Below are 50,770 nucleotides of genomic sequence, written 5' to 3'. Positions count from 1 at the left end.
TCTGGAGAAGAGGCTGATGGGAAGAGGTGGATAGAAAGCTATGAGACCATGGGTGGCATGGAAAGGGTTGGACGGCAACTGATGTCCCACAAGTGGAATGGGCATCAGCTGGATCTTGTCAGAGGCACGTTCAGAGCAAACAAACGGAGGGGTTTCACCTGCTATGTATTTATGTTGGGAAAGTTCTTGCTGCAAGATGCTGGTGTGGGTGTTGAATACTTTCATCAGCCCAAAGGGAGACTAGGCAAGTCCATAAAATTTTGTTAAAGGTTACTAAATGCGTAGACAGTGGATTCATCTCAGGAAGTTTCCAAGCTGCGAATAGCTGGGGGTCCAAGAGTGCTTAGGAACTGTTGTTTCCTAACAGACAGGAAAATTTCTGAAGGTAAATAAAGCATAACCTTTTACACAAATCAAAACTGGATAGCACCTGACTAGTGATGAATAGGAAAAAAGTCAATTTATATTACACGGATGTGAAGGTAAGCTCTGCTTGCATAGCTCACTGTTGAGCACCCCACTGATATGTTATCAGTCACAGAATAATTCAAGTTAATCTATTTCCATATTTAATCCATCCTAATACCCTTCGCTAGACAGGATTATCAGACGCTGAAAACATCTTGAAGAAAAAGATCCTTCTATGCCTTCATTCATCTATTTATCAAAAAGATGAATTTATCTTTTTATCAAATATATTCATCTATTTATCAAATAGATGAATGAAGGCATAAAAGGATGGTACTGATTTTCAAAAGGCTGCCTGGTTATTCACCCAACCCACATTTGTATAACAGGATTTTTGTGGACCAAAGATTTGTGCATTTAATTTACAGCAGAGTGGAGAGCCAGGACTACTTTATTAGCTGAAGTTTCAGCTTGTCACACTGCCTAGTATCAAACCAATTTGCAAGCCTTGTCTACATAGTCTAATCTCAAGCTGTCGTGTCTTCATGATCAGTGTTCAGTGAAATAAGGACTGCAATAGCCTTTTCCAGACAAAAAGCAAGTTTCCGTATTGAATGCTTTGGGATGATTAACTGTGTAGGTACACAAATAGGTAATCATACCCATGATTCATGGACTTTCACAAAGTATCAGTGCTCCAATTGATCAGACCTTTTAAAGATGAGTTTGTTATCTGTTTGAATTACTGCATTACTATACTAAAGCTTTAATACAATCAGATCAGTCTTTTTTTTTTTCCTTTAAAATATGAGGATTATTGCTCTGTGCGTCTGTTTGTGCAGACAACGTACTGTGCAAGAAAATCAGGTAATCTGTACTCTCCTTACTGGAACAGTTAAATGTGCAAGCCAAACTTGGCTGAACCTTTTTGTACATGTGCATACTTGGTTTGCGTGTAACAAGGAAGGGAGGGGAAACCTCTTTCAAAAAGTTGCTTTGCAACATCTGACAGCACAACCATAAGCACAGGCTACATAGTCTGAACAGTGACATTTCAGTATGTAGCAAAATTAAATCTGAAATTGGGGGAATGGTATAGACAATTAGCTGCCCCCTTTTTGAAATGCAGTGAGGAAAACCTCATGTATCTTACGGCTAGTGAAAATTGATGGGAGCTGTAACATCATTCATTGCCAGCTAGTGCTGTAAGTACACTTGTTTGGTTTACTGAGGACGAAGGTTCCTTGAAGATGAGGAAGTATGGACCATCCAGTCACATGTTATGGAGTACTTAAGGTACAGAAAATTTAGACTTTGGGTTTTGTTGGCAATAAATTGTTAAGACTTGGTGCCCTAGGCTACTGCACCACTGTCCAGAGCAAAGCACATCAGGTAGTAAGTATCTCAGCTTTCTAAGGGTTCAACTAAATGGTTCTGGGTTTATAAAATTTGGCTGCAATTTAGCCTGATGATGACAAATTGGTGATTTAAAACCAGAAATAGGAGCATATGAAAGCAAATGCAACCCCACCCTTCCTGGAGCTGCGTAAGAGGAGGCTTTTTTCTGGTGAAGGGAGTAAACAAAGCTGCTGCTGCTCTCAAATGTTTGTCATCTTCCCCCTCCTTTCGCTTTAATAAAGCCTGAGTTCTAAATTAGAGCTTTCTAAAGGAGTTGACAAAGAGAAATTTAAATCAACAATTTACATTAAGCTGCTTTTCAACTTTCAGGGCTGCTTTTTCTGTACATTGAAAGTACCAGTTGTGCAAAGGCTACAGTTAACAAGTGTAGAGTGTGCTAATTTGCCTGTAATCATAATGTTTAACACAGTAGAGCTCTGAGAAGCATTTCCCCTGGTGTTCTATTTGTGCAGCTAAGATTAGATTTTGGATCAAATAACTGAAACTTTTAGAGTAAAAAAGGAGTTTAATTTAAAGGACTCAATCACTCTTGTGAGAACTTGCATATGTTAGTAAATTATTCAGTAACCCTCCTGATACTTTTTTTTCCCAGTCTTTCAGAAAGAAGCTCTTGACCTTCTCAAAGAATTAAATAAACAGCCTGGAAAATTACACTGACAATTTTGTAATAACTTTCAGTCCTGCAGCATTGTGCAGAGTGATAGATAATTGGAGTGTAATGTTTCTCTTTTCATATCAGACCAAAAGCTTGGCCTGCTACTGATGCAAGGAGCTCTTTTTTTAACTCTTTCTTAGGCACTGTGGCCAAAACCAGGACAAAAAACCTGATACCAGTGGTGTTTATTGCCAGCATCCCACAGCTTCTATTGCAGTGCGTTGAATGGATCAGGTGAGTCAAAGGGAGTGGTTTAGTGGAACTTTCATGGGAATGAAGTATCAGTGGTAACTTCAGGTCTTGTGTGTCTTGAGGGACACAATACATGCTCAGAAATAGTTTGTTAATAAATAGAAATGGGATTTATTTACAAGTCTGGACATGTTTTCTCTTACTTCAAAGAAAGTGGTAAATATTGTAGCATTAGAGATGCTGGGCTGCATCAAAAGAAAAGTGGCCAACAGGTGAGGGAGGTAATCCTGCTCCTCTACTCCACTTTAGTGAGATGCCATATTCAGTACTGTTTTCAGCTCTGGGACCTTAGAGCAGCTTCCACTACCTAAAGGTGGCCTACAGGAAAACCGGTGTAGGACAAAGTAGGTGTAGGACAAAGGGGAATGGCTTTAAAGAGGAGAGATTTAGATTACAGATTAGGAAAAACTTCTTTACAATGAGAGTTGTAAGGCACTGGCACAGGTTGCCCAGAGAAGCTGTGGCTGTCCCATCCCTGGCAGTGATCAAGGCCAGCCTGGACAGGACTTTGAGTAACCTGGTCTAGTGGAAGGTGTCTCTCTGTTTGCTCCACTCCCTTGGAGCTTTCTTGACATTTGTACCTCTACAAAGTGAGGGTAAAATATTCGTGCTCTAATTTGCTAGCACTTCACTTGTCAAAAGCATGAAGCCATGCAAACAGGAGTGTCTGTGGATTTTGCAGGTAGCCAGGGATGGCAGTAGTGGCAAGCTTGGGGTCCAGCATGTGCCCAGCTGCCCATGAGAGTGCTGAAACAGTTTCTCCATCCACTGGGGAAGGCAACCTTTGTTGTATCATGTTGCAAAGAATTCCTTTTTAAACTATAATATGTCTAACGGTTTCTACACTTTTAACCTGTTCTTAAACAACAGCATTTTCCTTCTCTGACTGCTGTATCTAAGATGTGTTATCTGAGATCCCTTTAATTACATTTTTATTATATATGGAGATGGTTCTTCTATTTCTTTGCTGTATCTCAAAGTTTTCCTTCAGAGCTGCAGATGGCTTTCCTGTATGAGTAACACCCCCTGATAGTTCCTAGGCATTTCAGGGTACAGGCATCTCTCCATAACATGTCCAGGTGCCTCTATGTTGCATCTGTGCATCCAGATGGTAGAATACTTTAAAATACTGTCTGCAAGCTACGCTAATCCTGTTGCTTTGAAGGCAATCCTCAGTTTATCTGTATATAGATGAGAGAAGAATTTTCAGGAAATTCAGGAGAGACATCTGATTCTGAAATGAACACCTTCTTAAGACCAGACCTAGGACTTGGAGAAATCTCAGCCTTCAAGAACCCTGGTCTTGGTTACTATATATCCATTTGGTCCCATTGCAGTTACTAAAGCAGCATATGTGCTAGCTTATTGCCTGGCTTTCCCCTCTGTTTAAGACTTATTTATGTTTAATCACACTGAATTCAGTCCCCTGGCAATCATCAAGAGTTCAAAATACTGCCACCTGATCTGACCTCCAGGTCCCATGAAAAGAATGTTGCACTGGTATTGGGTTTTACAGGAATTTTGCAATGGCTAGTTGTGAACTAAGCTATCCAAAGGCACCTCCACAGGTCTTTCTGGTTTGAACCTGATGATTTTGGACATTTTTTGGCAGGGAAGGAGACAAGAAAATATCCACTTCCCCAATCCCCTCATTGACCAAAAATGTTCTTGGGATGCCTAAATAAACTGAAGTTTTGTAGGCCTTAATGGATCTGGGTTGCATCAGTCTGTCATAATTCCTTTCACAGTGTTGCTCAAGGACCAAATCAGGTGAAAAGTGGCTGCTGGAAAACAAATAACGAATGTGCAACATGGGCAGCTGTAAGGCTGTGGGGACAATTTACCTTAGCCGCTAGCCAAACATTCAAATATGTTTATGTGGTACTTTGAACAATTCCAGACTTAAATCAAGAAGAGTGCTTTATGGTGACTTAGCAACCTATAAAAACCCACATTAAGAAGACAAACACATGTAATGTGAGATGGGCTTGTTTTGTCCTAAAGTCTATAACTATTGCTCTGCTAGTGCTCAGTGTATTGCTTCCCGTATCAAACATCATTAAGGATTGCATGACTTAATTTCTGAGTCTCTGATGATTGATTCAGCTGTGTTTTTGTCTAAAAGTTTTTTTGCCATGAATTATAAAACACAGTAATTCTTATTGCAAAGGTGATCCATACAGTCTTGGAGCTGAATATTAAGGCATTAAATCGAAGGTTTTGCTTCCCCTTACAAGGGGGGATAGTGCAACTGCAAATCACTCACCTTAATGCAGATAACAAGGTCCTGTTGTGACTTAATTAATATAGATCCAGTTTGCACAGTTTTTCCTGAGGAATCGAAAAAGATCAGTTTTTGCTCATGTTCGTAAATTCTTGAGTGAATAGTGCAATTAGGCTTCAAGTGATATTTAAAAAATTAAATCAATATTTCAGTAGTACCTCTTCAGGATTCTTGTCTTGTGTTAGGCAGAAAACAGTAAGCCTGGCTATAATAAACACACATGCATACACATAAACACGAGGCAATATTGGTATTAAATAAGTTGTGATTTCTCTTGGGAGAGCATTCAGCACAAGCTTCCTGAGGTACAGCACTGTTCTCTCACTTGACCTGTAGCTGAATGTGTTCTACAAATCTGCTGTGTATAGCTTGAATACTATTGTGCTTTATTTAATTTAGTAACCCAAAAACTGCCTTTGGATTGTATGATCTTTCATTTTAGTGAGATTGTGAGGATCCTAGAAATGGGAAGTCTCTATGCAGAGCTGATATCAGCTGAATTGTGTCTAATTAGCTCACACTCCTGGCAATTACTATTTTCTTTAGGCAATGGATCCTTCTTTCCCTCAACTGTTCTAATTCTTCTACAAGACCTTTATGATCATCAAGACAATAGTCAAATTCATGTGAATGAAACTGAATCATACCTCACTCATTCATAAGAAAAATGAAACTGAGTTAATATGGAATCACCAAAATCACCAAATTTCTTTTCTTTTTTTTTAATTAGGTATCTTGTTCAAAATACAATTAAAATTCCTTCATGGGTTTGGTCATACAGAATATGGTCCTTTTTGCTATTATCTCCTTGTCCAAACTTCCAGTTCTAGTCACTGTACTAATCCCTCTTCTGCATACTCTCCTGATACCCATTGAGTCTCTCTGACATTTCACTTAAGAGAAGCTTCTCACCTGACTTGATCTTATTTTTTTATTAAAGAAAGCTTCAACAACTATGACCAGAAAATATCAAAATAATTTCAAAATGAAGACTCCTTTATTGTTCTTCTCAATGCTCTATTTACAACCTTGCTTTTGAGTTTGACCTTTTCTAATTTTGGTCTGAAGGAATAGCCTATTTGTACTCACAGATGGAGCTAATTATGGCTGTAGCACTGTTATTGCACCATGCTGTTTCTGTGTAGCTTAAAAAATTCAGGTAACTGGCTATTTTTTTACCTCTGCAGAGCAGAATTAGCACTAAAGTATCAGCTGGACATTAATGACTTAAATTGCCTTTAATGAAATGAAAGATATTTTGCATAACCTTGGCTGGGGTGGACAGCATTAAAAAAGAAGGCAAATTTCTGATACATGTTACTTAATTTGTTTTTACAGGTTCGCTTGGGCTAAATTACTGCAGTGGTGTGGTCAGCTTTCTTCACAAGGCCCACCATCACTAGCAGTGCTGAAAAGCCTTTCGTTATGAGTATCTTTACAGGGCAAAGTTGGTGTTAAGTGAGTGTTCATGTAATGTACCATGAGTCTGGTGACTGTAATATGCTAATGGTGCTCATGGTTGCAGGTTGCAGACTGACTTTGAACATCAAGATGGGAAACTATATAGCCAAAAAAAAGTGATATTGGAATATCCTTTTCATAGTTACTAGAAGGCCTACCTGGTGACTATGTTTCACAACCAACCAGCTTGTGGTGTCTCAGCAGGGAGGTATGCAATGATAGTCTGGAGCAGCCTGTGGAGGAGAAACCATAACCAGGGCAGCCTAGAATGCTCCTAAGCCTCTGTGAAGACATGGTGATTGAGTGGGTGAATGGATGGATGGATGGACAGATGGAAAGAATGGAACAAGGTTATTACTGCACTATAAACTGTACAAGAAACATGAGTTCACAGTTCGGGTGTTTATGTATCCGGAGCTTATATAGAAGCTGGAATTCAGGGTTTTCCATGCCCAAATGCTGGGAATAATAAGATTTAATGGAAAAAGTGTGGGTGGGAAAGCAAGCCTCAAAATGCCTGCCATTAGTAGTGCTGATGCTTCAGAGCCCTTAGTGTGTTGAGTTTGTCATGAGACCTACTTCCTGTGGAGTTAAATCTTGGAGGGAAGCATGGGCTTGCATGCTCACCAGTTTCCTCCATCAACAGGCTTCTTGCATCCTGCATCCTCAGGGCTGACAAGCGCAGAACAAAAACCCTTCTGGTATGTTCCCCCTTCTGCACAGCACTGTCTTCTGTCCCAAGTATAAGTTCATGCAGACGGCAAGGACCAGAGACAGGAGTCCAGGCTGTGCTCAGCTGTGCTGCAGCACGTGATGAGAAGCAGAACTTCTTGTCAGTGATGTCTTTATCCAAGAAAATTAACAACTTGAAGATCAGGTAGTGGATTTAGGGGTAAACAGATTTTTTTTTTAAGCAGGTGAATTTAACCCGAATCTAAAACTTGATGAGGAAAAGGGCAGGAAAAATAAGTGACTCAGTATAATCCGTAGAAAAGAAGGCATGGGTCTGGGTGTTGTAATTTCTAGTTCCTAACCTTGTGCTTGGTTATCTGGACAATTCTTCCCTCTGCTGCCTATCTTGAATTTCATTAATCTGATTACTTCAATGGGTTCAAGGAGCAAGACCTTAAGGCTGGGATCTTCGAGGACAGTTGAGGGAGTCGGCTACTGATTTCCAGAGCAATTTTATTGTTATTAATACCTACTGGAAAGTCAAGGTCTCAGTTACTTCTAAATAGTGGTTTATGGAATTTGAAGATCTTTTCTTCACCTCCCACTTGCACAGCAAGAAGTCAGACGAATTATGTGGAGCCTGGTAGAGCTGTCAGTTGATTGCTGTATTTGTGGGCCACTGCATGTAGCCATCAGGTTCCTTGACAGGTAAGTATGTAAATTTTTAGACAATTTAAAAAAATTGAAAACTAAGTGACAGGTGGACCACAAAATCATAGTGTAACCTACTGGATCCATCTCTTGAGTGCCTTAACATGTGTTATAACAGGTAAGGCTGAAAATCTTAAACACAAAAATGACTCACTGAGGACCTACTGCCCCTTTGGGCAGGGGAAGGAACAGCCTACAACTACGTGGCAGCAAGGAAGGAATAATTTTTCCATCTTCACCAGTCTGTCTGAGTTTCCATCTATGTCTGTTACAGAGGACTTAGCAGTGTGAGTAGATCATGCAGGCATAATAGAGATTCCCCTTTATTTTCCTGGGTATTCAAGGATTTATAGTGCAACTCAGGAGATTAAGGCTGCCTGATCCAGCTGAGCTGGGAGTCGGGTCATCCTGAGGGTCTCACCATGGACTCTGAAGGAGCTCAGCAGGGAGAGTGAGCAAGAGGGTGTCTTGCAGAATGGCTAAGACATATAAAGTAGCATATAATTTTTCTCACATCTTCATGCAGATGTTCAAGGATTCATGCATGCAGTTATCCTTGGGTACAGAGGAAAGTTCACAAACTTTTCACAGCCAGCTGCACTCCACATGCAGGTCACATGGCAGTAAATGCACATGCCACAAGTTTGGCATGCAACTGTCTTTCAGACACATGAATGTCAGCATAAGGGGTGAGCATTAGAGACACACAGCTGAAAACTTGACTATTAGCATGCCAAGGAGTTTCAGCATCATCAGTCCCCTGTGTTTCACCTTACCATAGATGGATCACTGATAAAACATTCTGAGTGACAGAGAAGAGCAAAGCTCCATAATTGTAGGTGAAAAGATGTAAAGATGACATGGCAACACCACCAGCTACCATCCCACTGTAGGACACGGGAAGTGACAGAGAATGAGTGACACAGATGGCTCCATCAGCAGAGCCATCTCAGGATCTGGTCTGCCTCCCATGGAGGCACGTATGCACAGGCAAAACAGCATTAGATGAATCTACAACCACAGTTCCTCTGCTGCCAGGATGCTGGGCTAGGAGCTGAGTTGCATCCCAAAGTTCAGGTGGAGATCTGAGAGCATGCCTTTCTAATGTAACTCTTTCACTGACTTTTAGATTTCACCAGTAAATTCTGTCCAGCATTTGGGCAGAATTGTCTCACCACAAAAATGCATACCTGTAAATTTTTATTCATGTTTGCAGAACTGTAACTAAAAAGGTGACAGAGCTGACAGAGATGTTATGCTTTTCAGGATTTGTGGAAAGCTGTTGTAAGTTACAACTCTCATTGCACTTATGGAAAATATGTTAACATCCGGCAAGAATATCTCTAAAGCCCTTCTATAAGGGTAGGGGCACTAATGGCAGAAGATAATGTTTAGTCCCAGGGAAAAAAAAAAGAAAATTACCATTTCCAGATTTGCCCATTTATTGGGAGTACTTTTTATAGGGTTTCCTGTGCAAAGAAGGACCTTGCTTGCTCCTCTACTTCTGTTTGGTTGACCTATAAAACAAGCACACAGACACACATGCACTCATCTGTCATTCCACCTGCATCTCTGATTAGAAAGATCTAACCATATACTTGTTCAAGTTACTTTCTAAATCCATCATGATTTGTAGTGAATCATGTTTCCTGTAAGCAGCCTGTTTCAGGTCAGAGTGTAATCAAAAGCAATTAATGCAATTACTCACAAATGTGCTACAGATAATGCTCCAGATGCCGTTATGGCACTGTTCTTCCTCACAGGCTCACAGGCTGTGCATTTATGTTTTCCTAGTGCTGCCATTCATTGTGGTTAAACCAGGGGGGTGGATATGGGAGAAAAGTGCAATTTATTGTTCCTAACTCCCCACACTGAAAATTTCAAGTGTGCCAGGCAGACCTCAAACCCATTTGCCTATTCTCTTTTCTATTCACTGACTGATAAAGAGTAAAAAGATGACAAGGGTGGAGGCTGCCATGGAAAATTGTCATATTTGAACTATTATAAAGCACTATATGAAAAAAATAAAATAACAGAACTCATATCTAAAATTAAGCATGTGCTCAACAAGTTGATTTCCAATAATGAGTTTTATAATTATGGAGTAACTATTCAAAGGGACTATAAATTTAGGCAGTAAAATCTGAAAGACTTGAAATACCTGTGAAATTCAAATTTTGTTTGGAATCTAGCCCTGTCTTTCTCTTTTGTCTCAGCCCTTGCCAAGTAATTTACAGTTCAAGAAAGGCTAATGGAGCTATAAACAAAGCACAGATGCCTCTCACATTTCCTTTATTGGGCTGTGGTATGAAAATAGCCACTGCTTCCACAGGACGGTATATGCATAATTGCAGAAGTGCAAGTCTCCTGCTTATCTGCAGAACAGGTACACAATAACTCATCTTTCACCTACAGCTGGGCTGGTTTAAGGGGCTGAAGCTTACCTGAATTCACTCTGTGTCCTCTTAGACTATTTTTGTAAAGTGAGTATTGGCCTGGTGGGATGTTCATTAAACTCATTAAATCTATAAAGAAGGATTGACTACTGTAAGCTCAGTTTTAAAAGCTGTCTCAGATAGATAGTGGAATATCTTTAGATCACCTTGTGAGCCTGTCAATCCTGCACACACATTAAAGTTCAACATTTCCCACTTGTACCAGCATGAAACAAAAATATCTCAGCTGAGCTGAACAGTGTTGAAACTGTTTTACAGCCATGCAGCTGTGACTGAGTTCATTAGCAGTAGATCAGGGCTGTCTCATGTTCTCCTAAGCCTTTCCTGAAATGCAGGTTCAGAAGTGCTGGACCAGAGGCAGACAGCACTGACCTGTTGCAATTGATGTCTCTGATCACACTCTGCCTCCAGAGTCAGCTGCTGTTGCTGCTGCTGGGACAGGGACATGGCATGATCTAGGCTCTCCAAAAGTTTGAGAAGGGCTCCAGCTGACCCATCTTCCTGCTTCCTGTGGAGGTGGTTGCAGGAAACGGGAGTCCGTGTCCTTGGAAAGATGGAGTAGGATCCATCCAGCATTTCCTTAGGAGTAGGCTGTTAGCAGATGCAGGTAGCTGATGGTCAGCTTCACTGCAAGGAGATGTATTTGTGCATATATGCATATTTCAGGACATGAGTCCAAATCAAAAAGAGCATGGTAGACGGAGATGATTCTCCCCCTCTACTCCAGTCTCGGAGACCTCACCTGCAGCACTGCATCCAGCTCTGGGGCCCCCAACACAAGAGGGATGTGAAGCTGTTGGAGTGAGTCCAGAGGAGACCACAGAGATGATCAGAGGGCTGGAGCCTCTCTGCTACAGAGACAGGCTGGGAGAGTTGGTGTTGTTCAGCTCCTGGGAGACCTCAGAGCAGCTTTGTGTGTCTAAAGGTGCTGACAAGAAATCTGGAGAGGGACTTTTTACAAGGGTATGTAAGCATAAGATAAGGAGGAATGGCTTTAAACTGAAAGAGTTTAGACTTAGATTAGCTATTAGGAAGGAATTCTTCCTTATGTGGATGATGAGACACTGGCACAGATTGTCCAGAGAAGCTGTGACTGCCCCATCCGTGGCAGTGTCCAAGGCCAGGCTGGACAGGGCTTTGAGCAACCTGGTCTAGTGGAAGGTGTCTCTGACTGTGGCAGGGGGTGGAGGTGGAACTAGATGAGCTTTAAGGTCCCTTCAAGCTGAAACCATTCTATGATTCTGTGAAATGTGCAGAAAGACAAGCTAGCCTGCATGTGCTCATTGCTGTTCACTCCCCATTTTTCTGAAGCTGAGTTTTTGGCTCTTGCAGGGCAGTCATTTCTGTCAGATACAGATAGGCTCTGTGCAAAGCTAAGGCTGATCTTTGACTCAAGTCAGCATTGCTGTCCAATGAAAATGCAAAGAGGCTTGGTCATGTATGTATCAGCAGCCAGAAAAAAAGCTTTCCATACATCAATTTTCATGAGCCCTGATGTTAAGCATTTGCATCTCAGCTGACAAGAGCCATGGTTTGATTTTTAGGTCTGCTCAGAAATATCACTGGTCAAAGCATGGCAGAGTTGCAGGAGAGGATTTGGGACCCCTTACAGCTTGGAACAATTTTCACACACCCCTGCTGCCTACCAAACCTTCACTGTTCCCCTAAGTGTGTGGCTTGCAGGGAATTTTGGAGACTCAGCCTTTAGATGGGTAGTATGTCTATGAGGGAGGTCAAGAGCCAGGTCTTTAAGATATGATACATAAGATATCTCTCTGATACTGCAGGGGAAGCAGCTTCTATCTTCATAGGAGATTATTTCCCTACTCCATTGTACAGCCCATACAATGACCAGCAACCCTCAAGTCTTTCACCCTCAGTATGGTTTCTCCTGTTCAGCTTTGCTGAACATATCAAGCATAACTCAGGTATGTACCTACTGCTCTCCATTCAGTTTCCTTGTGAGGTATGTAAGAGATGCTTTGCAAATGGATGGCACTATCATGAATGCACATCCTCATTGTTGGGGAAAGTGAAGACTAGGAAGAGCTGCAGCTTGGGTGCTCCTGAGATACTGAATAATCTAGGCAACTCCAAACTTCTAGTCTCAGAAGCAGAAGATGTGAAATCTTTCATTTCTGGTACAGTTGGTCTCTATTCACAAAGCCATTTAACAGTCATGGTTGTGTTGACCTGAGCCTTACCTTTGTTTCAGTGTCCTGAGGCTCCTGAGTGTCCCCATGGAACCTAGCTGATGGGGTTTATGGCTAAAGCCAGAACGGACAGAGAGTTTCACAGCACAGCCTGACACTACCCTTAATGTCCCAACAGTCTGCACAGACATGCAGGTGTTTTGTGTCCAACTCAGAGAGGATAAGGAGGACATATAGTAGTGCTTCTGGTCAGAGGAACTGAAGATACACAAGGTGAGCTGTTTGCAATGATCTCTTATCAGTCTGTTCTGCTGTGTAGCCTGGGATTTGAAATGAGCTCTGAATTTGCTCCATCTGCCCCTGAGTCACTACCAAACACTGTCAGAAACCTCTGATCCTGACTTGCCACAGAAAAAAAAAACAAAACCAAAAACAAGCTATTTGTTCTCTTGGCTCTGTAATGTACTTCATGTTTGACCTAGAAAATTCATATCTGGTGAAGAAAGACTCCTTCAGAGCCTCGTATTTGGGGTTGTTTGCTGTGATAAAGTTACTAATTATACAGAAACTTGGGAAGAAATATCCACGAGTTGCATAGATGAATCAGCAGAGCTCTTAACTGGTATCAATTCACAGACCATGCCTAGTGAGCAAATAAATTCAAATCTCTTTCCCTATATACTTATGATTCATCTAGTTTCTCAGTAGGCAGTTTTGAAAAAGTCGAAATCTAAAGCATTTATTGTGTCAGTTTTAAATCCATTTTCTTATTTTATATTTGTAGTTTGATTTCAACACTGAAAAGCTCTAAAAAGTTTTGGCTGTGGGTGCTCCCTAGTGGTGAAGTTTGCCTGCTGTAAAGCTGCGGGAATTTTGCTAATGGATGTGCAGTTTCATACCTTAATTGCTTTGAATTTAAGCCCCTCAGGAAGCCTGGTCAGGAGTATAAAGTCATTCACGCATATCAATGCTTGCAGGACTGCTCTTTCATGTAGCACAGGGCCTTTATGATGTGAAAAATGTACCCAGAAGAAAATCCTTTTTCCTTCTTAGGCTTTGTTTATTTCTGCTCTTAGCATTAACATGCTGCATAAACCCTCCTAAATAAGATGAGATACGCCACCCTTGTTTCTTTTCTCATTCTGTATCAGGCATCAATGCAGTAAGTAAGACACATACACAGAAGCATGAAGAATAATTCTGCTTTCATACCCATCCCATGGGTCTATTACCAGCAGAAAGTCTTGCAGCTACCAGTTGGGTGGTTGCTCCTCTGATGGACTTCATGGGTTTCTTCCCATAAAAATGCAGGCTGTGGTCAAATCACTGGCAAAAAGGACTTTAATGAATGCCAAACCAGCATCAACCCATGCCCTCTCTTGGGCTGGACTTTGCCAGCCTGAGAAACATCTGAGAGAAGAGGAAAACATCCAGCTGTGAGTCTACTCTTGACTGCAGAATGGCTGTACACAGCCAAGTGCCACAGCTCCCTGGTGCAGCAAGAGCCATGCATAGCCATGTTGTCTCTGAGCAACAGCAGTTATGCCAAAAAAAAGTCTTTTCTGCACTCATCTGCTGCCAGCCATGGAATTACTCTGAGCCTGAGCTTATGAACACAGCCTTGCAGACTGTGTTTGCACTAGTAATCCTCACTGTGTCAATCTCCTCCAGCACAATCTCCCTAAAGCTTTTGGGCTTCACGAGCATACTTTGGGATTTATGTCTACAGAGGCAAGTGAAAGAGCAAAAGGAGAGGATAGTGCCATCTATATACCTAGATCTGGTATCTTTTAAGTACATGTATATAATATATATAAGCATATAAATTGTGAATATACCTTTTAAATCACATTGCTCTCAATTACTCAAGCCCAGCACAATAGTGCTGGCTCAGGTTCACTTATGTGAAGGTTGCTAGGACTGTATTACAGGAAAGGGAGTACCACAGCCCCACATACACAGAGACAATGGGGTCCTTCTGCCGCATGGATCCTGCCACCAATCCCAGTCCAGTAAAGGACCATGCTGACTGTGATTGTTCAGAGAAAGAAGAATTTTCCCAGGAATTCAGAAGGATCCAGAAGATCATCTGTTTTTGCAGAAGCAGAGGAAGGACAGGACAGTGATTAGGAATGCACTCAGTTCCTTTCACCTTTTCCCTGTGGGGTGACTTTCAGGTTCTGATTTAATCAAACGAAGTGATTACCAGATGCTTCTTTGATGTTTATCAAACTTTTAGGTAGTAAATACCATTGCTTATCAGGAATCCTTATGGCTTCACATTTCTCCTTTTGAATCTTTTCCTATCCCTTTTTCAATCTGTCAGGATGTTATCATCCTACCTTCAGTACCATGTTATCTCTTTCAGGAAGTTGAGACCTACCAGTAAACTGGCTGGAAGCAAACTGAAATCTATCTATGGAACCTGTAAACAAAAATTTTATTTTCTAGTGTTTGTCCTATGTACGCACATTACTATACCTTACTTCCTGATGCAAGAAAGCCCAGTAAAGAAGATGGCTCTGCCTTTTCTCCAAGTAATTCCCATGAGTTGGGTCAGCTATTGAGAGCTGGTTCCCTCGAAGTTTCCAAAGCCCATAGGCAGGCAATGTGCATCCCAGCTCCCTTGCTGCAGATAGGGAGCAGTTGCCTCAGTATAAGTCAGGTAAATCAGCTGTGGCTTAATCTGTTGTCTCCTGAACTCTGAGTATGCTAACAGGTACTCATGGTATCACCATCTGCATCAAGCACAGATACAGCTGCAGAGTTATTTGTTATGTGAAATGACAAGTATTTTCTCCTTTCTTTGGACTAGAATACATGCTCAACTAAGGGATACAAGAGCCTCACAGCTCAGTTGTCCCTCCTGTTTGCTCACTTTCTAGAAGTACAATCACTTCTTATAAAAGAGCTAAATAGATGCAGCTTCCAGCATGACTTGCTGGGTGATGTTTCAGGAATCCTGAATCTCCAACCCTATTTGCTGTCTCAGGTATCAACATCCATCTCTCACTCCAGTGTTCCAGTCCTATGGGTACCAGGAGTGAGTCAGTTTGCTCAGGGGCCTAAAGAGTGACTGGGAGTAATTTTGGAGATGACTGAAAATGGGGAGACCATGGTCTCTCACTGCTGTGTGATAGACAACTGGTATAGGACCAAGTGGAGATGCCAGCAGGTTGATGAAACAGAATGAAAGTGTGGAGCCAAAATCCTGCTATCACTTTCCTACATTCATCCGTCCTTGAGCTGGGGGGTCCTATGATAATCTGTGCAATCTTTAAAAGTCTTGTTGAAGCAAAACCCACTCACTTCTGTGAAGGAAGTCACATATCTCCTTTGGACTGCTTGGGAGAAACTTGCTCTTTACAGATCCTGTTAAGTGAAGAAGGGCACACAATCATGCTTTGTAGCTTGTCCTTTATAGAGGGGGGAAGAAGGGAGAGAGTAAGTGAGCAGCTTTGTGGTTCTGAGTTACTGTCTCAGCTTAAACCACAACATTCAGCAAATTGTGTGCTTATAGAAATCAGAAATTGTATAAATATGTATTATGAATTATACCTTCAATATAAATTAATATAATTAAAAATTAAATTATAAGGTATATTCTCCAGGCAGTCTGTGCAGGGATAGTGGAAAATGGCTCCCCCAAGATGTTGCTTGAGCCTACATGATCAAGGGTGCCTACTCTGCATATAGAATAGGGATACTATGAACAGAAAATGCTGTTCTCCCCATGGAAAGGCCTCAGGAAATGTGTACAGGTTTCTGACTGCAGAAGGGAAAAGCAGCATTGCAAACTGCCTCACTCATGAGCAGAGAGCCCCTGCACTGGCAATTGACTATTAACAACCATTATGGGGAAAGGGCACATTTTTAGCATCATAAAAGGCTTAAGGGTTTCAGTCTTGGCAGTTCCAGCTGATTTCTGATCCCTTCAAAGCATGAAGAGACATCAGCTGGTACATTTTTTAAGAGATAATTTTTTTAGAGCATTTTTGCAGATTTAAGTCTTATTTTGATGCATGAAAAACAGAGACATAATGGTACAGAGGAAATCCTACTCTGTGATTTCTACTTGTCAAGCTTAATCACCTTAATTTAAGCACTCACAGAGTTGTAGGAAGGGGGCTGTGTACATGTGTGATTCAGGTTTTTGTGGGCACATCAGAGATTAGATCTATTTAGCAGAGAGAACTGTGGGGGAAAAATGCAAGACAGTGGGAAAACATGTTCATATTAATGAATTCAAATTAATTTCAAGCATTTTTCAAGTGAAAATTTCTACTTTTTCTTGGAGAGAGAAAAAAAAAGGGAAAAAACCCCTCCTCTTTTAAAAATATTATTCATCACAGATGCAAGTTTTCACACTTAAAAAAGGGGGGAAGTAGGTATTTTCTATGAAAAATGTTAAAAAGGCAATTTCTGTTAAAGTTTTGACAAACTTTTCCACCAGTCTCTCTTAAAAATAATGATCACGGTATGTTTTACTGGTCACTAATGATGCCATCTCACAAGTACTTGTGTTTGGCAGGAAATAAAATAATTAAATTAATGACTTTTTTCATATAGTTGGCATGCTTTAGGTACAAATTCTTCAACATAAAAGCAGATTGAATAGTAGCTACTTAATTATAGGTTTTTTTATTCTGAAAAATGCTATAAGGTAAGGTGGTGTTCATGTACCATCTACAATACCACCATATACCATTGGGCTAATATAAGGTGTGCATCAGGCAGTCCAGCCCATGCATCCTTCTTCCATCTGTGTACTCAAATCACCAGCTAGTGCCAGGTGCTTTCTGACCTCTTTTACTTCCCCATGAACCTTCCAGTGTTGACTTGCTGTGGGGTAGATGGGATCCTGGTGCTTTGTGTTGTAACTCATGCAATGGAGGATGTGTGACCCTTCTGAGACAGACCAGCTCAGACTCTTCATTCAGATGCTGCTTCCTCCTTCCTTTGTGGCTGTTTTGCAGTCAGGATGCTGTGCAAAGTGTGGCTGACTTTCCATCCACCTTGCACATGGAGGTGAGGTAGCTGAATATTGAGTGAATGCCTGTTTGTAACATTTCTGCTCTATTCCCTGTTCTTTCTGCTGGTAAGGTGTCCCACAAGCATGGAAACTGGGATTTAGTTTCCCAGAATTTTGTTTTTTTCCACTGTGTGGTAGATAAAGCTCACTTTACAGCATTTCAGTCCCCAGCAGAAGGGATGCTTTTGCTGCTTTGGGGGAATGTATCTGTGCTGTAATTATGCTTGGGTAATCTGTGGTTGTGCTTCAGCCTATCAGAGCTGGGTGTTAATGGGGATGAAAGCCAATGTGACCTCTAAAGGTGAAAAGTCTTTATTTAATTTCCAAGTGATCTATGGGATGAAGAAATGACAAAACAGTAGCCTGAAAGTATGCAAAAGAAGGAAGGTGCTGAGCTGGGCTTTCCTTTCTTGGCTCCAGCCCACCTGTTACCATGTCATGCAAAGAACAGGGCTGAGGCTCAGCAAAGCAGGCTCATGCTGGGTCATCCTGGTAGTGCAAGCAGTGAATGTGCTTTTCTGAGCTAAACACCCCGAACTGTGCCTGATCTGGAGCAAAGACACCTGACATGTTTCCAGAAGCAGAGGCTGGATTTATTTGCTACTGTTCTGGAGTGGCCTTGGTGTTGAGCCCCACCATGATGAAGTCCTGGGTGCTGGCCTGCTACTGATGCAGCAAATACTTCCAGTTTGTTAATTGAAGTTGAGAACCAGCAAATTCTGCATAGAAGACGGAATGCCTGACTGTTCATTCAACAAAGCAGATAGAGAGGGCAGCTGCAACTAAATGATCTCAAACCCTGCAGTACCAAGTCTTAACCTGCTAACACTGTCCTTGGGCAGAAATTGTTTTTCTCCACAGGTGCAGCTGTTTCACAGCACTCTCTGTGATGCTACAGGCCCTATTCTCAAAGCCTCTGCCTCTGCTCTTTGATCCTACAGATCCATGGTGGCAGCCAAGGAGGAGGCAGAAGTGTGGACTTCCCAGTGAAGCCAAGTCTAGGCAATGAGCACCTGGCTGCAGCAAAGATGCCTGCCACTGCTGTGCCATGCCAGGGGCAGTGCCATCCCCATAATCAGACAGCATGGTGATGGACAGAGTAAATAAGATATTTTACGGTTGGCTTTTCTGATTGCCACAGAATACGTCAGAACAGCTCAGTATCGAAGTCATTCAGATGGCCTTTCATGCTTAAAGGTGCCTTCTTTTTCTTGTTTCAATATCTCTTCTCATGGAGGGTATACATGGCGGTAGAATTGTAAATAGGAAGAAAGATACATCATTGAATTACTGAATTATGTGCAAAATATATTTTCCTCCTAGTCCATCCTTATATCATTCTGCCACGTAGATAGCAGAGATTCCTCCTGTACTTTGTTTTCAGGAAGATTTTGAGGGGAAAAGAAAGTGTCTAGTGAATATTAGTTTATGCTCTTAAAGCTCCAGATGTTGTCAAAAAGCAGAGAGCTGAAGCCATGTCTGCAAGATCAACATGAGATGAGTGGTGCAGTTCAGTAAATTCTAGCTCTTCATCATCCAAAGAACTAGAGACAGGTTGTAACAATAAGCAGTCATGAATTTCATGGGATAGGATGAACAAATTTTCCTGCCTCTGCAGCTTGGAGATCTGGAAAGCACCGGGGGATATCACTTAATTGAAGAGCTGTTTGACTTCTGTTTTGCTTATCTCCCAGAAAATGTTGTGGTGTTTGCCCCCTTCCTTCTGTTCTTTTCTCTTTACAGTTCTAGAGTTTCTCCCTTGAACAGAGCTTTGGAATGAAAGCAGAGGCTGCTCTCAGGGGGGGGTTAGAGGTTGACTTAGGAGGATAATATGGTTTTTCTGAGTAGGAGGAATTAGATATAAGATGAAATAGACAAGGCGTGACCTTGTGAAACCCAGCTAGAAATGCTACGATCTCAGGCAGAATGCTACTACACTTACTGAATTTCTCCCCTCCCTTTGAGATAACATTGCTCCATTCTTTGAAAAATGATCTTTTATAAACACATTGCAACAGAGATGAAGGGATGTTATGTTTGTTTTGCTAGAGAAATGTTTGTTCTAGAAATAATGAAATTGAGGACACAAATATGTGCACAGACACTCCCAAAGTCTGAATGTTGTAAAATGAAATGCACTTCGACACTGACCTCTCTGGGTTGCTCTCAATTTGATTTCAGTGACAATGCTTTGGTCTTTGCGGAATACTGCACGAGAGCTTGTGCCCAGAGACTTGATAGGGCACCCCATCATACGGGCATGAATGCCTGCAGGACCACAGCCTATAGGAAGAGCATCTTTTGGGGATGATGTTTTTCACCGTGAAAATCAGTTCTCACAGGAACCCTTTGCATGAGACATCATTGACACATTACTGACTAAATTTCTAAGTGCTTGTATGTCTAAGTGGACTGATTTGATTTCTTATACTTCTAAACGGTCGTGAGGAAAGGTATAAAGAAAGATGCACACATGGAAGTGCTGGTTTTCAGCCAGGGCAGAAGAGAGTGAGATTTCTCTGATGATCTCTTACAGACAAAGCATGCAAGGAACTGAGGTATATATATGGAAAGCAGTGTCACAAGGTGTGATGCCACGCTTGGGAAAAGCTTTCTTTAGTCACTTTGATTTGAAGAGTGCTGGCTTTATTATCCTGATCCAGACCCTTCATGCTTTTGATCAGCTCACATGCTTGCAGATGAGCTGACAACCGCCATCTTCAGGCAACTGAGTTAAGTTCAGATGAACCCCCAACTAAGGATTCAATATGGATGTACTCATGCTGTCCTCATGCCCTGACTTTGGTGCATAGTCCACCAATGCCACTCTACACTTAGCATTTCTCTGACGATGCTAACTGTGGTGCTTCTCTGCTAGCTTGTTCTCTGATTGCAAATGACAGAGACTTTCATAGACTACATGAAGCACCTTTTCCTTATAATAAATTTAAAATTCATAAACCTTTTTAGTAATTCCTTGTATTCCTGTTAAGAAACAGTATAGAAGTAGTTCTTCTGCTAGAATCTTTTAGCCATCTGCATTATAGTGCTATGAACACTGTCCTGCAGCTCACAGCTGTGATTAGCTTCTACAAGCCTGGGAGAAGCCAGGCATCTCCTGTTTGGGGTCCCACTGTGGCTAGAGGGCTGCCCTTGGTGAGCTGGGAGTGCTAGGGTTCAGAAGCTCACTGGAACATAGATGCCAATATTTTTCACTTAAGTTTACATATCACGCTCAGAGGCAACCATGGCGCCAGCGTGATGACTATTTTGATTTCTTATGACAAGTTTACACAATGTAATAAGGATCTGGCAGATCATCAGGTTGCTAATTGTGTCTTCAAGTTGTGTAACAACACTTCCTTGGCCAAACCCAGAATTTAAAAAAAAAACAACAAAACCAACAAACTGCAAAGGCAACTGGAAAATGAAGCTATGGAGGAAGCTCTGAGTTTTTCTTTTCAAGGATATTTATAACCGTGGGTCCCAGCAAACCGGGAAACTTGTTTTGAAAACTTTGACATCTTAACATGTTTCTGACAGTCTGCTGGAGTGCAGCGGGATTCAATGCAGCATTGTTCCCTGGGTAGGATGCGCACTGAGTATTTGAGAGGTTTGGGGTCTTATTCTAGACACTGATTATTTTTTTTAGGGCAATGTGCTTTCTTTGTTTGTGCTTCTCATCACTGAATGGGTATGCTCTCTCATTTTCCATTTTAATTCCTGCCCTATGCCCTCAGTCTCAGGATAGTGCCTGTGTTGCAGGGAAGAGGCTCTCGGCAGCTCTTGTCTGCTGACTGCATTTGCCAAGGGTCACTGTTTTCCCAGAGCTCACCACAGAGGGCAGAAGCCAAAGAGCTGTATATAGCCTCAAATATATTTTGAATTTTATTCTCTCTGGGTGCCCACATTTGCAGAGAGGGTGCAGCAGCAGACAGGTATTTTTCCCTGGCCTGGACTCTGTTTCCTAGAGAAAGAAATAATAACTTATAGACATGTGCCACCTTATCAGATTCCCTCTTGCCTTCAGACTGGAAGAGAGAGCAGAAAGGTTGTGCAGCTCTATCTGGCAGCACAAGGAGACTTGCAGTATACGTTGAGGCATTAAGGACTAATACAGAGGTATTTTTATTCCTCTCAGCTCCTGATGGGCAGCTATATTTATATAAATTTATACAAATTACTGTTTCTCCACAATTTTCTGGAACATATCTCTCTTGGTGTACTGGTGGAGAGGCAGTTTTATTGACTATTTCTGTCACTAGACTACGTCTGCCTTCATTAATGGATAACCAAATCAAACAAACCTCCAAACTTTAATATAAAAGACTGCAGCAAACCATGCCAAAGTAACACCAGTCTGCAAAGTTGACTGACTTTGCATCTAACAGTCTTACAATGAATTAATGAGGAAGATTTTTTGTTAGCTTCAATACACACAGGTTACAAGACATATAAGGAAGAGTTTTGTGTTTGTTTTTTTCCTTGACAATGTTGAATTAGTCTCTCACATATGTACATTTTAATGGCTGTTGGTATGCCTCTGATCTATTGATTGTTTGCGCTTTTGCTTACAGACGAGAATAAATGGTGCTTTTCTATACCCAGTACAGCGAAGGAATGAACAAATTAATCGTTCTGTAGGGCTTCGTCTCTTTTCTAAGCCAGCAACCCAGGTAAGCAAAAAGACGTAATACATCTTCTCCTCTTATTTCGTTAGCTAGACTGTTGATTTCTCTTTTTCCAGTTTTACCATATTTTGGGTTTGCTTACACTTGGATCTCTCTGAAAGACATGTTCATTGATGAATTATTGTGTAAAAAGTGCTCTGAGTCCTCACTACAACATCTGTGTGAAGACTTACTGTTTTTTTTTTTACCAAAGGAGGAAGCAACGTCTTGACTTGACAGAATTTCATTTTTCTCAGCAAGATATAAAAATCATGATAGCATATATGGCTAAAAATATAGAAAGCAATCGCACATTTCATTTCAAACTTTCAAAAATGAAATCTTTTGGAGTATTGTTTTAAAATAAATATTTTGCTTTTAAAAAATCCTGTTGGCTTTTCATTTCTTTAAGCAAAACAATAATGATAATGATAAGCAAAAAAATACATTAATGATAATATTCTATGGTAATGGCACATCAAATTTAGTGTTGATTCAATCAATGAATAAACAGTTTGTCTGGAAAGAGTTTTTCAAGTTTACTAAGCATTATTGTTTCCTAAAGACTGCCTATAACCTTCTGCCTCATCAAATAAACTTTAATTGACCACTGCAGTAAGAAACAGGTAATTTGTTCTGTCTTCTCCTATTGGTAGAAAATTCAGATATACTTTGAATAGTGATGGTTTGCAGTTTGGATAGGCTAGTCAAAACTAAGAACAACAAAAAGCTAAAGGAATAATTCACTCCAGCAAAACACCTACGCAAAGGGGATTTATAGGCATGTGAAAATGGTTACAGGGTAATAGATGGGCTCATTGCTCTTAATTACCTGTTTGATTTTTTGCATGTTTATGAGCTGTCTTGTGCTTTTATTCTTATTCCTAGAAAATATTTTGAGAATACCTCTAAGCAATGAAGAGCAATCATAGGTCTTTATTTGTTACATTCAAAAGTATTTATAAGCAATTTCATCAATAGAAATAATGTGCAGGCATGCTTAGTACTCCTGATAAGTAAGTGTCCAAAAAGGTCATTGAGACTTTTGGTCCTTAAAGTATTAATTAGATTACTTATAAATGTGTGTCTTGCATTATTGCCCCTTTCTAGATACATTGCCTAGCAACTTTGTATCATGAAGCAGATTTATAGACTGCAAATCAGAAGAAATGTCTAAGGATACAGGCATAACTGTAAATGACAGTTTCCTGAGCTCTTGTTACCTGTCCATGTGCTTTAGATGAACACCTTCACTACGGACAAGACTATGTTAGTGCACCTGATCCTTCTGAGCCTTGTGATTGGGAGCAGCCAGGGGTGCTACTGTGAACATTACCCATGGGGGTCGTGGTCTGCCTGTTCACAAACCTGCAATTATGGCACACAGACCAGGCACAGGTAGGGTCAACCTATCTCATTACTTCTGTGCCTCCACTTATTCCCTGAGAAAAAGATCCCAACATTCTGAGGAGGTGGACTTGTGCCTGAAGCTCCAGCTTTTGTAATATACCGAGAAAATGTGTCATATCAAACAGCTTACCAGATGAATATATTATATTTTAATTGCAAAACTAAGAAAATACAATATTATGTATATATAGCATTACAGTGCCTCCAACAAACCTGTATCTGCCAACAGATGTAGTGAGGGTGAGCCCCTTATAAGGGGGGACCAGTGCCCAGTGCTCTGCCCAGCTCAAAGCATTGTCATGGGAAAAGTCAGCTCCAGCTGTCAAGTGTACAGAAAGTTTCTCCCTGTACGGTTAATTTTACTAATCTTATTAAAGTCCAATAAAGATATGGCAGCACCAAATTAGGTGCAATGCAATGGTATACTCTAAATTTATGAGAAATCCCCTCTTTTCCTCTGGGCTTTTTCTGTACTATTCTCTGGGACAATTGAAGTGAAGTAGAAAAAGTTGCTCTATAAACATAAAGCATGTTTGCATTTTTCTTTTAATAAACATTCTGCAACTACTTATTATCTCCGAAGTTGTTTTCATTGGGCTCGAATAATTTCCTGTATCAGCCTTCACACGCAGTTAGAAAACATCTGTGATTCCTTCCTAGCGTAACTTGTAAATTTTTTTTAGGCAAATAAGAATGGATGAATATTATAGTCAAAACTTCTGTGACCAGCTGTGTACAAAGCAGGAATCTCGTGCATGTAACCAGCAAACATGTCCTATCAACTGTCAGCTTGGTGACTTTGGCCCTTGGTCAGAATGTGACCCGTGCATTAAAAAACAAGTAGGTAGAAAAAAAAGAGTAAATCCATTTATGAGAACTTGCTTCAAAAGTTCCATTGTCACAATTAAAGTTGATTTTTCTACATAAAGGATAAATCAAGCTGTAGGATTGCATTTTTTTAAGCAGGAGAAAGTCACAGTATCTCTGGCTTATCCATAGCATTCTGTATGTTCTAAAAATAAGAAAAATAGGATGTAATCATCTACTAAAAAAGAGTTAACTGACAAATCCTGACCAGTAGTGGCCAGAAATGCTCAGGCTGTGTGTCAGACTGGTAGTCAGGATCAATTTTGAGATAGCTTTTAAGAAATCCAGAGCACCATTCCTCCAACCTTTTAAGCCTACACAAAACTGAAGAGGATGTGCCTAATATCTGTGGAATAAAACCCCAGGATGTTGGGTTTTTTTCCTCTTGGGCTTGTGTCTGTTGACTGATGGTAGACTTAGAGGTGAGATGGCAGAGAGGGAAGATATGAAAAGTCAAGTTCAAGTGGATTTGACCTAAAGGAACCAAGTCCTGGCAAATGTAAGGTTCTAGGAAGTGGAGGGGAGTGCAGATTGCAAGGGGTAGTTATGTGGCTAGGTCTGAGCTTTGAGATCAACTGCAGCAGCTCTGTTTCTGTGCAGATGCAGTATACGACTCTGTGAATGTCCTACTCAGTTTTCAAAATCTATTCTGTGCATGAAAACCAATCTTGAAAAACCTGTCTGATACCCTAAGTGGATCTTTATATATATATATAACTTTCTGATGCCCATGCAGGATAAGGAAAACATTAAGAAGCTGTTCTAGGTGTGACTGTGAACTGACCTATGGGGTTCCTATCCTGCAACAGGGATTGAGAGTATGAGAGCAGAGCAGGGAGAAACAGTGAAAGTGGGAGACAGTGATTCTGCAAGACTTAAAAAGGGAAATTTTTTTTGGTAATAAATATCTTCCTAAATGTCTGAGTTTCTTATACACCCATATTTAGAAGCATTGTTCATTTTTGTTAACTTCAGGTACTGGTGCAACATATTTGCTGCTTCAAGAAAAAAGGTGCTTTTGTGGACTGTGATCCATTTTTTCCTCTAACATATAAATATCACTGCTTGTGACAAATATAAACAACTGTCAAAATGACATTACTTCCAAGGTTAAGTGTGAAGATTAGTGTAAGCAAGGTCCAAGTGAGAGGAAGACAGGAAGAAGTGGAAGGTCACACAAATAATAGAGTGAGTGTTATGGACCCCAAATGGAGTACAAGTAACTCTTATCTTGAGCTCAAAAGTTTTCAGATGGTCTGGTGTTGCTCCTTGCATTCTCCCTTCGTAGTCACTTGATTACTGATTTTTACTAGACATCTTCCTGCACTGTTTGAGTTCAGTAGCTCTCTACAGGAAGAGAAGTAACAAAAGTTTGCAAGGAAATGTGCTTTTCCAGTGGGAAAAAAATTCTTAGAGGAGCGACAGTTCAGTCCCATGCAGATAAATCTCACCACCAGCCCTTAGAGTGAAAAATATATGCGAAGTGATTTGTCTAGCAGCATGTATTCAGCATTGTTGTTCTGCATGGAGGTTAATGACTTTGGGAAAGAAAACCCAGTAAGATTTAGACTTTGCTCCCATATCATGTTTGGTAACAGAAACTGTCAGGAAAACCGTTTTTTTTTTCCCAGTTCATCCAGTGCTCTTCAGACAAGAGGCCCCATGTGTGGGAGCAAAGCCAGATGGTTTGGGGATGGCACTACATGTCCCTGTCAGAGTATTTCTATTTCAACAGAGATTATAAAGAACGTGAAAAAATCTCTGTTAAGATTGTTGCATACCATGTCCTGCTGTACTATTAAAACTGAACACATAGAGACTGAAATTTAGACTCTTCAAGAGGTGTAACCCAGGTTGTCAAATACTTCATCATGTGTGCTCTGTCAGGGCTAGTGGGGCTCTTGGTTTACAGATCACTGCCTCTCTTACCTGGGATGATGGCATGGTAGGCTGTAAGGGCAAAAACAATTATTTCCTTTGGGACTCTGGTTTTGATAAAAGCTTCAGAAGCACTGAGGCATGTGTCTGTGCCTGAGGGGACACTCAGCTACAAAAACAGTTCACACAAAACACCCTGGTTTTATTTCTTCTGCCTTACAGCTTCGTGTTCGGACATTCCTGCGACCATCTCAGTTTGGGGGTCAGGCCTGTACAGAGTCACTGGTGGATTCCCGCCCATGCTTCCCAACTAAGTTCTGCAATGTATTGGAAATTGATTGCAAGAATAAATTTCAGTGTGAAAGTGGTAATGATCATTTTCATTGCATAATTGTTGCACTATTAGATAGTTGAATGATTAGAAATTGAGGGAAGAAAGGTCCAGATAATCTAGGTCTTGTATATTCCATACACAAATTCCAGGGGAAAGAAGCAGGGACAGAAGTCTACCTAAGAATTTCATATGAATTAGTAGAAGCTTATATTTACAGTTTCTTCTGTAACTAGAAGTAATTCAAGTGCAGTCTCCAGCCTGGGATGTCAGTATGACCATGACAACTAGACAGCAGCACTGTTCCAATAATATTTCTTTGCACAAATTCTTAATGTACAAACATATCGATAGAGTTTGTCTGAACATAAACTCGCACTGTTTTTGTTGAATTTCTGGTATTTCTTGTTTACTTCAATTTAAATATACCTCATTAGCCTTAAAATAGCTTTATCCTCATACCCTTTTGCTAATCCTAAAATTAAGTCTTCACATCTTCAAAGCAAGGCAAAACTGGCAGAACTGAAACATCCATTTCTCATAGGAATAATCTATGCATCATACTGCCTCACTATTATTTCCTAAGTTCACACCTTTACTAGGGAAAAAAACAGACTACCCTTTTCTGTGTTCAGACATGCTGAATCTTCACATTGCTGATGCTGTTTCTCTGGTGCAGGTCGTTGTATTGCAAAAAAACTGGAATGTAATGGAGAAAATGACTGTGGGGATAACTCTGATGAAAGAAATTGTGGGAGGATAAAGACCGTGTGTAACAGAAAGTATGAGAGCATCCCAGGTGTACAGTTAATAGGCAGTGGGTAAGCCATCTTTTTTTATTTTTCATAAACCAGAAATTTTTACCTCACTAATTTACATAAAAACATAATCCCCAATTAGCATTGAAAGTATCACATTAAAGTACATAATCTCTCGTATTAAAATTAAGTAGAAATTGTAAAAATGCAGCCAAAACTTCAGGCTAATACTTGCCCATTTCATCTGTCAGTCTTGCTCTGCAGAGCTGGTGGACTAGACAAAGAGCTCTCAAGGAGCATTGCTCTCTGAGTTACCCTTCCTGCCTCACAGCAGCCTTAGCACCACATACTGGCAATTTCCACCTCAGTTATGCTTAGTGCCTCAGAAATTTTGAGGGTGTTGAGGGTGTTGCTTTTTTTGTCTATGATATATTTCACATGATACCAGCCATCACCTCTTCCAGACTACTAATTTAAGCAGTATAAGACCTAAACAAGGGATTCTTATCCCAGGTAGTCATGCATTTGTTAACCGAATTTTGAACTCAGTGCAGTCTGCTTAACACCAGTTATGGCAGAAATGGAAAACTGCTTGTTCAATTTACTAGGCCATTCTCTGTTTAAGAGTGACTCTCATACTGATATTGGAATTACCTAGAGCACTAAGCACAGATGAAAAGTAGGAAAAATGATTGCTCCTGCAGCATTTTTCAGGTGAATTAGATGTTCTTGTAGAGGAACTTATTTCAAAGCAGCTACATAACACAGATGTTAATGCCATTTCATTCAAACCTACAAAATCTTCAGTGTGGCTAAATGTCACAAAAAGTTTGAAGTCTATATGTCTTTCTGGAATTGTTTAATCTCTGGATATATTTTCTTCGGTTAGATTTCACATTCTGGCAGGAGAGAGCAGAGGGGAAGTCCTTGGTAACTCATTCAATGGAGGACAATGCACCACAGTGAAACGCAAAGAGACAAGGAAATCTTACCGTGTTCCTGCAAACGTGGAGGCTGTCAGCTTTCAGGTATTCTCAGTTAGCAACTCCTGGCTGAAAAGCAATTGCCATAAGTACAGTCAAAGTTGTGTGCTCAAGTCTTAAGCAGTAACTTGTGGTTTAGGACAAGATTTCTCAACTTTGTGAGGCCAGGACTTTCTTCAAATGATGTGTGGAAATGGGATAAATTGAGCAGTTGTGTGGCTCTACTCACACTTTTCAGATATGTGTTTACTCACTGCACAGTCAACATGATTGATAATGGGCTTCTCTCTTGCTTCCTCATGGCTGTGGCCATGGCTTTGTTTTGATTTGAGCTCTGCTCCTTCAGAATGCAGGATGTGAAAGAAGCTCAACTAATGTGTGAAAACTGAACTACTGATTTTTGCCAAGAGTGCTGTGAGTTTTTAGTATTACTTGAAGGGGAGCAACTGATGAAAGAACACCCTGATATGTTCCATGGAAACTGCAATTGGATTCGCCATGACATGAATAGAAGGTTGGAAGGAGCCTCAAGGATCATCTGGTCACTCTTCCTGGCAAATGCACTGTCTAGACAAGATGTCCCAGACAAACCTTTAAAGTGTCCAGTGTTAGTGAATTTGCCATTTTCTTGGGGAGATTATTCAAAGCCTTTTTGTTCTCATTGTGAAACATGTAGGTTTTATAAATAATGGTGAAAAATTACTGTGCGCATAAATATTCAGTGTGGAAAAACAAGCCTTGGTTTGCCCAGATTACTTTAAAGCTGCGTGGTTTAAGTTACAGATGTCCATTTGCAGAAGTGTTGAGGGTTTGTGAATCTGCCCTTTGAAAGCTTATCTGTATCTTTTTAACATTTAGACCAGCTTTTGGTATAGAGGGGTCACTGGATCAGGCTTTCTTTTTCGAACTCCAGTATGTTTTCATGCAAAAGCGTATGACTTCTCGCAGAACGGGAGTGGAGAAATGGATCACCTCACCTCCCAGGTTCCTTAATAACCCTATTAATTAAACAGGTCTAGAGAAGGAAAGCAAAATGCATCTTTCAGACACCTGGGTTTTAGGAAATTAGTAATTAGAAATTAACTTCTGAACTGATTCTAAAGTTTTCCTTGTGCTTTGTGCAACAGCACCATTGAGGCTTGTCAACTTGATCAGGCAGGTTTGCTCCCAGTTCCTCTCCACCTACTGGGAATTAAGCTGGGAATTATGAAGAAAGGACAGAAAACATGAAGCTCTTTGCCTTGTAATACAGAAGCCATGGGACTGGGACTTAGTCATAGTGTGGACATAGCATGAGGGTCTGACAGTCTTTGAAATGTCTGTTGAAATACTTTGTTAAAAATTATTTCTAAGCTTTGGGCCATGAGGGTGGGAAATGTAAAAACAAAAAAGTATTACATGCCTTTTTTTTCCCCTCTCTCTTTTATAAATGCCTGTTAGCAATGCTACTTCTTATCTAATATTCACCTCATGTATTAACCTTTCTCAGCCTCATCTTTAGTGTTAAGAACAATTTTCAGCTTACTGACATGTCTCAATCAGGCATGTTTCTTCCTTAAAAATCAACAGCTCATTGCTTAGTAGGCTTCTGTTTCAGATTATTATTTGGGAAAATGTGTTTTGCTTTACTAAATCTACAGGTGCAAGATGAAGAGGATGACGTAACATCAGATTTCTACAATGATTTAACTCCCCTGAGTGATAGTGCTCATGGACATAGTGCATTCACTCGTGGTGCTCAAAGTTCTTCTGGTGTCCCATTTTTATTCTCAAGAAAGAAACGGGTTAAAGTCACATCATCTTCCTCCTTCAAGAAAGCTGTTGAAGCCTCGTATGAAAAGGTAACTGAATGTTGCCTCAAGTTTCTTCATTTGATTTGATTTCTGTCTGCTCATTTCAGAACTGAGCTACCAGGGGCTTCTTTCCTTATCAAGGTACTGGCATTGCATTTAAAAAAACAAGCAAACAACCAACTACACTACTAGAATCACACATTAAAAAGTTTTTCTGAAACTACGGGATGCTTCAGGTTGTAACATACTTTCCATAATGCAACATGTGCTGCTTGTTTTAGTATAGGAATCATAAACTTAACTTATTCCATTTAAAAAAGTATAGATTTAACATAGTTTTGAGCTTATCAGATCAGGTAAAACTCTTCTTTTCCTGTAATAATTATAGAGTAAGTAGGGAGAATGCCGTGTAGTAACAGTAGCAAACAACTCTGAAAAGAAATGAAGTGCACTCAAGAATGTTTTACATATGCATGTGCTGGGAATTATTCTGCATTAGTTTCTGATTTGATGACTAACTTACATATTGGAGTCTTATGGCTGCCAAGATGTACTTGATGATAATCTCGGAAATAACACATTCACAGAAAAGTTTCTGAGAACCGAAAACCTTTTTCCCATTAAATTCTGTACCATTAATACAGTTGAATACTGTGGGATATAAGACTGTGCCCTTTTATAGTTTAATGGCAGTAGGGGTGGGCTATTGTTTGCACAGATGAGTCTAGGTGACCACTTCCTGCATTTCTCTATCCTAAAAGTAACAAAAATTCTTACCATTGGACTGGAATATTCTGTAACACATTTCATTATAAACTGTTTTCCTATTCTTTCATTATAAACTACTCCAGTTTGTTGCTATTACATACTATTTGTTTTCTTCCTTTTCCTGTCATTGAATTCCCATGCTGTTGTTCCAAAGGGCTTCTGAAGGTCTTGTATCAGAATTTGTGCCCATTCCCTTAACCTATGTTCCAAATGTTTCTGGCAGTAGCTAATTGAGATGGACTGTTTGAACTACAATTGAAAAACCGAGAGCTCAAAGACAAGAGGCTGGTTTAAGCCCAGCCTATCACTCAGAAACCACGCATCTGTTCGCTCACTCCCCATCCCCACCCCCCTCTCACCCCCCTTCCTCCCTCCTCCTCCCGGAGGGATGGGGAGGAGAATCAAAAGAATATTAACTCCCACAGGTTGAGATAAGAACAGTCCAGTAACTAAGGTATAACAAAACCCACTACTGCTACCACCAAGGGAAATAACAAGGGAAGAGAATACAACCACTCACCACCCTCCAACCGATACCCAGCCCTACCTGAGCAGTGATCTAACTCTTCCGGGTGACTGCCCCCAGTTCATATAGTGGGCATTATGTGCTGTGGTATGGAATACCTCTTTGGCTAGTTTGGGTCAGGTGTCCTGTTTCTGCTTCCTCCCAGCTTCCCCTCCTCCCTGGCAGAGCATGAGTCTCAGAAAGTCCTTGGTCAGACTAAACATTACTGAGCAGCAACTAAAAACATTGGTGTTATCAGCACTGTTCCCAGGCTGAGAGTCTACAGTACAGCACTGCACCAGCTACTAAGAAGGAGAAAAATGGCTGCTACTGCTGAACCCAGGACATGATGTCAGGCAGGGACACACATGATTCTGTGGCAAATACGCTTATCATATTTGGCATAAAATATTATTTAATCAACATGTTCAGGTGAAACCCTGCTTTGTAGAAAACTTCCAGTTATAACTACTGGCCTCAACATCAGTCCAGCTCAGGTTGTGTTTGGCCCCCTTTTGTCAATGAAGTTGTTTGTGTATCAAAACTGAACTTGAGTACTGTTCTGGGTTCAGCTGTAGCAGTCATTTTTCTCCTTCTTAGTAGCTGGTGAAATGCTGTGTTTTATATGTGCTGATCTGAACTCAGGACAAGTATTCATATTTGATTCAGAGCAGGCTTTCTTTGGGAATAATAATTTCTGGTCTACTAATATTTTATATTAATACCTGTTACTCATGGGTCAAGCTTGCTATAGGCACCAGGTTTTACCACTATGATTAAACATGTGTCCAGAAATAACTAGAGACTTTGGAATACAGTTTCTTGGGACTGTTCTACTAGTGAGAGTTTCCAATACTGTGTGCACCTCAGAGATTTAACAGAGAAATCACTAGGTTTGACAACTGTAAGGTAAACTGCTAGTAATAAAAACACTTAATTGCTAGTAATAAAAGCACTTAAGATACTTTCACTAGCAGCAAATGCAAATACAAGATGTATGTCAAGCAGAAATTCATATTTAGCATGCAAGAGATGAAAGCATGCCAAAACCAGCTAAGGTTTTAGAATCACCATTTGCCAAAGAGGCTTGTAATTTTGTATGTCATAATTAAAATGTTAGCTGAAACAGCTGAAAATTGAGAATAAGAACTTAAATCACCTGAAAATCCTAAAAATGGATTAACCACAGGGTATTTTAGGAGCTGAGTACAACTCTGGGAAGTGTTACATAACTATTTCTTCCATACTAATTCTTACTGCAGCAGAAAGCTACATATCCTTAGCTTATTTTCCAGTGTGCAAATGAGGGCAAAGAAATGAACACTGCTGTGCAGAACTGAGAGCCAAAGTCCAGTTCATGTGTTACGTTGCTCAGTCCTATCTTGGAGACCTCCCTGTCTAAATGCATCCTTGAATCTTCTGAGCCAGGTGACCTTGGAGACAGAAAGAGTAGAGCCAAACTACCAGCAGCAAAATTCAGCAGAAGCACCCACGTATAAATCAGTAACTTTTTTTTTAATAGTGAATTTTTCCTATCTGCTGGGTGGTAATTTGTTCCAGTTTTATGCCCCTCCTGTTGCTCTTGATCTTTTTGCTTTGGCCTTATGCTGTCCACCCCTTTTGACACTTATAAATCCCTCCTTTCGGTATGTTCTGTTCCTCTCCTTTCTATTTAGTTAAAAACCTATAGCACTAGAAAAATATATGAATTAGATGTCTCAAAAATATCAGTTTTTTGTAAGAGTAGTAGAGGCTTCCATTTTTTGAACTTTCTTTCCTTTTGCCTCTAATATTAATAGCTTGACACTTGAATTCAATGAGATCTTTATCCCTGTGGTTTTGTTTTAGTTTTAGCAGACTGAGGTATTCTGAAACTTCATGACATTGGCTTAGTATCCAAAATAGTCACTCACCAGATTGCTTGCAAACCAAACCAAGCCTTTCCTCTGAAATTTTTGTTTATCACTTCCTGGTATATTTGTTTTGGCAGGAATCCTTTTGCTTTCTGTTTGGTAGGTACTCAGGGAGTCCTAATTTTCTTTAGAATGATATATACACCCACAATGTAAAGGAATAATAAGCATTGTCCTCAAAGACCTCACAGGGATCTTGGATTCTCCAGTATAGTTTGCTCATGGTTAAAGCAGCATGATACACATGATTAATTGGTTCTAGCAACGTATCTCAGGACATAATTTTGGCTTCTCCACTTTCTGCAATTACAGAATCCCAAGGGTTGGAAGGGACCTCAAAAGATCATCTAGTCCAATTAACTGCCTATGTAGATGCTATGACTACCCTTTTCTTTCTTCTAGAATTCCAACTTTATTAGAGTCCACAAAATAATTTCTGTTGCAAACTTCACAATGAAACAGTCAGATCTGCAGCTCTCAGACGTCTTTCTAAAAGCTCTTAACCACCTGCCTCTGGAGTACAATTATGCTTTATACAGCAGAATATTTGACGACTTCGGCACTCACTACTACACCTCTGGGAAGGTGGGTGGTTCCTATGACATTCTTTACCAGTACAGCTCTGAGGAACTGAAGAACTCAGGTATGTAATCTTTAAGAAGAAATTTTCACAATATGCTTACCAGCTTTTCCTGTTACAATTTTTAGGTTTTACACCACATAGTAAGTCCTCCAACAGAAAAAAAAAATCCTTCAGACTTGCATAGATCCAGCAATTACTCACACTGCCTAGATAAAGAACAAAAATAAATTTTGGTTACATTATATTAATTTGAAGAGTTCAGGAGGTTCCTTACTTGATAAAAGTAGTTTTTTTTAAGGAAACTAAAACCTTTAGGTCAAGACCAAGTGCCACCAGGAAAAGGTGTTCCAGCATACTCTAGTGTGGGACTCAAGTCTGAGAGGTGTGAGTGGTATTTTTAGGGATACAGTCCTTGAAGTTGTTGGTATTTATTAGAAATTATTCTAAAAATATTTCCATGACTGCCAGGCTATCGAACTGAAAATGCAATATAACAAAAGTGGAATTTTTAAGTTAAAAGCTGTGATCCTTGATGCTGTTGCTGTAACTTGCATGGATATGGGAGGGTACCTGAACGGTATAGTAGGCATGATGCAGTCCAATGCTGTCAGTACCTGGGGAAGCAAGAGCCTGCAGCAGCAAAATCTCCAGTGGTGGGTGAGGCTCAGGGAGACCTGTGATTGCTCACCTCAATGTGGGAACCTGGGGGCATGGTGCCATCATGTAACATGGTTATGGGGATGAAGCTGCTGCTCTGTGATATTTCTAGGCCTGGCAGTGGATGAATCAACAGAGTGTGTCCGAACAGAAACAACAAGGCGTGTATTCTTCCGGAAGAAAAAGAAAGTCAGTACCAGCTGCACCACAAACAGGATGACTGTGAAACATGAAGGTGACTATGATGAAAACAGGGCCAATGTCCTCTTACTTACTTTTAGAGATACCATTTCCCTTAGCTCCAGGTGATCTCCCAGTTTTGCTGAACTGCAGATGCTGTTCCAGAGAAGCCAGTGTTACACTGTCTCCAAAGAGAGCCCTGGAAACATATAAAAGAAATACGATGTAGAAGCACTACTCTTCTGCTCTGAAGCACCACCACTGGTGATCCAGTGGCACTGGCTCTTCCAGTCAGTCACAGATCTGACAAACATTTCCCATAGCCCTGAGTCCAGGGCCAAGCATACTGAAATTGGAAATGGACACATGAGCATGACTGAGTCTATGATCTTTAAGGACCGCTCAGGGCACATTGAGAGAGTTTGGCAACAATAATATACTCCCTGATCTTCCTCTTCTATTTTTCTCATGTCACCAGACATCCCTGGCAATGTCAGAAATGTGTCTCAGGAACTGCAGAAAGATGGTGCATTCTGTAAGAATGGCAAGTCATATTCTGCATCAATGAAAATAGGGATTTCATCATCACTTACATGGTTTTTGTCATCATTTTATAATAATTTCCCATTACTCAAGTGTTAACAGCTAAGAATAAAGATCCTGCCTCACAGTGTGTATTCTAGTGAAGCCTGCTGTACCTCCTGCAATTTTTTTCATTGTCTTGTGTAGTTCTGAATATATCACTGAGGTCTCAGACATTTCCTTTTGAAAGACTGACAGGCTGCTGTCATAGCAGGGATTGTTTTTCTGAGCTTAGACTTCATTATTCCAAGCTTAAAAAAATCTTAGTATATTGTTTTGTATCCTCTTACACTTTCAGACTGTTGTTGTTACATCCACCGCTTTTGGAACCTTTGTCTGACAATACTGTGGTGAAATCCCATTTCAGGTTCCATTCTGGAGTCAGCTGAACGGTCGGTCTCTCTGGTAAAGGGTGGCAGGTCAGAGTATGCTGCAGCTCTGTCCTGGGAGAAAAAGGAGGCTTTTCCAGAACACAAAGTCTTCACAGACTGGCTGGAATCAGTAAAGGACAATCCTGTTGTGATTGACTTTGAGGTAGGAGAAGAATAAGAAAAATGTTGAGGTAGTAAAGCACTCACCAATTAACAGTTTTTCAGAGAGCTCTGTGGGTATTTTCTCTTTTAATGTGATGCTGTGTGTGATATGAATGTATATGGGCTTAACATAAATATACAAAGCATTTATCTGACCTGCTTCTTGTGCACGTAGGTTTCTAAGCTACACCAGGTTTGCATTGTCCATGGACAGTTAGAGTAAGAAGGAGGAATGCAAATGAATTCCTGTGTCACCAACAGGAGCTCAGGCATGGACAGGGATAAGTTACTGTGCAAGAAAGCAGCCCAAGGTGCTGGGAACACTTTTTGTCCCTGTGCTCTTTCACTTGTTGCAAGGTATGGCACATAGCCAAACTGAAACAAAGCAACAGTCCCCTGTTATCTCTGTCCTGCTCATCTAATGCAGCATGCCAGCACTGTTGTGAGTGCAGTAAGCTGCCTCTTTCCACAGCTGGCACAGCAGCCACTCTGCAGCAGTGTCAAAGCAGTCAAGGCAAGCAGCAAAACCAGCCTGAATGCAGTGATCTTTAATTGCAGATGCTGAGATTCTGAAGGCAGTGTAGGGCTGTCTCCTATGGCAGGAACCACATGGAAACAAACCCCATGTCATCTGTAATGTTCTGATTTATTAGGCATAGTATTCCACTTGTTTCATTTTCCACTGGCTCATAGAGCCCTAAATTGGGGAAAAGAAGTATAAACAGGATAAGTATAGAATCACAGAATGGTTTGAGCTGGAAGAGACCTTAAAGATTATCTAGTCCTAATCCCCTGCCATTAACAGGGATACCTTCCACTAGACCAGGTTGCTCAAAGCCCCATCCAACCTGGCCTTAAATACTTCCATATGGATGTATAGCACTGTCATGATCCTTTAAAGCATCTACAGCTTTCAGCATGCCTGACTCCTGTGTGATATGGCTTCATACACAAGGCTCTAGTGCCTTTAGAAGTGCTGCAGCTCTCCCAGCAGGACCTTGCTGTGTCTATGTAACTGCTTACTGAACAGCTGTCTTCCAGGTGTCACCTATCGTGGATTTGGTGAAGAACGTGCCGTGTGCCGTGACCAAACGTCGCAACCTGCAGAGAGCCCTGAGAGAGTACTTGGGAAGGTTTGACCCTTGCCAGTGTGCCCCATGCCCCAACAACGGCAGGCCTGTGGTTTTTGGGACAGAGTGCCTCTGCCTGTGCAAAGCTGGCACCTATGGCAAAAGCTGTGAGACACGAGCTCCAGGATACAAATCAGGTATTTGGGGTGATACTGTCATAATGTAAACATAGTTCTTCTGGTAGCTATTGATCAAGGATTAACCTGAAATAACCTTCCATTACTAAATTCATAGCACTTCTTATGACATGATGATGGTCAGAAAGATTAAGAATAAAGGTAGGATTGAAAATAGAGAATCAAACTGAATAGGCACTGCTCAAAAGAAATTGTAAGACGTGGTAGAAGATTCCTTAGCTACACAATTAAGACAAAAGCAAATGAGCTTTTCAGCAATGTATATGAAGTTGAGATCAAATATAATCGATGTAAAAATTATGAAACCAGTTCCTTAGTTTTCCCTATAGCCTATTAAACTTAAGACTAAATGGCTAATGGAGATAAGAATTGATTAAAATGTTGAAGGAAACCTCATTTGTCTTGAGGAGAGGGAACATAATCATCATTCTGAAGAATCTAAAGAACTACTTCATGCAAACAGCATTTTTAATTAAATTGGCACTAGTATCATGCCTATGGGACACAGAAGAGACTGCCAGCATTATACATATGATCATGTATATTTATATTTAAGGACCAAAAGGGGACAAATAGAAAATCACTAAGGCAGTTACAGGTCTCATTTTGCGACCCTGATAAAGAAATATCATGTTTGAAAAACATGAACAATAGAAGATATGCAGATAGAGATTAATGTAGAAACTATATTTTACGTAGAAAAGGATGTGTAAGTATTTTTTTATATATATGTCTCATGTTGGCACAGACAAAAAAAAACAAAAGGGCTAAAAGAAGACAGTAGTGTTTTAGTTTTGCTTGCATATGGTGTGTATTAGGGATATAGATATGGTGTTAGAGTTCAGGTTTATTTAATAACTCATTAAATACTGCCCTAAATAAAAAGGCTGCCAGCATTACAAAAACTCAAACATCTGCATGTGCAATTGAAATACAAATTAGCTCCTTTTGGGTTTGACTGTTACCTGTGATAAGAACTAGAAAGAAAGGTATATTTTAGGTTTTAACAAAACAGCTGGAATTTGGCTGACCTCTTTAAAAAAAAAAAAAACCACTTTTCTATATACAATCTAATCCCTTAAGAGTAACAATTTTAACACCTCTGAAAATCGCTATAATGAGTTCACCATAATTTCTTTTGTGTGCGACCTTAAGAGAAATGTTATGTATGGTACAAATCTACCAAAACATGGGATTTCTTTTATTTCCTGCAGTTGCTGTAGATGGCCGCTGGGGTTGCTGGTCTGAATGGAGTTCATGCAATGCTTCCTTCAAAAGAAGAAGGACCCGGGAGTGTAATAACCCCACCCCTTTGAACGGCGGGAAGCCTTGTGAAGGTGAACAGGAAGAAGAGGAAGACTGTTATGTCTCTGTGTTCACAGACAGGTAAGAAGATGATAATTCAAAAGATCTCCTTAGTCATGAGGCTGATATAAGGGGTCCTCCAGAATGGCAGAAGGAGAAATAGCAGACATCTGTCTTCTCTGAACTTCTGTGCTGTGGCTGAGAGAAGGAAATACCTGGAAATCTTTGAACTTGCTGCAAGTTTGGTTGTATTCATTGTTCATTCCTAAAAACGACTGATGAATTACATATAAAGTGTGCCTGTAGACCTCTTAACACTGCTTTACATAGCTTCTTGTCCAAAACCATGGAGAACTCATCTGTTCCCTTTCACGGGAGTTTGCAGGTTCTGGTTTTTGAATATCACATCTTATTCTCTTGGACATTTAGGTCTGAGCTTAGTCTCAGTGAGAATTCAACTGAAACCACAAACCTTTTCATATTTCCACTCTGAGTATGTCTGATGTACCTGTTTTGCATGGTTTCAATTTAAACCCTAACTCCAACCCTAGACTGGCTCAGTTTCTTGCATCTTCAAGAGCAACACTTTGTGCACATTCAGTCTTTCTACTGGAACTAAGAGCTGAAGCAGGATTTTCATCATCCCTGCTGTAATGACTACAGAGTCAATTCTGGAGCAAATAGCAGAGGATTAAAAGCAATGGGCTCCACAGTTCTTTGCTACTCATCTCGATTAGAAACCATGTCTGTACAGCTCCATGCTCACAGATATTAGCCTCCTTTAGCCATTGCCTGATGGCAGCAGGTGGGTTTTGACTAAACCCAGCCAAAACACATGGGCTTCTTAGAGACTTCTGCTGTCTGTTGTTCTTTGCCTCTTTTTCTTAGTCCAGAAAAATATTTCACGACTAATGTCAGTAGAAATTGTAGCCCTTATCCATCACTTTTTAATGCTCTTGCAACCTCACTTCTGTCAGCACCTGCAAATTTTGATGTTCATCGTCTTTTATTTAACAGAATAATATTGGGCTTTTACAATGGAGAGGGGTACAGGACACACAGCATTCCTTTCCAAAGCTCCTGACATTCTGCCATTGTCATTTGGTGATGCCAATGCTTAAGATACATCATTACCAGCAAATCTTATTTTTCAGAGTTGCTCCTTGTATAAACGATGATGAAGCCAAGAGAGAAGAGGATGTCTTGATTGGTGAACCTGAGTCTGGATGCTCCAGGCCAGACCCACCAGAATATGGCTTTATTAGGGTGAGCATGAAAAATGAGCATTACAGAAGGCAAGTATACTAATTGCAGAGCTGGGAAATTTTATAGCTTCTTTGCTACATATGTCTTATACCCAAGCTAGTTACTGTGCCAGCGAGCATGGTGCTGTGCGTGTGGCACCCTGTAGGACTTTATTCCATCAAAGTCCACCAGCAACTGAAGCAAAGGCAAGGTAGAGCTAATTTCAAACAGTGGTCCTTGAATTCTTGTTTTGTAACCATGACATCTGGTAGTTCAGCTGAACAAACATACCATTATATAGGTTGAGTGGATGACTCATTATTTCAGAGTAGGAAAAACACGCATTCATTACATCGTCTCATCAGGCTTTTACCATTGTTTCTTTCAACAATGTCCAGTCTCATTACCATAGATTTATGAGGGTTTTTTGGTTTCTTTTTTTTGTAGAATGAAAAAAACCAGTATGCTGTGGGGGAAGAAGCTGAAATTGCTTGTGTGAGCGGTCATGTTCTCAGTGGCTATCAATTCTTTCGGTGTCTGCCAGATCAAACCTGGATGCAGCAACCTGTTGAATGTCAACGTAAGAAAGAGAAAACTAATTTAGCCCAACAACAAAACAAGAGTGGAAGAAAAAGGCAAAAAGATACATTTTAATGCAGGTTTTAACAAAAGAATCTGTAATGATATTTGAGAAGATGGCATTTTAGAAAGGTATTTTATGTAGATATAGCGAAAGCCTGCTGAGTCACTGCATCATTCCACTTTCAATTCAGAAGTACAGCTATTATGTTCTTTGTAAGGACATTGTAATATTCAGTGCTTTAAAAAGCCCTCAGATGGATGCTGTGAGGTCCTTCTCTTGTCTGCTTTTAAATATCTTTACCAGAAGGACTCACCTTTTGTTTCCAGACTTACTTATCTTTAAGTTGATAGAGTTGTGGTGAAGAAAGTGTTCTTAGAGGAATTTGTCTGCCACTTTTGTATTAAATGGTACACCACCCACCCACGTTGCCTTCAAAATTTCCACAATAAATCGAAGCTTTCAAGTATCTACATTCCAGTTAAGAAGAAAGGACCAGAACTGACCTGGGTTTGCTAACAGGAGAGCTTCTGATAGTTTTCTAAAACTGGTGTGATTTCACTGACTTAGTGTTCATTTCATAAAAAAGAAAAAATTAACACCAAGTTATGAGTTTTCTACAGCCATTAATTTTAATTGTTCTGTTACTGGCTTCATGTGGAAAAAAAAAAAAAAGCTGTTAATGCCATTCTTATTTTGAAACTGTAAAATTAAATTACTCATGCTGGCAAACAGTAGAAACACATTGCAATTATTTAGTTATTGATTGAAAAATATTTAAAAAGACTATGACAGTTCACTGAAAATTTCTAGACTTAATTATGTTAAATATTTATTAGTTTTGAATGTCAGTCAAATGTTCAGTGTTATTAAGCCCCTTTATGGCTCTTTAGATGAAGCATTAGGACTTGCTGTAAATATCTACCATAAAAACACCATAAAACCATCAAGAATTATACTTATTTCTTGTTTATTACAGCCTCAGTATGTCTCAGGCCACCAACATCTGACAATGTCACAATTTCCCCATTTAAGCAACAGTACAGTGTTGATGAAACTGTAAAGCTGAGCTGCCAGACTGGGTTTGTAGTCACTGGTCAAACCCAGTACACCTGTGGGAAAGACCTGTCCTGGATACCACCTGTTTTGAGACCTATTACATGTGGAAAAGGTCAGTATGCCTGTAGATACCTTACTGTTTGTATACTGCTGGTATTAACAGCACTTTTTTAGCTAGTTGCCTGGTTTTAAGATGTGTAACAACTGTTGATTAATTTTGGTTTTACTTTGTGCCTACCACAGTGCCATATAATTTCATCCCCAGACTTCTGCATTAATTTCAGAATTTTGGGGTGCAATGTATGGTACCATTTAATTATGAAATTGAGATACTGAAACTGTTTTCTTAAAAAAACAAAACAACCCCCAGCTGTATTAACAAGGCTTTATGAAAGCAGAGTAAGAGAATGCATGCTACTAAAACTTCAGCTTCTCTCATTGTACAGGATTTTCAAGTGATTTTTGCAAAGACTGATGTCTACTTGTAGAATCTCAACCACAGCAGCTTTTGAAGAGAGAAATAAGGGATAGGTAGACATAAATCCATTTTAGGTTTCATAGCAGGAGTCCACGGTATTTTTGTTCACTCTGTTGCTAGTTACAATAACTCTCACTCTTTTGTTTCAGATGTGAAAACTAAAATTCAAGGTGTTTGCAATCCAGGACAAAAGGAGGTTGGATCTCAGTGTGTTTGTATGTCTCCAGAAGAAGATTGTGGGTAAGTTAAGTACCTTAATTAGAAAAAAAAAAAGCCAAAGTTTCTCCATTGATAGGCCAAGAGTCTACTGTGACAAAAATCAGAAAGACTAACAAAAGACAACAAAAATTCAGCACTACTTTCCATTCAGATATTAGGCACCTGTGCCTCTGTATCCAAATTACAGCCCCATTTATAACCTGTGAAATAAATGAATGATGACATTAACCAAATGGCACACCATGGCACATCCTTCTAATATACATTATCATCTGCTACTGGAGATTCCAAGCCTTCCTTTTCTTCTCTTTATTCTTCCAATTTCTATATTTTCACTGTCATCACCTTAGGTCATGCTCCTTATGTTTGAGATTTACCTTTTTCAGATTAACATTCTGCAAAATACACCGCATGTTTCAGAATCCAGAGCATATAAAGTGTATGGAACTTGGATTTATTGTCTCCACATAACAAGACTTGCAGAGACCATCAAGCAATTAAGTGAACTAAGGGTTATCCTAGAGGATTTTTAGTAAATGGCTGGCCAAGGTGAAGGTGTTGGTCTGGAGATAGGAAAGATGACCACAAACTGCATATGAGCTGGACAGTTGTAGTGCTGAAATCAAAACACATTCCACCACAGGGCTCCTTTGTGACTGCAGGCAAATCCCTCTGCATGGAATTCATCTCATTCATGTCAATGCCCAAATAACCAGGTATCTTCTCTGTCAAGAGCCTTTGGGAAGGGAGAGAGCATGTTAAGTGGGTGATAGACGTTGTCAAACATACATGGGCCAAATCCTCTGAGAACTAGAAATGTTTTGTTGACTAACACTATAAACTTAATTCAGAAACATAAACAAGGTGAACTGTATTGCTCCCTCTCTTTGGGAGAGGACTAGGCTCCACAAAATAGTGCTGCTTGGAAACGCCTGTACTTGCTGAGAACGAATCCACTCAGGAACCAAGCGCGATACAGAAAGAAACGACAAGCAGCATGGCTGTGTTTGCCTGCCATTGGTCCCAAACTAACTGTGCTTCAGAGGCAGACTGTCACACACAGCTGCAGGGCTGCATTAACTCAGACAAACCATCTTGCAGAGGTAACAGCACTTCCTGATTTCTGGTATAGGCACGTCCTCCATTTCTCATCTGTTTGACAGAATCAAAGCTTCCTCTGCTCACAGCATGATGCTGTATCAGGTCCAGGTCTTGCAGTAGCTAGAACAGCCTAGACAGATACCCAGCCTGGCCATGGCTTTGCTGTGTGCTGATGGAATGTTTAGAAGCATGGACTTGCTCCACAGCCTGCTAAAATAATTCTTCTTTTTCCCTTGGGCCAGCCACTACTCAGACGACATCTGTGTGCTACATGCTGCTTCTGAACAGAACATTACCAAGCCCAGCTGTCAGTATGCAGCTGAATTGTGCCTTGGAGAGCAGTCGTTTCATTTCTTGCATGCTGGCCCTTGTCATGATAATTCCAACCTGGACTGGGCTATGGAAAGGGCAAAGCTCTCCACAAAGAGCTTGAAGAAAGTTCCCTGTGGCTACGACATCTGCTATGACTGGGAGGAGTGTCCAGGTAAGAGTTTCAAATGGTGGGATTTATCCAGCCCTTTGGATCTAAAAAATGAAATGTGATGACTCCTTCACTGCTCCAGGAATGAGATTTACAAGCATTATGGTCAATATGAGCAATTTACGGTAGGAAGAGGGTGGAACTGTGGTTAGTCCTGTGTCTCTGATAGCAAGTGTTATACCTAGATACACGCATTTTCCCTTTACCCACAAGTGGTGTAGCATTGTCACTTCCCATTAGTAAGGCACAAAATAAACTTGGAAATGAAGGGAACTTTTTCAGTAAAATTAACTTTTGAATCTCTAATCACAAAAATGTAGTTGGCAGTGTTATTGTCCATTCCCTTTCAGGCTACTATAAGCAGTAGTTTATAATTCAGTAGTTAATTTGAGCCACACCTTCTATAGCATATAATTAAATTATGAAATTAAATCATGATGCTACTTAAAAAGCAAGACTGAGGCCAGCAGGCTTAATGGGACCTTAATGGTAAAATTTGAAAACAACCATATGTGAAAACTGTGTTTATTAGAAGTTTTAATGAACTCGCTAAGCTGCTGAAATCCCTAAGAGGATTATTTTATAAACACTGTTGTGCAACTTGGCTATTTACTGTGTAACTTGGTGATAAGAGCAGTAGGTTTTCCTGTAAATGTCTGAGGTGCTGGCTGGCTCTGCACATATTATTTGCCAGGAAAAGGCTGAGTGGCAGCCACACTTATTCCTTCACTTGCTTCCAGAGACAAACACGATCCCTATCACACCTTGTCTTGTTATGATAAATTAAGCAACAGCAGTGTGCAGCAATCTCGAGACCCTGTTTTGATGATGCAAGATTTCAATAGCACAGGATTTGTAGTACGTGGCTATAAAATTACTACATGAAATGTTCCTTGTGGGGCTGTAGCGGAGGGCATCACCATTTTGTGGCCCTGAAGGGACATGCTCTGGCGGAGCCTATAGACACCTTGGGCTCCTGGGAAGGTAGCTATAATTTTAAAAAATATATTGGGCTTATTTATTCCAGAGCCCCTAAGAAGCCTAGATCTGCTTCCACTGTGGAAATGGCTTAAAGCTGATTCTGTGCCAGCACCTCAGTGCTTTTCTCAAAACCCTACAGAGGAGCCTTGTTCACTGAGGAAAAATTAGAGAGGCAAAAACATACATTAAATAAAATAAGTATTCATTGTGATGCTCAGGAGGTTTGAATTGGACTTTCCTCCTCATCATGTTCATAAAAGCCCTCTTTCTCATGAGAATGCACAAACATTCATAAATTTGAAGTTTTGATTTTAGAATGTGGAGTTGGTATCAACACAGATGCAAAAGACACTGCAGTCCTGCTAAATGGAGGAAAACATATTTTTTGTATGTTTTAAGAAAGGGAATGCAGAAACTTATTTTCCTGCCTAGGGAATTTCTGGGAAAGAATATGAGGAGTCAGAATCTGATTAGGTCAGAAATGGGTAATGAAATAACCCGCAGGACTGAGCTTTACCACAGGCCAGCAGCAGGTAGCTTAGCATTCATAAAGGGAGCTTTAATGAAATAGGAACTGATGCAATGTGGACCTTAAGACTCCATTTCACAGCAACATTCTGTGATAGGATAATTTGGAACAGAAAGTCAACTTAATATCTTTTTGTTTAAAAGAAAGGTCAGGGAAAGTCAGTGGATAAAAATAGATACTTAATTTCTGCTTCTGTATCTAAACCACTGCTGCAAAACCTGGCATTTAAAGCTGGTTTTGTATCTAGTCTCAATACCCTACCATCTAGAGTATGACTATAGGCTTTTAGTAAGTAACGTATCATGAGCCTCCTATAATGTTTTTTTTTTTTCACACTGGACTTTGACATGTTGTCAACCTATAAAATGTGGGCTTAGTCACGACATTTGCGGCTAAAATTCCAACACATTCATTCCCAGAGACACAGACCCAGTGCTCCTGCCTGATGCCTTACCAATGCCCCAAAGGAGACAGACACATTCACTGCATCCAAATGGAGTCGACAAGGAGGAGGAGGACAGTCAGTCATTGCATGCTGGCAGCCATGAAGTGTGCTGGCATCAAACTGGAGGTGCTGGAGCAGAGGAGCTGCCTAGTCTAACCTGGCAGCCACCGTGACCATCCCACCATGTGCAGGCTGAGACATCCTGGGAACAACTTGGCTGGTTACAAAAGGACAAGTAGATTAAAAATTAGATTAAAAACCAAAGCTCACTTAACAGATTTTTGGGAGATGAGTGTGTGAAATATACAGGAATGATTCGTGTCAGGAATTTAGGCGTCCTTGTTGCCACTGCACTCTGTGTGAAACCAGCCCTCCTTTGTGACTGTGATTACCATAAGTGCTCCTGTCAATAAGGAGAAACAAAGGGGATAATCTCTCCTAATCAATTGCTTTGTTTTTGTAAGGGAGCTTCCGTTTAAGGGTTCGACTGACTTAAGGAGATAACCAAGAGATACATTTTTTACAGGATGTTGCATACTTGGGTACTAGGCAAATAATCATATAAAGTATAGAACAAAATGTTAAGACTACGGTTAAGCTTGTGTTTTTCTGTTAATACATTACTAAGAAAGTTCAGCAACATCTTCACTGGAGAAAGACCGCAGCAACAAGAAAAGAACAAAGGAAAGGGGCCACGTCGACATTCGGGTAAAGAAGACAACGGATTGGCTAAAACCTAAGACTGAGAAGTAGAAGAGACTATACTCCAAAGATCCTGGTGTGCGTCCTTGGTGGAGCAGAGTCTCCCAGGCACACCCAACGCTGCTTGCTTATTGCCTCTCGATATTAATCAATTGTAAATAAAATTACTTGGATTAGATCATGGCTAAGACGAAATTTTTATAACAAATGGCAATGGCCTTTTTTTTGTCTGAAAATTGTGGCATTTCACAACATGGACTCAAGTTGATGCAGAGACTCAAATCCTCATTTATTACCACCAAGCCTTTTTTATCCCCTTGTTCTGTACTTTCCCAATGTGAACATACATACAACGTTCAATCTCATTGGTCACTGTGAAACTCTCCAGGTAAATAGTCCAATCACAATGTTGCAGACCCTCTCACAACTCCCACATTCTCTGGATTCCAACTGAGATTCCTGCCACAACTACATCCTGGCCCATTCTCCCAAGGCTTGCTCTTCAACCTTCCCTGTCCTTCCACACCCCAACTCATTGCTCTAGGGCTTGTCAAGCACCAGGGCCTCAGAGCTCATTCCCAAACTCTTTTTCATGCAAATCTTATCACCTTCACTCCCCATGGAAAATGAGTTAGGTTGTGGGGTACAGGGACTGCTCTCAGGGCTGGCAGCTGGATGCGCAGAGGAAGGGAGACAAGCAAGATGGAAGGGAGAAAGAGGAACCTTACCTCTGGCATTCTGTGGTGCTGGATGAGACTTTTCCTTTCCTCAGCTATTTGTTGCTTTGTCCTTGTCCTTGTGACTACTGTGCATCCCGCTGAGTAGTTACAATTGGAATTTCCCCTTCAACACCCAGGATTTTACAAAACTGAGATTTAGAAGCCTGACTTCCAAGGAGAAGTCTTCCAGCTGGAGACCAGTAATGAGTGGTGTCCCTCAGGGATCAGTGTTGGGACCAGTCTTGTTCAACATCTTTGTCAGTGACATGAGCAGTGGGATTGAGTGTGCCCTCAGCAAGTTTGCCGATGACAATAAGCTCTGTGGTTCAGTTGATATGCTGGAGGGAAGGAATGCCATCCAGAGGGACCTTGACACGCTTGTGAGGTGGGCTGATGCCAACCTCATGAAGTTTAACCATGACAAGTGCAATGTCCTACACCTGGGTCGGAGCAATCCGAGGCACAGCTACAGGTTGGGCAGAGAATAGATTCAGAGCAGCCCTGCAGAGAAGGACTTGGGGGTGTTGGTCAATGAGAAAATGAACATGAGCCAGCTTCAGTGTGCGCTCGAAGCCCACAGAGCCTACCATATCCTGGCCTGCATCAAAAGGAGTGTAACCAGCAGGTCGAAGGAGGTGATCCTGCCCCTCAACTCTGCTCTTGTCAGACCTCATTTGGAGTATCGTGTGCAGTTCTGGTGTCCTCAACATAAAAAGGACATGGAACTGTTGGAACAAGTCCAGAGGAGGGCCACGAGGATCAGGGAACTGGAGCACCTCCCATACAAAGACAGGCTGAGAAAGTTGGGGCTGTTCAGCCTGGAGAAGAGAAGGCTGCATGGAGACACCATAGCAGCCTTTCAGTATCTGAAGGAGGCCTACAGGGATGCTGGTGAGGGACTGTTCATTAGGGACTGTAATGACAGAACAAGGGATAATGGGTTTAAAACTTAAACAGGGGAAGTTTAGACTGCATATAAAGAAGAAATTCTTATGGAACGAGTTGTCCAGGGAGGTTGTGAATGCTCCATCCCTGGCAGTGTTCAAGGTCAGGTTCGATGAAGCCTTGAGTGATATGGTTTAGTATGAGGTGTCCCTGCCTATGGCAGGGGGGTTAGAACTAGATGATCTTAAGGTCCTTTTCAACCCTAACTATTCTATGATTCTATGAGAAAGCTGAAAGTTAACTCTTTTTACCAGCAGTCAGCGTAACAATGAAAATCATGGTAAGTGTCCGTTGGTGAATAACCTGTCCTATGTATAAGTGTCACATCTCACCTGGAAGTGGAATGGGCATTTCCCTGCAAGAGGTATCAAACCCCTATATGTGGGATGTTGCCAAGCTCAGCAAATCAGCAGCTGGTCTCAGCTGGATGGAGTTCAAGGAAAAGAAGCAATTAATCCTACTGCTAAATAGAATGAAGCATTATGTTTTCTTGCTTAAAATGTGTAGTAAAAATTATTACAGAATTTAATAGGCTTTCCTTTGTAGTTCTACAGCTCTTTCCTCCAAGTGAAGACATATATCAATATGCTGGTGATAACCTAGGAGAGGGTTGCAAATTTGATTGCTCCCGGACTGGTTTTAGTGCCCTTATTTCCCGTTGCTGGTTTCATTCTGTGGGGCAATAATTCAGGATGGCTATGTATGCTTTCTTCATAAGAAATTAAGATCTTTTGCTCCCAACCTTCTAACCTTAATACTTGCTTTCCATTACAGAGTGATGGAAATCTGATCCCAGTGTGACTGTCTAGCAATGTTTCCAATAGGAAAATTTCCTCATTTGATAGGCGGAATTATTTTTCCCCTGATACTTCTCACCATAATAAATTGCCAGATTTAGGTATTTCCTGGTAAACTGAAGGCAGCAGAAAGCTCCCTGGCTGCCCCCACTTCTCCAGCAGCTCTGGTCTCAGGGTGGCTGTGTGCTGTGCAAGCATTTGTGTTAAGACTTACCTTGTTCTCTCTTGCTGATGTGGATAACTCCCATTTTTTCTATTTTACAGTTGAGTATTATGGCACAGAATTAAGACATCATCTGCCACTCTCTAATAAGGTGAGATTCAGCCATAAACTGAATCCAGAGGAAATATTCAGCTTGCTGAAATTAGTGGGAGTTTTGCTGTTGGCTTTAGTAGGGTCAGGACTGAGCTTACAAGAACATTGGGTTTGCTGCTATGCTCTGTCACATGGGTCCCCAGCTCCAACATTGAAGATTGCAGCTCTTCAATGCTTCCTGCAAAACCTTTTTCTTGGATAAGGTCTCTTCTACTCTGATAGCTTATATCAGGTAATGATAGAGTTTTCTTGTTTACTGGTGGCAGGAAGTGTTGTCCCTCCTTTTCCGTTGTAAGCTCCAACTAATGTTATATGGCTTGATGGATCATTGCCTTGCGTCATAAATTATAATTGGGGAAGATGAAGCAAACCTGAGCAGAATCTGTCAGAGCAACCAGGGTCACGGAGAAATTACAGATTTTCAAAGGAGAGCTTTTTTTGGTAATGCAGCTTCTCAAATCCCATCTGTTTGTTCTTAATGTCAGAAAGGAGGCATTATCCAAAACGAATATAATGAGCCTTTCTACTGAGGCGAAGTTCCATACAACACACAGCATATATAATTTTTCACTAGCACAAGACTATGTGAAATGTATGTAGAATACACTTATCACAGTGAGACAGCTGAGGCACAATTCAATGGCTGAACAATTATCAGCTGCTGTTGTGGGCTTCTGTATAAATAGTTATTGCAATTGTAACATAGAATATGAAATTGGACCAAATATAGGAAAGAACTGAATATAAATATAATGTTTGTTATGATGTTTATCCCTATGCAACCTCAGAAAGGGGTAATTCAGAATTTGCCTCAATGGTTTGAAGATAAGGCAGATATGTAGGTTTAAATATCAGCTACCAAATTCTTGCCAATGAGCCACTGCTGAAGTATAGCAATTAATATTTCCTGTTACAGCTGTGAGAGAAAACATCTTGTATTAATTCTTCAAGTACTGACGTCTTTATTTCAGCTCCTATGTGAGAGGAAACATCTCTTAATTTAAGAATTAAGTACAAAATATGACTGTGACTATTAAAGGCAAAGATTCTAGATGCAGGGAGCACAGTACAAGATGGGTACCAGAGCTTTTGCTAGGGTCACTTTTCCAGAGACAGATAAAGCAGAGACAATCTTGGCCAGTTTCTTCCCACCAGCTTCCTGCAGAACTCAGTTCTGTCCAATGCACTCCTGGGCTTGTATTCCAGGGAATCCAGGGATGCAACACCAGCAGCAGCATAATTTGTGGAATTCATGGTAGCTCCAGCTCAATGTATTTAGCTTATGTATGTAGTGGAAGAGGTACATGACCTTTCTCCTCACCCAGAGGTCCCTCAACAGTAGGCTTTGGCTAGTTGTTTCAGAAAATGGAGGCCTATATCTGTCATAGAACTGACCCAGCCCTGTTGGTGGAACGTTACGGGATACGCATGCTGCAAATAACATTTTTTATAAGTTAAAACTTAACTAGATTTAATACACCCTTGACTAAGAGATGTCAGTTTTACTATAAGGGGTCTTTCAACCTGCTCCCGAGACTCTGTGTGTTCATCTGTGGGTAAGTGTGAAGTATTCTGACATGGAGGATTTTGAGTAAGATGATCTTCCTTCTGTGGTTACTGGGAGTGAGATCCACTAAAAGGTGGCTAATGATCTTTGGTTGTCCTTTTAGTCAGTTGAGGAAAGAAA

The 50,770-nt window shown here is 40.6% G+C and overlaps 1 protein-coding gene across 1 annotated transcript; it reads left to right on the top strand.

The window, feature by feature from the left end:
- The first annotated feature begins 23,413 nt into the window (after positions 1-23,413).
- C6 (complement C6) lies at positions 23,414-45,760 on the top strand. Its single transcript, XM_005152105.2, has 17 exons — positions 23,414-23,571; positions 24,267-24,423; positions 26,551-26,695; positions 27,339-27,480; positions 28,307-28,445; positions 30,041-30,241; positions 33,782-34,022; positions 34,732-34,854; positions 35,749-35,915; positions 36,956-37,181; positions 38,396-38,567; positions 39,641-39,752; positions 40,179-40,311; positions 41,291-41,482; positions 41,998-42,088; positions 43,411-43,652; positions 45,579-45,760. Exons 1-17 carry the CDS (start codon positions 23,414-23,416, stop codon positions 45,758-45,760), a joined length of 2,823 nt encoding a protein of 940 aa, XP_005152162.2.
- Positions 45,761-50,770: the final 5,010 nt, after the last annotated feature.

The sequence above is a fragment of the Melopsittacus undulatus genome, chromosome Z (assembly GCF_012275295.1).
Source record: "Melopsittacus undulatus isolate bMelUnd1 chromosome Z, bMelUnd1.mat.Z, whole genome shotgun sequence".
Classification (NCBI taxonomy): Eukaryota; Metazoa; Chordata; class Aves; order Psittaciformes; family Psittaculidae; genus Melopsittacus; species Melopsittacus undulatus.
The sequence above is the reverse complement of the archived record's forward strand: the minus strand, read 5'-3'. Positions and strand labels throughout refer to the sequence as shown.

Bases quoted from the DNA above. Each gene is read 5' to 3' on its own strand.
- C6 (XM_005152105.2), top strand. From the start codon at position 23,414: ATGAACACCTTCACTACGGACAAGACTATGTTAGTGCACCTGATCCTT. The intron at 30,242-33,781 runs GTAACTGAATGT...TCTTTCTTCTAG, and splicing joins TTGAAGCCTCGTATGAAAAG to AATTCCAACTTTATTAGAGT. The intron at 42,089-43,410 runs GTAAGTTAAGTA...CCCTTGGGCCAG, and splicing joins TCTCCAGAAGAAGATTGTGG to CCACTACTCAGACGACATCT.